Source organism: Lygodium microphyllum, chromosome 30 (genome assembly GCF_053477565.2).
Source record: "Lygodium microphyllum isolate KBCC chromosome 30, Lygodium_microphyllum_v1.1.10, whole genome shotgun sequence".
Classification (NCBI taxonomy): Eukaryota; Viridiplantae; Streptophyta; class Polypodiopsida; order Schizaeales; family Lygodiaceae; genus Lygodium; species Lygodium microphyllum.
The window spans coordinates 46,737,837-46,809,925 of NC_141164.1; the positions used below are offsets into that span (position 1 = coordinate 46,737,837).

A 72,089-nucleotide genomic window follows, 5' to 3' on the forward strand; every position below is an offset into this window, starting at 1 on the left:
AGTAGAGAGGAGAGTGAGCACGATACCTTTCTTGTTCGGTACAAATACTAGTGTACCTCTTTAGATTTTAGATAGATATATAAAAAAATACAAATGTGCTACGGGTGTGTTCACACCCGAGCACATATAAAAGCCACAATGGCCCTTTATTTCCAACAACCTCCCACCTAAAGGCAATGTGCCTTAAGAGGAGAAAAGAATCAGCTAAGTCTAGGCATGTACAAAGCTGAAATACATATACCTATCCAACTCCAATCATTTGTCGACAATGAGCAAACCGCTCTATTGAAGACCCTTCGTGAGAAGATCTGTAGGATTATCATCTATATGCACTTTGACAAGCTCAATGCTCTTGGTGTCAAGTACATCTCTAATGAAGTGATACTTCACATGTATGTGCTTCATCTTTGCATGAAAAACGGAATTCTGTGCTAGCACAATAGCACTCTGACTATCACAATGAAGAATAGATAACTCTGTAATGCCAAGTTGTCCCACCAAATGTGAAAGCCATAAAGCCTCCTTGCATGCCTCAATGGCAACCACATACTCTATCTCTGTAGTAGACAATGCAACACACTTTTGTAGATTGGAGATCCAAGAGACTGCTACTTCTATGAAGGTAAACACATACCCAGAAGTGGACTTTCTGCAGCCCGCATGACCAGTATAGTCTGCATCCGTAAAGCCATTGATAGGTGCCTTCTGCTTTCCAAAGCAGATGCACAAATCCTTTGTGCCTTTGAGGTATCTCATAATATATTTCACTACTTCCCAATGCTTTTACCAAGGTTTGCCATGTATCTGCTAACCACTCCCGCTACAAAGGCAATGTGAGGACGTGTAGCAACCATAGCATACATCAAATTGCAAACAGTTGAAGCATATGGTATCTTGGCCATTTCAACCTTCTCAACATCCAATGTAAGGCTATCCTCTGCACTGAATTTCACATATGGAGGTAATGGAATCCCAATTGCCTTCCCCCCCTCCATATTAAAACGTTGCAAGACTTAAGAGTAATCCTTTTGGCCTATCTTTGAGTATTCACATGCCAAGAATGTGAGTATTCACATGCCAAGAATGTGATTTGCATCACCAAGATCCTTCATGTCAAAGCTGCCATGAAGACTTCGCTTCAATGAGTCCAAGGCATAAGTATCCTTGCCGGCAATCAACATGTCATCAACATACAGAACCAAGATAATCAGGCTGCCATCTGCTACCTTCTTGGTGTATAAGCAATGATCGACTTGACTTCTATGAAAACCTTGAGATTGCGTAAATGTATCAAACTTCTATGAAAACCTTGAGATTGCGTAAATGCTACCTTCTCTGACAACATGGCTTTGTACCATTTCTTCTTGTCATGTCTGTCCATTACTTCCTTGAAGCAAAATGGTTCACCACAGTCTGTCAACATGACATAATCAGCCACATTGTTTGCACCATGAATGAATCTATCACGTTGTCTAGTAGCCCCAAACGATCTCCTAACACCCAATAATCATTGTTTGCTGACTGTTGAGCCTACAAATTTCCATTTTCAGCTTGCTATCCTAGCATTATAGCCTGCAAATCAGCATTAATAGCTTGATGTCTTGGCTATTCCTGCACATCTAGTAGCTCATCATTATGGACAATGGCTGGCTGATCATTTCCAACATTATTTTATGCATTTGCAGATTCATTTACGACATGTATTTGCTGTTGTACAGTGGCCACATTTCGTTGTCCAAACGGCATTTCTTCCCAGAATACAACCCTACAGACTGCCTTTGCTCTTTCGAGTTGTTTGTGCATGCGATCTTCCCGGAAGATAACATCATTGCTGTATACTACTTTTTTTTTCTAAAGATCAATAATCTATACCTCATTTCATCTTCATCACCATATCCTAAGAAAATACATTTACAAGACTTTCGCTCAAGTTTGCCGCATTTTTCCTTACGTATGTGCACAAATGCTTCGCAGCCAAACACTTTCAAGTATGCATATGAAGGTGGCTTGCCCGACACCATGCTTCTTGGAAAACTTTCCCCCCTCTTCTCCCAAAGACATGCTTGGTAACCAATTAATCAAGTATACGGTTATCATAACAACCTCTACCCAAAAACCATGAGGTAAAGCAGTATGTGACAGCATTGTCCGAACCTTGTCTTGAATGATCCGATTCATACGCTCTCCAACACCATTTTGGGACGAATTATGAGGGGCAGTGAGCTTCCATTTTATCCCTTTGCTGTCACAAAATGCCTAAAATGCCTTGGACACATATTCCCCATCATTGTCAAAGCGAAGACACAAGTGTCTTATCAATCTGATTCTCAACCAATGCCAAGATTTTTTGAAGTTAAGCACTTCTTTCTTGCTACGAATACGGTAAACCCAAACCTTCCGTGTAGCATCATCGACAAAGGCGACAAAGTAATTTCTTTTTCCCTAAAGATAACCATGGCATCTGACACACATCAAAATGTACTAGCTCTACAGAAGAAGATTTCAATGAGACTTCTTATGAGACATCTGTGCATGTTTACCATAAACACAAGGATCACAATGCTCAAAATCAGTATAACGAAGACAAGGCAAGTAATCCAAACGAGAAAGCACTTTCATTCCAGTTTGACTCGTGTCCCAACCGACCATGCCACAAAGAAACACTTGGCTGCTCGGTCACGACAACAACATGGTCACGCACACTAGATACATGGAGAGGATACAAGGTATCACTTTTACAACCTCTAGCAATCACTCTAGATCCCTTACAGATCTTCCATTTTCCATTACTAAAGGTGGTATGAAATCCATCATCATCTAGCTGCCCTGTGCTAATCAAGCTCTTCTTGAGCTGAGGTACATACCGTACAAGCTGAAGTGTAAAGACAAAACCATGCTGAAACTGCAACTGCACACTGGCAATACCTGCAATGTCACATGTATAGTTCTCCCCAAGATGGACAACACCATATCGACCCCCTGTATAGTCAGAAAACCACTCACAATAAGGGTGACATGAAATAAAGCACCTACATCTAGAATCCAAGTATGCATGTCATCATCCGTATTTGCAAGTAAAGCATGTCTACTAAAGTGTGAAAACAAAGAGTTCGTCATTCCCACTGTCACTGTCAACAATGCCTACATTCACTTCTTCAATTTTGACATTGCTCTTCTTAGGCTAAGACTCTTTCTTCTCTTCCTTACTATCATCTATCTTCCTGCCTTTTTTTTTTTCTTCCGTTTGTAGCAATCACGTTTAAAGCGACTCTTCTTGCCACAATGATGGCTCTCAACATCCTCCCCACATGATTTACTGCATTTCTTGCTATCAGATTTGTCTTCCTGTTGTGATCTATCTCTAGTATGCAAAGTACTGGAAGACTTAATGCATTGTTCTGCCGATTCATTTCTTCCATGAGTAGAGAGCTCTCTACATCAGAATACATAATGATCGCATTAGAATTGCTCATAGCAATCCTAAATGTATCCCAACTCTCTGGCAGAGTGCAAAGCAAGAACGTAGCCTTAAATTCTTCATCAATCATGAACTTCAAGGCAATCACTTGGCTGAAAATGGAGTTAACTCACGCAACTAAGTAGACATTATTGTACCCTCTTTCATACGCAAATCCATAAGCTTTTTTAGCTAATAAACTTTGCTTGCGACACTCTTCTGGGCATACATTTCTTCCGCCGCCCTGGGATGCAATTGTGCAGCTGGTGGCCACCACACGCTGGACCTATCTCCTTGCCACGTAGTACTGGGGCCTCATGCGGCGCTTGTTTGACTGTCTGCATCTGACCCACTCCGTCCCCCAGTTGCGCCCTGACTCTCATTGCATGCAGGTCGTTGCCTGCCGCAGTTGCTAGCCTGTCGTGTCCTGCATGTCACATCCGCTCTTCTCATGACTGCTGCCCCGTCACGCACAGCTGCTGTCGTCGCTGCTCACGACCTGGAAAGACAACGTTTTGACCTGCGTGCAGCCCGACGTGGCCTGTTGGCCTGTGACTGACTGAAAACGATGTTTTTGTTCTGTGTGACTGCATGAGCTGTCGCCTGTCTGTCCAATGAAAGAACAGGGACGAGCTAACCTGCACGAACTCCGGGAAGTGCGAACACCTTAACCACAATTCTGATACCAGTTTGTTAGAGCCTAACGCGGAGCTGAAAGTGAACATGATGGATAACACACACATAGACAGTGAGAGAGAGTGCAGAGTGGAGAGGAGAGTGAGCACAACACCTTTCTTGTTCGGTACAAAGACTAGTGTATCTCTTTAGGTTTTAGATAGAGGATCCCCTCATTGGACAGAAAGAAAAATACCTCACACTAAACCCTTCCAAGTACACAAAACCATTATGAACACTAGCAAGAACACAATATCTTCAACAACCATCAATCACACGCATGAACGCTTACCAGTGTAAACAATGGCCTTTAGCCCGCTAGCCCAGCATACATCCATCAACACATCACCTCATGACCCCAAAAACATTCAGCTACTCCCCTGTAGTCACTAACAATTTATGAAAGCACATAGCTAACACCCAATGAGCTTACGCACACTGATATTCTTCATCTACAAGAAACATGGATAGCTTGCCACCATTCCAATGCTTCAGCCATCTACCACCATGAGGCTACAATGCTATGCTGAACTATACTCATTTGGTGTGTGAATTCTTACAGTGACTTTTTGGAAGGTGAATACCAAGCCCCTACCCATTTATAGCCCATTGAGCCACACAGAGATTGCCCTCTACAAGGCCCTTGAAGCAAGGGAAGCATTGTGAATACCAAAGATATCGTTGTGAAGAGACATGTGAACAGCTCAAGGACTAACAACAATACAAGAGCAGCATCAACCCATTGTACACAACTCTTCAAACACTAACTCTTGTCCTAGCACAATGCTATTGCTACTCGTCTAACCAATATATTATCAACTTGCAACTTCAAACCACCGTTGGTACCCATGGACCATTCAAGCGAGCAAATTGGTTTTTGGTAGCAGCAAAGTCCAGAAGTATGCAATGCTCCTGCTTCCATAATGAAAATATCATTCTTTCTCCCCATCCTCAAGGGAGGCCATTTGAAATTTGATTCAATTGTTCAATATTTCTTACCTCTACTTATATATCTTGATATACAGCTTCTTATTTGCATATCTTTCAACAAAATCATAGCTTGTCTTTTTTTTAGTTCCCTCTCTACATGTGACCAAAATATAATCTCCTCTTGAAAATTTGCTAGCATGCTGAAGCTCAACAAAACACAGCTGCTGCCTTTTCAGAGCGTGAATTGACCATTATAGGCCATCTGGTAATTAGGGTACCATAAACTAATATCAACAGAAAGTTTGGCCGCTAAACCCCTCCCCTAATTACAAGGGCTTCAAGGCAGCAAAAGACGTCATTCAGAGAGTTTTTTTTAATTTCTTTTCTTGAGTGCTACTTTTTTCAGAGAGGGGTTTGTGAGGATGCCAAATTAAACATTTCTTTCTATCAGTTAAGGCCTTGAGTAAAGGGTTGTCATAATGCAACAAGTCTTGACTCTTGTTTTGGTGATACAGATGAGATTTCCAAATCGTTTATAGAGTTCCTAGACTGTTAATGGAAATTAGTAAAACACAAATGTGGCTCTGAAAGCATTCCTAGGCAGTTAACTGCTCCATGGTAAGAGCCCACTCTGGAGTACCTATAGGTAGGATGTTGCATTCAGAACAATATTATTGGATTGGAAGAGATTTGGCAAGACATACAAGGGTTTGCCCTGTGTAGTCCTCATCTCACATAGTATGCTGCCATTGAATCAGGATACTGAAGGCAAAGCTTTCAGACAATTCACATAACTCCCTGTGAATGTTATGAATCTTTACATGAACAAACTTACATGACAGACTTATTAGCCATTAACAAACCTTGGGGCCACCATTCCTGGAGCATCTGAAATGATATTAACAAACATTGGACCTGGAAAGACACACGCCACTGCATGTAGAAAAAGCCATGCCATAAAGTATCACAAACTAGAGTAATCTTCAAGTCGTTCCAAGTGTGTGTGTGTTGGCACATGTTTGTCCAAGTGTTGTTGCAGAGAATCCCCTGCATTAAAATCAGCTCCTAGAGCAGTTAGCCAGGAGTCCATCTGCAAAAGAAAATTCAGTGCATTAATCACCGAATTGTGCCTAAATTCAAAAAAGTTCAAGCATCCTTAATACTTCTGAAGATACCTGAAGTTTCGACTGTGTTGTGCATTCAAGCCTTAACCCATGGCATGTGGTTATGTGGAAAAGAAACCATCGCTGATTACTGCCTTTGTTAAACATTTGGGCAGCAGGCAATGGACCAACTTCAACAATGTCATCCAAAAGTATGGTTCCCTGGGGTCTCAAATCTGCCATAACAATCATACAACTTAAGAGCTCAAAGATCTAAACCATTCTTACCACACTGAACTGCATGAAAAACTTATGTTTGATATACAAGAGGAACTCTAACTACCTGTTCCATGTAGGTAGAAAAAAATAGATGACCCTTCCAGTACCAAGAACCTTTGAAGCCAATTATCAACATCCTCATCATCTACTGAAGGATCCCCTACTAAAGGGATCCATCGCTGTTCTAGTGCACAAATCAGTTTGGTTATATGCTCCCATTCTCAATAATTATACTGAATGAATCGATAACATTTATCACATACCGTTCGAGTGTAAATGTATTCTGCCAAAACAGCATTTTTTAACACATCATCAAGATGGTTCATCCTGAAACAAGAATTTCAGAATGATAACCTGATTAAACATTTCAAAATAACAATCTGATTAAAGAGACTCTTGAAAATAATACAAATGCATAAAAAGCAAGTGACTTGACAGTTGTTCATCCTGTGATGATGGAGATTGGTGGTTATAGTACTTCTTTGATGAAAAGAAGCAACACCCCTGCAGTTTGATGACATACCATCATGCATAGTAGAAGCATGTAAGAGTATTTTATGTAATCTGATAACGAGCTTTGTACATGTAATCTGATAACGAGCTTTGTACAAGCATATAAGAGTAATTTATGCAAGTTCATGACAAACTTGACTTCATAATTGCTATTCTTATGTCCTAATTGTGCATGTTCTCAAACATGAATTTCATGAATCAACAGGATTGGCACTTCTAACAATTCTAGATGAGAAATCATCAAAGCTGGTTACGCAATATAAAACCAGAACAATAAGAGTATTCTATGTAAGGACTTAAATTCATGATCATTATAATCACTGTATGTACATGCTAATTGTGCATGTTCTCAAACATCAACTGTCATGAGTTCACATGATTGGCATTTCTAAATATTCTTGATGATAAATCATCAAAAAGCTGGTTACAAAATACAAAACTAGTACAACCATGCCACTTGGCTACAAACTCCCATAGTGTTTTTTCCCCAACATTTAAAAAACGCCACACTTCTGCAAATGTTTGGAAAAAGGACATGCTAAAAACATGCTTGACCCAAAAAGAACAAAACAAAATAAAAATCTAAATGTCAACTGGAAATATTGACATATTTTATCTCATTTGTCTTCCACCTGGCTTTGTGCACTCGTATGACACTAAAACTTCTCTTAAGCCTATGGATCTATGATGATCAATGCATTTAGCAAATAATGACCCATGAATTCCTATTTCATGTTGAAAATGCATTTTTGGAATGATCAAAGTATAGTACTTGTTAAATCCACTACCTATATCTTGTTCCTATTTCATGTTGAAAATGCATTTTTGGAATGATCAAAGTTTAGTACTTGTTAAATCTACTACCTATATCTTGTTCCTTGAAAGTATGAAAGAATTCATGGTGACACATGGTTCAACCAAAAGCAAGGAGAAAGCTGAAAGTATAGTACTTGTTAAATCTATTACCTATATATTGTTCCTTGAAAGTATTAAAGGAGTCATGGTGCCATATGGTTCAACCAAAAGCAACAAACCATGTTTTTTTAATACCTCCATAGCAATATGCATATCTGTATGGAAAGAAGGTGGTGACTGACCATAGAAAACTCATGTGCAGCCAATGCACTAGTCAACATGGTGGTATTGATAATTGCTCTATAGAATAGACCACACACACACACAATTATTTTTCACAAGCCACAAACATGCGCTACATAGGATTCTAAAGCCTCAGGTGTGTTAAATACGTTGCTAAACCCACTGAAGAAGAGAAGGTTCTAGGTGTGTGCCAAATTCATAGTTTTCTTCATATGCTTCCAGCTGTCATACATGTACCAGAATAAAAGTATAAATTCAAGTCCCAAGCATAAATCATATAGTGCACTAATATTTTGGTTACCTTCTTAAGAAACATGTTGCATGTACATGAAATGCCCACATAGATCCAACTTGCACACGAGACACAAGACAAGCCATACTGACATACAAAATCAATATAGGACAAGCATCAAGCTCACCTCTCATTTATAGATCTAAATGGGCTCTTTCATCCCAAGCCTAAATGGCAACATGATGGGCCACTCCCCATCACATGGGTTGGTATCTCATATCATCCACCCACATCATAGTTGGCAAGAAACCCGTTTCATAAATGATAAGGTTAGGAAACTGTTTCATACCTAGGCATTTCATAAACGTATGAAACACCTATTTCAAACTTTCACAAATGCCATACCCTAAATGTATTGGGACTTTTGTAATCATCATTTATCATGGATTTATCTAACACATTAACATATTGGCATTGATTGTTTTGAGTTGTTATACATGATGATTGCATCTATTGATGGCTTCTTTTATTGCTAAAGTTAATGTTAGGCATGGATAGTGGACTATGAGGCATGCAAATATTGATGTTATGTTGAATGTTCATTTGCATTGTATAGAAAATGGAATAATGTCAATATGTATGTTACATGAGTCGTATAGTATATGTATATAAAAACTTTCATACTTTTTTTCATCTCAAATGAAACTTGTTTCAAACATTTTCCAAAACTCACATGAAACCTCTAAAACCCATTTCATACCTCCCATTTCAAAAACCATTGGCAACTACGACCTACATGATTCCCATTCGCAAATTTGATAGCATATGAGCCTTGGGTGTAGGTGTGGTGATCACATAAGATGTTCACAATGAATCCCCTGTTGAGAAATGGTTTCTTCAGTTTCCACACTTCATTTATGTGAGATCGAAGTACAACAATGGAGGGAGGGAGTGGTCACAGCACAACTATTTGCATAATAGAATGTGAAGTGCAAAGTACAAAGTACAACCCTTAAGACTTTAGGGTTGTGAAAGTGACTTAAAGTGCATTCACACACAGATGTGTGTACTGTGCAGTAAGTGACCAAAATGTGTAGCATAAATACACAGATGATAATAAAAGTGACTGAGGAAAAAAACCTCCCTTGCAAAGAGTAAAAAGTGCCCCAGTGTCCTCTGTGCGGATCACTGACACTCCTGTGTGAGCATAGGCATAAGTAAAACCCAACAAACCCCCCTAGAGTGATAAATTATCAGCATACAAGAGTCATCCAACAAAGGAGATCAAATTTAAAGCATTGTGAAATGCTTCAAATTTGTCGCAAGAAAGAGCTTTGGTAAAGATATCTGCCACATTCTTGTTGGTAGGACAATAGACAAGACTAATATCCCCTGCATGTAGCCTCTCTCTAACAAAGTGATATTGTATCTCAATGTGTTTTGTACGTGTATGAAACACTAGGTTCCGTGCCACTACAACAGCACTCTGATTGTCAGTAAACAAAGGAGTAGACTCCGTGACAAATACATAAAGATCAGCCAACAAACGTCTCAGCCTTAACTTCACAAGACAATGTGGCAACAATGGATTGTTTCTTGCTAAGCCAAGAAATGCAAGAAGAGCCAAGAAAGAAATGGTTATCACTGGTAGAGTGATGAGAATCAAAATCAGTAGCCCAATCTAAATCACTATAAGCATGTAATTGCAACAATTCCCCCTTGGCATGAAGCAATCCAAGAGTCTTGGTGCCCTGCAAATAACAGAAAACGTGTTTCACAACTTGCTAATGTAACATGCGTGGGCTATGCTTATATCTGCTCAAGGCTCAAATCGCAAACTGAATATTTGGCCTTGTGTTGCATAAATAAATGAGGCAGCCAATTGCCGAAGCATATGTATGGATGTCAAATATATCACTATCATCCTACAAAGACAGCCTAAGTCCAGTCTCCCATCAATGTGCTTACCAGCTTGCAATCTTGGAAGCCAATTCTCTCAAGGAGTTTACCAATATATCTAGACTGTGACAATCCAATGCCTCTAGCATTATGAATAAACTGAATGTCCAAATAGTAATGCAAAGGCCCCAAATCTGCGAATCAAAAGTTTGCTGCAAATTTTTCTTAAATGCTGAAATTTGATCAACATGTGCCCCTATGAGCAAAAGATCGTCCACATAAACACAGATAACCAACAAGGATCCCTTCTCTTTGCATATGTAAAAGAGTAGACTTTGATGGGCTGTTTATGAAACCTTGGCTGAGTAAGAAGATATCAAATTTTGCGTACCAAGCTTGTGGAGCTTGTTTCAAACCATACAAGGCCTTTTTCAGCATGCATACCAAGTGTTTAGATCCTTTAACTGCAAAACCAATTGGTTGCTGTACACACACTTGTTCCTGAAGTTCCCCATGTAAAAATGCAATTTTAATGCCAAGCTAGTGCACAATCCAACCATACACCTGATAGTGGTTCCACTTTTCGTTTCAGCTTATAAACCCATTTAGTACCAATAGCTTTCTTCCCAACAAGCAATGTAACTAAATCCCATGTTTGATTCTTCATGATAGAATCATATTCAGCTTGCACTGCTGCCATCCAATGCACACTCTATTGTGCATCCTCAAAAGAATCAAGCTCATCATCATCATATGTGTTTGTTGCTATAACAAACACATATGATAGCATTAGCATTAGCATAATCAAGCTCATCATCATCATAGCATTAGCATAATCATGCAAACGTGTTTGTCTTGGAGTACGACCAGCAAGAGGAGCATTCAAATGGCTATCTTGAATGGTTTGTAAATACCATCTAGGTATATGCCTAGCTTCCTAATTATGTACATGCTCTTGTTGAACCTATTGTTCAACATCTTGCTAAATATTCCGATCAGCCATACAGTGAATTTCTGCATTATTGAGTGGAGCAACTGGCTGAACATTTTGTTCGTTTAATGGAGCTCCAGCTGTATCATCTAAAGAAACGGGCAGCAGGTCTTCAAACACATCTTTCACCGCCTAATATGTGTCATAACCAAAAAGAGATAATTTTGATTTTTCATCAAAAATCACATATTTACTGACAAAAATTTTCTTGGAAACAAGATCATATAATTCGTACCCTTTGCTTTCACTACTTTACCCCACAAATATACATTTGACAACCTTATTGTCCAACTTTTTTCTCAAACTTCGGGAATATGAGAATATGCAAGACACCCAAAGGTACGAAAGTGACCAACTAAAGGTTTACAATTGTTCCAAGCCTCAAAAGGTGTAATATTTTTCAACACTTTAGTAGGGCACCTATTCAAAACATGGCAATCAAACATAACTGCTTTCATCTAAAAAACATGTGGCAATTTCTTAGCTTTCAGCATATATCTGGCTCTGTGAATGACTAATTCTTCCTTTCTACAACCCCATTCTGTTGTGGAGTATATGCAATAGTAAACTGATGTGTAATACCTTTTTTCTTTAGAAGAAATTCAGAAATGAAGATATATATTCCCCCCTCGATCGAAACGGAGACTCTTAATCTTACAAACAAATTGATTTTCCACAAGTGCAGTAAAAGCCAAAAATGCATCATACACATCTAACTTTTTAATCAATGAAAAAACACAACAGAAACTTGTAAAGTCATCAATGAAGAAAGCAAAGTAAAAATATCGCCCAATGACTTTGTCCGCATGGGTCCACATATATCTGAATGCATAATTTGCAACCTGGCCTTAGCTCTAAATGCATCTTTTCCTAAATGCATCCCTCACAAATGTGCTCAGGAGGTCTCTCCAAGAGAGGTAAGCCTTCCAACATTTGAGTACATTGCATAAGCATCAACTGCCATAATTCACATGCTCATACAAGCCCATAACTCTACCTGTGACATAGCAAGAGTAAGAGTAGATGCCAAATAAACTAACAAATTAACAAAGTGAGCATCTAACTCATAAAGTCCATGGCATAATGTGCCAGTGAGTACCAAAGACAAGAATTTATTGTCCTTGACCATGCATTTGTCATCATCAAAAGTGGCCTACGTTCCACATTTTGCCAAAGAAAAAATGGACAACAAATTCTTCTTTATCCCTTGCACATATACAAGCATTGTGTAAACAAAGATTAGAGTCATCAACAACTTTCAAAACAATCTCTCCAACGCCTCTAACAAGATAAGATGAATTGTTGGCACATTGTACTAATTTGCCAACAAGACAGAAGTAAACAAATCCCTGCATGTTGTAATGTGCTTACACGCATCACTATCAACAAACCAAGTACTAGCATCCTCGGCAGAGCTGAATGATCTATCTAACCAAGAAGAATCATAACTACAAGTATAAAAATAGTAATCATGATCAATGACAAAAGACGCAAACTCTATGGCAATAGAAGTAGAATGTACATTTGAAACTCACATTCTAGACTCCTTTTTCTTCTTGGCAATGCGTTTCCTGCATTCTATGATATAATGACCTAGCTTCTTACAATAATGGCACTTGCCTTTCTTAGCTTGTGTTGGGCTGATTGCTCTTACTTGTCTACTTTGCCACAAAAGCTTGTTCAAAAGCTACTACATCCACACCACTATTCTTCTTTGTTTGCTCTTCTTCCAATAATAAGCTAACCTACTGAAGAAAAGTAAGTGGCAAAGGAGAAACCCGCATTGTAAGATTCAATGCAGTGTAACAGGCCAAATAAGACGGTGACAAAGAGTTCAAAGTAGTAGATATCATCCGAGCATCAGAATAATACTCATCTACATTGATCAACTGCTCGCACAAATCTTGAATTTTATTAAGGTGATCTTGCATAGCATCACCTTTTTCCATCTTCACATTTTCAAGCTCCTTCAAAAAAAAGAAATATGTGCCTCATTTGTACCAACAAGTATGTGCTCAAGTGTAATCCATGCTACTCGTGAGGTAGTAGCAGAACAAATATGTGGAATTATCTCAACTGCTGAACTACCAATGAAATAAGTGACAATGCTTGGGTATCTCTAGTGTCCCAAGCCCTCTGAGCAACTATTCTTTGGTGTGGTGCCTATGCGGCAACTCTTGCCTTTGTCCGTGTCCTATTGCTTGTTGAGAGATTGTTGCTTCACCCTCTTGCATTTTTCCACAACCTCCTGCTTGTGGAGGGGTTGCAGGAGCCAAATGACCAGGATGTACTTCTTCCCCATTGACATAATCCCAAAGACGTGTTGCAACAAGCACATTTTTCATCATAAAGGACCACACATGATAGTTGTTGCCCCAAAATCAACTCAATCATTCTTCACCCCTCTTCCTCCATCACTCCGACACTCTTCCCTCTTCTTTGCACTGCTACCCATACCTCAACTAAGGGACATCCCAATTCGTGGTCACCCTTCCTCTTCTCCTTTAGGCACCCTATTCCCTCATCATCAGGTCTGCGGTTGGAGGACTTCTGTAGCTAGTGACCTTCTTTCCTTGCTAGCAACATCTCTTCTCCACTAGACATCATCAATCTACTTGCATTTTGGGTCTTCTCCACCTAGCGACAGTCTCCACCCACTAGCATCAATATCTACCTTGTGTTTTGCACAAAGGAGGCCCCACAGTCTGCGTTTGTCATCATCAAGCATCACCTCCACATCAGGCGACCTTTCTCACGCAGGCATTAACATTTTACACTTTGCGTTTTCCACATTCTGGGCTCTAGCATTTGTGTTTGCAGCCTCGCTCATCTGACCCAACATCTAAGGACTGCGATTCGCTCCCTCAACAATTGGTGATCATCTTCTTCATCTCCGACAGCATCAAAGGACTGCGGTTCTGTCACTCCCTCAACAACTGTCCTTCACCTTCCAATGATTACCCCCATATCCCACTTCCTAGAGGACCGCGTTTCGCTCCCTTCACTGTGCAGATTCCCACAAGTGCTGCCACCTAATTCAAACAAGACAATGTAATCTTTTGAGCTTTGGCTCCACTATATCATCTTTTCTTCTCATAGCATGATTCAGTGCATCTTCACAGTGTTCTTGTGTTTTTGAGTTTCTCTTCTCTCTCAATGTTTGTTGTACACACTTTGTATTTCTCTCCACAGACCCTAATGTTTCTCTGGTCTGTCTGTCATTTTTGACGCAGTATCAGAACTAGAGGTACTCAATGAGCCACAAAGATCCTCTGCATCAAAGAAGGCAAAGACAGGTTGTAGATTTGGCATCGTCTACTGATTTTGCCCCTTCATTTCCGCTCCATCACCAAGAAATAGAGATACCCTTCTCTTCCTCTCCCTCACACCCACCCTCTCTTTTGCAGGTTGACACACCAGTGCTATGGCTTCTCCACAAGCAGATGGACAGACCGCTGGGTGCTCCTCTTCTGACATCACCAGTACCCCCACCAATGCTTTTCACCATGGACCTTTGCTCCCTACCCCACCGGAGTATATGCATCTACCCCTAGATACTCATTGTGCCACCTCTCCCTTCTAGGCCACAGAGATTATTCTGCACCAACTTTCAGATTTTTATGCTCAAGACAAAAAACAACATTTGATGCGCCCTAAACCCTTTTAAGCCACAGAGGATCAACTAGTACCACCACCTCCTTGTGACCGCCACAATGCACTACGGAGGTTGCTTCTACTTCTTCTAGGGCATCAGGAATGCCACCTCAACAACCCGCAGTTCTACAATCCGCCCCATCGCAAGAGTGATTGTTAAATACCATGCCCTCAGCAATCATCTGCTCCTTTACAAGACAATGGCTATTCGACACCTTCTATTACTTCGGCTCCACAGTCTGCTCCATTGAGAGACATCAACTATTGCCCATCCTTGTCCAGACTAAGCCTCACCTTTCCCACCCTCAACTACTCAAGTTCGAGACGCCACCTCTAGGAGTTCTTCGACATCTTTGATACCGCAGATACCTTCTCTAGTGCGATTGACGAAACTTCCTTTGCCATTAGATGATCCAAAGCCGTGATCCATGAGTTTTTATATTCTCTATCTCTCGCAAAGGGAAAATGTACTCTTTTTTCCCTGCACCTCCACCCTCAGGGGGGCCACCTACTCATCATGAAGTTGATCACCCACCATTTACTCTTTTGGAATGGTTGTCCTCAAGCAAGTCATTTCACCTATTGATACCCAGGATCTTCAAGTACCACCTAGATCAAGGCCTTGGAGGTTCAACCGCGACTTAATGACAAGACCTTCAAATTCCTTCCAGCATGAAGTTATGAAGCTAGTGGCTTCTCTCCCGAGATGGAGTCAGGTTCTACAATTCATCCTGTCTACTATTCCCTACTACAGATTCCCTTTCAAATGGCAATCTTGGATCTCCAAGATCCTCTACATCTTCGTTGTCTCTCTCTTCGCTCCTCTTTCTTCATCCCTTTTTGGGCCTCAAAGGGGGTGTTGAGAAACCACTTCTTGAGTTTCCATTGACAACCCCAAAAAGGGTTGTGTCCACATTTTGGTTACTTTTTCAGTAGGCACCCACACAATGGTGCGCCACCCTAGATAGCTTATGCCTATAAATAGGAAGCCACTTTATTCATTCTTCACCACCACCAAAACCACCTTAGAAGTTCTTCACCCCTCTTCCTCTGTCACTTTGACACTCTTTCCTCTTCTCTACACGACTACCCGTTACCCTACTAGAGGACATCACAATTCGTGGTCACCCTTCCTCTTCTCCTTCAGGCGTCGTGTTCCCTCATCATCAAGTCTACGTTTGGAGGTCTTCTGTATAGGTGGCGACCTTCTTTCCTTGCTAGCGACATCTCTTCTCCACCATATGGCATTAGTCTGCTCCACGTGCCGACAATCTCCACCTATTGGCGTCAACATATGCCTTGCATTTTGCACAAAGAAGGCCCCCACAATCTGCATTTTCCATCATTAGGTATCGCCTCCACATCTCACGACCTTTCCCACATAGGCATCAACATTCTACAATCTACATTTTCCACATTTTAGAATCTGGCATTTGTGTTTGTTGCCTTGCTCATCTCCCTGGCATCCGAGGATTGCGATTTGCTCTCACCAACCAGTGATCTAATCATCCTCTTTGTCGATGGCATCAAAGGACTGCGGTTCACTCCCTCAACAATTGTCCTTCACCTTCCAGTGATTACCTTGATAGCCCACTACCCAAAGAACTGCGTTTCGCTCCCTTCACTATGCAAATTCCGACAAGTGTTGTTGCCTAATTCAAATAAGACTATGCCGTTATTTTTTGAGCTTCAGCTCCATTGTATCAGCTTGTCTTCTCATAGCATGATTCAATGAATCCTCACAGTGTTCTTGTGTTTGAGTTTCTCTTCTCTCTCAGTGTTTGATGTACACGCTCTATGTTTCTCCCTACAAACTCTACTATTTCTCTAGTCTCTTTATCATTTTTTATATCCCCAAGTTCTATTTACAAGATTTTGTACCTTCCCTAGCTTAAGGAAACAATTACACGTAGTCACTAGTGGCAAATGTTATAGGCATCCATCCTAGATGTCCAAGGATCTAACACTTTCTCCTTAAGAATGATCACTCCTCACCAATATCCTTAGGGAAACATTATTGAGTGAGAGTGAGTAAAGCAACTCACCTTTCCCCTTAAGATGATTACTTTTCATATATAAGAGAATGATGCTTGAGTGAGCAAACCAACTCCTATGTTGACTCTGTCTTTCAACAATGATTCCACTTGACTAGATGCTTGGTCTAATTTGTCCTTTGGATTATGAATTCTACAACTCAAAACCAATTTAGATGCCACTGAAACATATCAACCAATATCCCGAAGGTATGGGACTTCCTCAATTGGGACAATCTATTTGCCTTGTCGCAAGTGTCCTTTCAAACAACTTACACAAAACTCAAGATGTGAACTTAGATATTCAAAGGTAAGCACCATGGTAGAATATGCTACTTACCCAAGACCTTGAGCAAGTGCTACACTGTGCCACTACACATTTACTTCTTTTATACCTCTACACCAAAACTCTCAATTGTTCTTATGTAGAATTGAATCTCACCTTTGAATGAACTACAAAGAAAGCTCAAAACAAACTCACTCTTTCCCTTTTTTGTTAACTAAGTTTCATTCACTTGGGCAACTCAAAAGACAAGTAGACCCCATCCACCACCTTTGCGATCCTAGTAGGTGTCATGGACCAAGAAACCTAGTATCTAGGAACTTCTAGAAGATTTGAGAAATTATAGGAGATTCTAAGAAAGTTCTAGCAAATTCTTTAGAAGGTTTTTAAAGCACAGTTGCATCAACGCTTACATCAACATTGGTTTTGCTATCACTCATGTTAGCGATGCTTATATCATCAATGATATCATCATCTGGCAGCTTTTCCTTAACCTCCATAAATAAGGGTCTTGCCACTTGGACTACAAGCCCTTCAGTCTTGCCAACATTAGTTGTGAGATTCCTACTAGGTAAGTCCTCTCTAGTTCTAGTTCAAGCCATGTATCTCTAGTTCTTGTCTTGGTCTTTGATCTAGTCTTGTGTCAAGGTCTTGTCTTGTATCAATCTTGTACCAAGAAATATACTGTTGTACTCTGTCCTTTTGTAATAAAGAAGAAATAAGTTTTTCTTCTTGTTAAAGTTATTCTCTTGTAAGTTATGAGACAACAATCCTTGTCCTTACCAAGTTCTTATCACCCTCACAAAAATTTAGCAAGATTGCATACTTTGATCATGTCTAGCTATGCTAGGTACAGTGATGGAAAGTCTCATCATTACCTTGCAAAATATTCAAAAACAAATTTAAAAACTTCATAAGAGTAATGGACTATTACAAGATGAGAAACCCCAAGATTTAGTGTTAAGCCATCCAACACCTTCAAAATCAATTCCAAGAACTTCAAAATAAGTCTACATCAAAAAGGCCCTTTGACATCTTGTAGCTGCCCTCTCAACTAAAGAAATGAGCCAAAGGTTAGCCTACCTTAAAAGTTCAATGGGACTGGATCAAAGTTCAAAGGCTTTTTGCAGTAGGTGTTACACTTATTGTGTTCCTCCAAAGTTCTGGTGTGAATACTCCCTTATCTATGGGCACTATTTACCTTCTAGCTGGAGAATGGTTTTTTCCCGGTGTAAACACCTATCAATGGGTGTAGTACTTAGTACCTTAGGGATTGTACTTTCATATCATTCTCACATAGTGGATGTGACATTCTAGCACTCTCTCCTCTCTTGTCGTTCGCTTGTTCACTATGAATGTGTGTGTGTGTTGCTAAATCCTAACCTAACAGTGGTGCACACCTCTACTCAGCTGCCACCATTGAGCCTCAAGCTTGGCTGCTCTCCTCCTCACCAGCTGTCCTGCACATTCTAGCCCAACAGTTTGTAACTGCCTATTGTTGCCCGATAGCTTCTGCCACATCGCTGGTGCAGTTGACATCTGCCCATCAGTTGGTTGCTGCCTGCTCTCACCACATGTGCATCCTGCTGCCCATCACCGACAGCCTGTGCGTTGACAGGTGTCAGCCTGGACCTGCACCACGTTGACTGCTGACAGTGTCAAGGAAGGTAGATTCATCACATCAGATCTGCCCAGTCGACAGTCTGCAAATTCGTCGCCTGCCTGCAGTCAATAGCCTGCAAGTTCATCACTTGCCTGTTTGTGGGGTCTGAACATGTCAATTCTGCCCGCCAACAGACAGCCAACAGGTCTCCAGCACACCCACGGTTCATTAATTAGTTTCAGCCAGCTCTTTGAATTCAGGTTCTAGACAATGCCAAGTGAAAAGCTATAAACTGCAACTTTGGAGCCTCATAAACAAGTTCTATAGCTCTGAGGTGAATATAAAGTAGAAAAGCAAACAGGTTTTCCTGATAAACAGGAAAAACATTGAATTTTCGCATAAAATTAAAGAATTCATAGATCAAGTGCATACTGAGCTTGAAGAGTAGTTTCACGCTCCTCCGCACTCACTACTTCTCCTCGGAGCATCTGTACCTCTGTCACAAGCATTTCAATCTGCAATAAGAGGCCAGGTCAACAGCATTGCAAAGACACAGATCAAATAAAGTCTGAATCTCTTAATAAACATGCTCATGCACAAAGCTTCTTCACGAAGACTAGGGCTACTGTAACTAACTTAAACCATATCAAACCAGAACCAATCTGTACAATCATACCATTACATTCCAACCTGCTCATCTTTTGCAGCGTCTGAACCCCATAGCAGCTTTGGGAAAGTAAACATCTTCCCAGCAGACGTGGGCAATAGTGCTCCTTGAGCATGCCTAAGTCCAGCATTGTTATGTTGTCTTGACACAAGCCAATCACAAGACGTCGTCAATTTGGTTTAGAGATTGCAATCAAAACATATCTGATGATACAGCTAGCAAGGACATGATAACTTGAGCAATTACAATGTGATCAAACTGTAAAGATAAATGCCAAGAAAGCATGCAGAAATGCCTAAATATGATAGATTATCCACATTAACTAGAATGAAGAACAGATATGAAAGAAGAGCTAAGTCAAGATATATGGGCGGTATAAAAGCACAAACATCACGTCAAAACCCTCATTTTCAAACACAAAATTATGCAGATGCATTAGATATAAACCTGTATGGCTGCGGAGAAGCAGGAGGAATGACTTCTAACTCCCCTTTTCTTGGTGTACATGGTGGCGTCCAAAATGAAGTACTGAAATTGTTGTACTTCAAACCCAGTCTTTCTACTGAAAGAGGATCCAATTTTCCCCCACCAGACACAAGTCTCTTTCTTGCAGCCTATGCAGGTAGAGATGCTGATCAGTGGCATTAGAGATCCAATGCATATCAAAACTAGTTTCAAATATCACCAAAGATCATATACGTTTTTAGTTTATCATAAGAAGCTGTCTTAAGGTTGCCATACTAAACCCCATCACAAATATCCTTTGATTACCTATTCAAGAGAGAATTCCAATGGCTCCAAGAAAGAAAGCAAGCGATAAATCTGGTAAAGTATGTGTCTCCTTGCAAAATTTTACAGAAATAAAGGCACGATTAAGTAATATGCATGTACTTACCTTGAAAAGAAGCCACTCAAAATCAGTCATTCCTGTACATGCCTGATGGGTCCTTCGAAGTGTAAGGAAGCATAAACCATCAACTCCTTTGGTACGAAAAGCATGCACACACTCTGCAGTCCAATGATCAATTTAGTTATAGATGGTAGCAATTAAAAAAGCCGATAAATTATGTAAGGTTATAACCAACCATGGTGGTGAACTAAGATTGTGCCTACTTTGATTGCCTGTAGGGCCAAACACACTATCAGACTTGCATAAACAAACACTTTCTGCCAACATCTACTAAGTGCAAAGAATGTCAATCTTTTTTTTCTCTGAGAGAGGAGAAAATTCCATTAACACATCTTAGAACAGTGTCCCGAGGCAAAAAACCAAGTAGAAAGCAGCCCTGTAAGGAACTTCCATATCAAGTATTATGTAAGAAGAGGAAGTCTATTACAAAGCTTGAGTGAATAGCCAGTCGGGAGGTCTATAATGCCAGACCATGTGGGTGTGGAAAAGTAAAAAAGTACCCGAATCCCATGTCCTGAGAAAAGCATCTCTTCTCTTCCTCATAGTCTCTGAACTGCCCTGTATTCTCTCCCATCTCCCACAAAGAGTATGCACAATCTCTGTACAAATCCTGGAGAGAGTCTCTGTAGTAGATATGTCCAAAAAACCAATAGCCTGGCCACGTGTGGCTGTCCATATGTACCAAGCAATAATGCTAGCTATGAGCTCCCATCTGTGACAATGCCCCCAAGTCCATACTGTCTATGCTGGTATGAAAGTCCTGCCCACAAGCTGCCCCGGTATGAGATAAGCCTGACACCCCTATACATCCTCATACCCGCAAGCTGGCCCTTTGTTAGTGACCCATGCAACTGTCCCTGCATAGCAATCATAGAATCTATAGTGCCATGAAACACCATCCTAAGAGCTCTCCTCCAAACCTCCTGAGTCCATGGGTAATCCCATATGCAATGCCTCTGTGTTGTTGCTCCCCACATCTAGCGCAAGGAATAGGGTCTCTACCATAGCCAAGCCATGTACAAACTATTAAACTCCTATGTGCTAGTAACCAAAGAAAGAGTGAAATCTTTCTTGGTCTAAAGCTGTCCTCCAATCTCCTCCAGAAGTGTGCAAGGAAAAGCTGTGATATACCCTGGATAGTCCAATGCTCTCAGCTACAGCTAGGACCACTCTGATCCTGCTCATCTATATTCTCCTCCCCAACCTAGTGGAATAGCCAAATAAGGGCATATCCTGAGGCATCTCTACAAATGAATATCTCCATATCCACTCCCCACGATCCCACTGAAGTCTTTGTAGCGGCCTCCTCCTATATGCCCAACGTCTCCATCCATCTTCCATATAAGTCTAAGGGTCTACATCTAAATACAAAGTCCTATCACAATAAGCCACAACTCTAATCCTTTGTCGAGAGCATCCCGTGAACTCTAACTGATCCAGATTCCCTTGCCCCCCTGAATTGGGTACTTTAACTGACCTACAATGGAATAGCAACTTACCATTAGGAATGACAATCCCTAAGTTCTTTCTAGATGACGACATTTTGATTCCTCTAAGGGGGAGATGATGTAATATCCCCACACAGCTCAATATGATTGAGGGTAATTGTTAGGGAGACAAAATAAAGGTTGGATAAATCGTATATATTCATTATTTTTATGATTATTTTTACCCATTACTAAAATAGCTACCATTTTTGACTTGGTACCCACATGCTAGTATAGGAGCTAACCAATATTCTGTGGTGGCCTTCACATTACTTGACCTTCGGCTAGTGTATCGAGAAATGCCCTTTTGGGTTTCTTGCCCTTTACCAGCATCTTTTTACAAGTTGCGATTATGAAGGCCATCCACTTATGCATCAATGTCACAACTCTATAGAAACAGAATTTGTATCCTTTTTCATTAATTTGTCTATATAATGATTTATTAAATTTGTTTCCTTTGCACTAATCAGATATAAAGAAAAGTGCATTGGAGCTGGCTATTGATGAGTGGTCACAGGTTATGGTGGACCCATGCCGTGGGTTAGAGAAAAGATAGTTCACACTTCCACCTATATGGCCCGATTGGGCGCCTATGACCAGAACTCACGCATATCAGGGTTAGACTCACACACAGAAAGGATTGATGCCTTGAAGTGTGGGCTAGATCCGCCAGAACAGACAGTTACAATCAACAAGATGGCATGATCATGAAATGCTTGTACTCTTTGCATGTGTGGGCTGAAAGCTTGAAATGCACATTTCTTTGCATAGGAGGTCCCTAAATTTTAGGAGCCTCGAATTAGCATAAAAATGCTAGTCCTAAAAAATAGGGATGTCATTCTTAAAATAGTAAATTCTGTACTCTGACTGTGCTTACTAAATTTGGTTATTTCTATTATTAACAGTATTCAGCCCAAAAAGGAAGGCCATAGAGAAGAGACTGAGTGTCAAGACACTTGTCACACAAGTTTCCAAGTGTCCCACCACTTATCACATCTCATGACATGTGGCTGGACACTTGTCTTGTGCTACTCCACTTTCCCCTTTTGTACTAGCTCTTCCCTCTCCTATAAATAAGAGCTCGTTTTTCTTCATTCAGCATCATTTTTCTTTGCTGTAAACTCATGTACAACACCCACAGATAGCCAAAAACTGGCCCCATCCATCCCCATCATCATCCCCCACTTCTCCATTATCAAATTCCTCCATATTCCCTCTTCTATCACTGCTGTTTTACAGGACAGCAAGCCTGTAAATTCATTACAGCCCCTCCTTCTTGAGCTCTTTCTTCCATTTTAGCAACAAGAAGCAAGCCTTATCCATGTACTACTGATCAACGATGAAGAAAGGCTGATTTCTCCTCTTTCTTCTCTCATACTGTAAAGAAATCAGTTCTTATCATTGCATAATAGATAATGCATGTGTTTGTACATCTTTGCATGATCTTGTGAGAGTGAGAATTACTTCTCCTCACTCTCAGGTTGATTGTAACTGAGCTCTTCCCTAAGGGACTTGGGTTGAACAGAAATACATTCCTTCGAGGGGGGTGCCCATCTTCAACCCTCAATCTTGTCTCCATTACTTTTACATTTTCATGGCTGTAATTTTGTGAGTAATTTTCATTTTCAGCTTTAAGTGTTCATTCTCTTTTATATTAAATCTCAAAAACAAGCGAATATCATAATTGTTAAGCATACTACGATGTTCGGGGCATTTACAGTGGTATCCCTCATTTGACCAGCCCTTAAAATGAGTGCAACTATTTCCTTGACAGGATTCTCAAGATTCAAACAAAAACAAGGCAAACAACCTGCCTTTGAGTTATGAAAAGCAATCTTTTCAAAAGGGGAGCTCAAACCATGAACTGTAGTGTCCTCCTTGTGGCGTGCGAACAGCAGTGGAGAGGCTAGAGAGAGAAAAGAAGAATATGGGAGAATCAAAAGGTGAAACTGATGAATGTTTGTGAGGGTTGCAAATGGGGAAAGTCAGTGCCCTAGTTATAGGCACATGCTGTCTCGAGTGGCGCCCCAAAATGTGGGTGCCCATCCATTTTTGGGGCTATAAGTGCGAAACTAGCATGAATTAATGAAAGGAAATGCAGCGAATGAATGGGTTTTTGAACGTGGGGCGGGGGCGTTGAGCTAAAAATGCATTAGCTTCACTTAAACAGCCCCAAAACATGCTTAATTAATGAAGTAACCTTATTTACTTAAAAGAAACGTGATCCTAGAGAGTGTCTGTGTCCCATGAGCGCAAACCCACTTGGGAGGGCCCAAACTTTCTATAAATAGGTATGCTGCCCTCCATTCAGTCCCAGATCTCATTTTTGCAAGTTTCAGGTGTTTTCAACTTGGTGCCCACACCCCTTTCACAGAGGACATCGCACTCTCAGCTGTCCCTTGTTGTCATCTACAGTCTGGCGCCTGTTTCGAACCTTCCACCCACAGTTTGGAGCTGTTTACAACAGTGTGATTGTTGCTGATCACTCTCCAGCTGCCGCCTGCTCAGTTTTCTCTCTCCTCGTTGTCGCTGCTGTTTTGCTCTCTCCTCAACCGCCTGCTCAATTTCCTCTCTCCTCGTCGCTGCTGTTTTACTCTCTCCTCAGCCTATTGCAGCAAATTTTCTCCCTCCTCAGCCTATTGCAACAGATTTTCTCTCCACTACCTGTGTTTGCTATTTTCTCTCTCTTGCAACCAGTGCTTTTTAGTCTTTCTCTCTCCTCACCTGCTTTTTTAGTATTTCTCTCTCCTCGCCTGTGTTTTTAGTCTCTCTCTTACACTGTTGTCTGCATCAAATCCAGCCTTCCTTGGTTGCGTTTGCTGGTGCTCGACATCTAGAGACTACCTTACTGCGATTCAAGATCCATACTCCGATAGCTCATTAACCCTGCCCTAATCCTTGAGATACAAGAGTTTAAGATTCAGTATTCATTCACTGCATAGTGTGTTTATTGCATGAGCATTGTATATTCAACAGTCATATCACTTCATTTATTTTCTGTGTTCATTGTTTCTGAGTTACCCTAACAATAACTATGTTCTTTTATCAATATGTGCTTTGTCGTACAGTTTCTGTTTGTGTTTCTGTGTTAGCCTATTTCTTTACATGGTATCAAAGCAAGGTTCTCTAAGAAAAACCTAGGCCTTGATCTAAAAGCTCTCCACAGAAGCAAGAACAACAGTAGGCTCAAATGACTTCGAACACAACAACACCAATTCAGTCTCAAACCAGCCTGCCTTCCATGGATGGGTGGTAAATCCCAGATTACAACTTAATTACAGCAACAAACAATAAACGCAAATCTGAAAATACAAATTTACCTACTGATCTTGGACAATGCATACCCAATTGGCCCCAAAATTGGTGCCCCTATCGGTATTTCTTTAGCTTTATTGAAGAAGAAGTTGATTTACAATGAGATTCTCCTGATCCCCTTCACAATACAAACTCCCCTTGCTACCCAAAGTGACTAACAAGTCTTTAATATGATTTGCCCCTTGATTCGAGCAGTCAATTGGCCTTCACCCACTTTGATAGAGATAGAAAATGCCCCAAATTCAATTACTTTCTGGTCCCTCCACTTGAATAGGCTAAAAACAGCTTCGGCCCTGTTGAATCCAAGTCTTGGAGCTTCCAATTTCTGGCACACTTCTCGAGGCTACTGTAAACCCTAATTTCTTCTACAAATTAGGGTTTACAGCAAAGAAATCTGAAATTTCTCAACCTCTGGTGATCTCAATGCTGCAATCTTTGGAGCAAGGCTGTAAAAAGACTAGGAGATAAGAGAGAATGCTGAGGAGAGAGAAAATTCAGACTTTCTTCACAAAGAATTGAAGAAAATCTATCATTTGCTGCTGCCCTATCTCAACAGCTTGTAGATGCAAAGAAGTGAAGAAAATCAGTCATTTACTACTGCTTCCCTACCTCAACAGCCTGTAGATGCTGTCACCTACTGTTGATTGGTCTTCTCCTGCCCTTGGCTTCCTTGGAAGGTCCTCCAATGGCTGCAAATCAAACCAACAGCATCTCCTCTCTCTCTCTTGCAGGCTGCTGAATACACTAAAAATGCCTCTCTCCAACCTTTAAAGACGTTTTTTAGTCTTGCATGGGCATTTTTTACAAGTGGCAACCTTTCCAAATGGTTTTTCCATAAATATTAATTTTCACTCTTTAAATACTAAAAATTAATCTAATAATTATTTAGGTGCCCTGAAAAATAATCTAACTAGCCAATAATTTAACTTATAACAACAGAAGATTGAGAAGCTCGACCGAAGGATTTCCCTTCAATAAAAGCTACTCAATGAAGGTATACATGATTTTCTCTCTTCAGATTTTGCGTGTAAGTCTGATGATGTTGCAGGGCCATCGAGACCTCCATCACGGATGGGCCCCCCTGTTGGAGAAAGAGATCCGGAGTATATTCCATTCTTTCATCCTCTTCTGTCTACTGTGGTGCAAGGTACTTTAGATTCATCTTTTGTTCCTTTGTCTTTTACCTCTTCTATTTTGCAATATACTGGTAGAAATCATGAGGAAGAAAGAGTACAGTCTATTGACTACGGAAAAGGATCTCTCAAGAACCAATTCTTGTATGTCAACACACATCATGGGGATTATAAGAAAAAGCCAGGTACTTCTTCTTCTACCCTTCCTTCTTTTCAGTTTACTTCTCAAAATCAAAATAAATTTGGTGTTCCTATTTGTTCATTACATGGTACATCTTCATCATCATCTTTTCATTTTCAATCATTAAATGGAAAAAATGAACAAAATGCATCTTCACCTTTCACTTCACAAATTCAAAACCCACCCATCCCACCATCTTCTTCCGCTGCTTCTCCACTTCCATTCACACCATTCACATTCCCATTTCAAACACCTCATGTTGCACCGCACATCACACCAGGGGGTTATGGAAACATAGGCACATCTTTTAGGATCTCATCCTTGCCGCAACCGGGTGGTGTTCCACCTTCTTCTCACATACTTTCGGGATCAATGCAACCTCGGTATCTCTCCCAGTCTATCTCGAGCGTGGATCAGTTGGAACCACAATTTGCCTACATGGCCTTACCTAATGGACCTTCTATGCCCCAGCCGACAAACTTTGGATAGGGCTTCCATGTCCCAATGCCTCCACCTACACCAGCATCTTATGGAAACATTCATATTCCAGTGCCTCCGCCGCAATCGGCACTCATTAGACGTTCATAGCCCATTTCTGCCTACCCACCTCTTTCCCCTCCTCCTCCTTATCATACCCCTCCACCACCACCACCATCTTATTCCACCCATCCATCCTAGCCCACTTTCCTGACATCTCATGGTTCTACCTCATCTTCCACCAAGCATGCATTCAATAATAACACTCATTTCAACAGGTCCAACTTTACCACTTGGTCGAACTTGATGAGACATGTCCTTGACTCACAGAACCTATGGGATCTCGTGTAGGAATTGAAACTACAACCCGATCCCGCACTTGTTCCATACGAGGTCATCCGCTCATGGAAGGCTAGGAATGCCTCCACTATTGTCGAGCTGATGCAAGGCTTATTGCTCAAGTTTCATTCTCAGCTTCAGCATTTTGACTTAGTGTCAGAGCAATGGGCACACTTGACAGATCGCTATGCAACTCAAGATAGCACCTGTCGTATCAATCTTGACCATGAGCTTCAAAATTTTAAAATCTCTAACCCGAATGACTTCAAAGTCAAGTTGGTTGAGTATCGACTTCTTCTTGCCAAATTCTCCACTACGGGGACTCCCAAGTCTTCTAACAATCAAGTAACACTGTTTCTAAATAAATTCCCTAGAAAATACTTCAATTTTGTGGAAGATATAGTTTCAAAGCCTACCATGCCTACTTTCTATGAATTTGAGTGTCAGTTATTGCATTATGCACAGTTGTTCGATCAATTTCATATGAATAATCCCTCAAAAGAGGCTCTTGTTGCTCATTCTCAGAAGGGGCAACAAAGAAAGGGTAAACAAAATTAAACTTCCAATCAAAATCAAAAACAAAATCAATTCAGGAAATCATAAGGAAACTCCCAATCACAACTCAAAGCAGGGTGGCAGAATGTACCTAAAAAGAATAGGTATTGTCAACATTGTCAAAAGGCTGGCCATTTTGACGACAAGCGTCGATCAAAGGCAAGAGGCACAGCACAAAAACCTAAGTCTCAGACCCCAACCCCTCAGTCGGGCAACCCCCAACAAGGAAGGTAGGGTAATGGCAAGGGGCAATTTAAAGCTCAAACTCACACTGCCACCAGTCAGCCATCTCAGTCAATAATGTTCTCAACTCCAGAGGGCTTGTCTAACTGGTCTACAACGGCCCACATCGTCTCCGTAGAGACATCAAATGCGAGTCTCATCCATATCTGTGAGTTGCCTCCTGAAGAGGTTTCTACACAGGCCTACTCGTCGCAGTCGTGCACTTCAGCTCATGTTGGATTGTAAATAATGCAGCTACACATCACATGACTCCTATAGAGAACATCTTCCATACCCGAGCTCCTGCAGCTTGGGGAGTCCGCGTAGGAAACAACTCCTCAGTCAAGATTCAAGCTCAAGGTTGTGTCAGTTTTGCCACTGACAAGGGTTCAGATCTGGCTTCGCTGGATAATGTATATCATGTTCCTCAACTTGGGGTATAGTTGTCAGGTACGAAAGGTACGATACGGTACGGTACAATAAAATATAGTACTAATTGGTACCTTATGATTTTGTAAGGTACGGTACGATATTAGTACGAAAAAAATTAAGATGATTTTTTAAATAACAAAAACTATAAATCATTAAATGATAGATCATAGAATACATGTTTAAAGTGGAAATAGCCATTTCATTACAAAATAAGATGAATACATGAGGGTGACCATCGCGGTCGCATAGGCTACGCAAAACATGCGAAACAACTACAGTCTAGTATGTCTGATACAAAAAAAACAGATACATATGTCATATAAATGATGAATCTATGATGAGGCATCACTATCATCATCATTAGAACCATCTAAGTGGTCATCAAGAGTGTCTCAAGATGACTCCTCGGCATCTGATGATGAGACACACTCATACTCATCCTCACTGATGAGGTTAACCATCATCATCAAATGATGGCTCCCTAGGTGGCGATTGTGTAGGCAAGGGGGGGATGTCATCATGAGGCATAGAATGTGAGCTACTAGAGCCTCGCCTTACGTATGTCTGCAAGCCACTCGAAATACCCCTCCTCAATGATGGAGGGCGTCGAATGACCGTGCCCCTGCTATCACCTACTCGAACTCCTCGCCCAAGAGCACACTGACTGCGAGTGTAACGAGTATCTGCTGCTATAAGCTCTCTATAGAGCTTTGCAAAAATCATCTCCTCCTCCTCGTCCACCTCCTTATGTATACTCGGAAGAGTGTCGCCCATCAACTTGAATGTATCAACATTCATCTACACAATGCAGTGATGCACATAAGATTGATCATTATAAATGCTAAAGTCTAAATTGTAAAGTATAAAGTTTAAACTTCAAAGTTCAAAGTTTAAAAGTTAAAACAACAAATTTTAAATCTTATGGTTAATTGTTTAAACTTTACCTGCTTCGGATTACCCTTGCTCATCATAGCCCTCATCATACGTAAGTTAGTGCGGCAATAGACTAGCCACTCTAACTTTCGTGTGCTAAGCCAATTGCGAATCTTTGTGTGAATGAGAGAATAGGCACTCCAGTTTCTCTCACATGCACCCAAAGAGCAATCCTGGGCAAGGACCCTCATGGCTAAGGGCTGAAGGGTCTCCAGCGCATATCCAAAGTTTTGCCATTAAAATAAAGGCTTCACAAGTGACTCTCTCCTCGAACAAGTGGGAGAAGCAAAAGCCACATGCCCTCTCTCATCTGCATAGCATCCTAGCTCCTCTAGCACTGCATTGTGGTCATCAACAGGGACCACACGAGTCAAATAAGCAAGCTGGTCTGAACGGAACTCTCTATCATCCATGACCATCGGTGACTTGTAGGCCAGGATGTACTAATGCGGAAAAACCATGGATGGGCTTATACATCCACGCCCATCTCCTCTCTGCTCTCTAAAACATGTGCACGTTGTGTCTCTGTAATCACTGTACAAGCACGTGTCTCCACCAATGCTGCTCTAAAGAAGTGAACGAGAAGGCCTATGGTGGACCCCTCGCAATCAATCATACGTAACACCCTATAAAAGGGAGTCACAACAATGACAACGGCACGGACTTTTTGCCAAAACTGCTCATTAAGGCACAAGCGCTGCATGGCTTTGGCCTTCTCTATCTCATACTCATCCCACTCATTCCATAGAGTGAACACCACTGTCTGGCGCAAGGCAGACCGCACCTCATAAAGACGCTCCAGCAATAACCACATGTATTCAAAGCGAGTTGAAGAAGGCTTCTTCAACTCCAATGTGCTATGCTCACGATACATCGCAAGCACCTTTACCTTTACCGTAAAGAATGTGACAATGGATGTAGCTTTGCGGACCACCCTCTTCACCCACTTGAGCTTTCCAATGTCCTCCATGAGCAAGTCCAAACAATGACTTGCACATGGAGTCCACACAATCGTAGGAAACTCGGCCTCAAGCAAACGGCCCATGCGCCAACAATTCGATGCATTGTCAGTAACAACTTGCACCACATTTAAGGGGCCCACCTACAACCACAATTTACAAATTACGAGATATGTATAAATCAAATTTCAATTATGAATCATGATATTATCATAATGAAAGAAAGTGAAACAAATTTAAAACACAAATTGCAATGTATACCTCAATGATAGCTTGTCGAATGTGACAGTAGATGAATGCACCCGTCATTTTTCTCCCTCTCTTATCGGTATCTACAGCCCGCAAAAAGTAAGTGCTGAGTGGACATGAGATGAGTATGTTGATGATGCCCCATTTCTTACAATCACTCCATCCGTCGGTGAGAATGGAGCAACCATATTTTATCCATGCGGCCTAAATAGGATCAAGTGCTCTATCAATCCTCTCCTCTTCATCAATCTTTCTCATCCTTATGTTGTTGTATGTGACACCGGTCCGTCCTTCACATGGACTCACATTGGCAATGGCTTTTACCATATTCTTCTATTGCTCTTGCTTAAGGACATTGAATGCAAGATTGCACTCAATCACTGTGCGTGCAATTTCAATGTCCGCAACCGATCCACGCACATGACCGGGAGCTTGAAATAGAGGCGATTGTCTCTCCGGTACCGCACAAGCCTCCACTCTTTGTCTTTTACCAATGCCAGATGCAAATGTGGAGCCCCCACCACCAATGGTAGAGGCCTCTCCCGCATCAGTTGAGGATACGCCCACATTGGATGCTTCCTCGTTAGTAGGCATAGGAGTTGGTGCCAATAAGCCACTTCCTCCTCCTCTTGTGGATCCCCCTCTCATCTTGGCGAGAATCTCCTCTGCAATGTTTTGAGTGATCTCCTTGCATGGAGCAACTTGACCCCCCACCTTGAAAAGGTGTTGGAAAAGCTGAGTTGCACTACTTGTATAGCGCTTCCCGCAATACTTGCATGTCCAATGGTGGGAGTTGGACTTCTTTGTGTCCCTCTCCACATGGATCGCATGCAAATTAAAGGCTTCGTGCTTCTCACGAGTCATGGTACCGATGACGAATAAAGAGGCCCGAGAGAGAGAGATGCTTGAGTCTCAACTCTTGAAAGTTGAAAGGGAGGGAGACTTGAGAGGCTCGAGGGTTGGGGTAAAGTTGAAAGAGCAAGAGTGAGAGAGAAAATGGGAGATGAGAATGGCAAATGCTTTGATAGGGCACAAGATAGAGGGGATGGGAGATGAGATTTGAGAATGGAATATGCTTCGATAGGGTGCGGGAAAGAGGGGATGGGAGGTGAGATTCGAGAATAACAATCACAAGTCCATTCAAGAATCAAGATTGAAGAGAGGAAGATGAGAATGGTAACTTGTAAGTGCTTGCTGAATTGGTGTGGAAGCATGGAGCCTTGGAGGAGAGGAGCACCTTTTGTAGATGAGAGAAGGATCAAAGTCCAAAGTTCAAACAGTCAAAGAGAGAAGGAATCCAAAGAGAGGGCTATAGCTTGCAAGCTGGAAGGAATCCAAAGAGGAGCACCTTTTGCATGGCTGAAAATTGGAATTTCGAAAAGGGGGTGGGGTGAGGTATCCAAGGCTTCCCACCCCCCCAAAAAGCGCAACAATGCACGAAACGCACGAAACGCGGGACGTGGGGACGCAGGAAACACGGAATGAGGACACAGAGGCCAGGTGGCCAAAACAGGCCAATTTTAACGTATGAAATTGTATGAATTCGTATCATACGGTACCATACGGATCGTACCGTACTGACTGTTTTGTACCACGTACGGAGGCAACTATACCTTGGGGTGAAATTTGTTATCTGTTCAGCAACTTTGCCGGTTGGGACGAGCAGTTTTCTTTATAGCAACACAGTCGAGGTCCTGGACTCTTAAGACCGGTTTAGTGATTGCTCGCGGTGAGGCACGGCCTAGTGGTCTATACCACATGACACACTTTCTGACCAACCGACAGCTGAGGGCTCCGTGTTCCATAGCTTCCAGGCTTTTGCCACATCTCGAGAGCCTACAAACATGAGTGTCTTTGGCATTTTTACTTAGGGCATCTTGGTTATGACTCTCTTTATGAGTTGTCACGCCGTGAACTGGTTGAGGGCCTTTCCCGCCTAAAGCTAGCTCGCAATGTTTGTAAAGCCTATCAACTCGCGAAGCAGCACTGTACCCCTTTCCCTCAACAGTCCACACATCGTGCTGAGGAGCCTCTTAGATTAATTCATGTTGATCTTTGTGAGCCGACATTCACTACCGTCTTAAATGGCACGTTGTACTTCTTTTTGATAGTCGATGATTATTCTAGATACATATGGGTGTACTTCCTCAAGCATAAGTCAAACGCTTTCATATATTTTTCTACTTGGGTGTTACTGGTTCATAACCAAACTAGACGTCGTGTTGGTTGTATGAGGAGTGATAGCGGTGGTGAGTTTATCTCCCATGAATTTTCCAAGTTTCTGCAGCAACATGGCATCGCTCGGCAACTCACCTCTACTAACTCCCCCTCTCAAAATGGAGTCGTAGAGCGTAGGAACCGAACAGTCATGGAAATGGCATGCTCTATGCTATTCGCAGCAGAGCTCCCTAAGCGCTTTTGGATTAAGGCTGTTAACACTACAGTGTACATCCTCAACCGGTGCCCTGACTATGGCTCTTTTCCTCAGAAGACCCCGTATGATGCATTCTTTGGCTTTCGGCCTCTTATTCCCACTTTAGAGTCTTCAGGTGTCGTGCCTATACACACACACCTGATGATAAAATAGGAAAGCTCACTTTCCGAGCTAATCTCCTTATTTTTGTTGGATATTCCTCTAAAGCGAAAGCCTATTATTGTTCAATCCTCTCCTTATTTTTGTTGAATATTCCTCTGAAGTGAAAGCCTATCGTTGTTCAATCCTCGAACAAATAATGTGATCGTTCAGAGGGACGTCATTTTTTGCGAGAGGGATATCGTGAAGTCCTCTGTACCGGATTCCAATCTGATTCCTCCTTCCACATCATCAAAGATCGTGCCTATTGAGCCTGGTCTACTTCCCGCTCCTGACATTCCTGCAAATTCTTCAGGTCCTAGGCCCCCTCCGCGAGACCCATTACCTCACTGTTACCACCAGCAGACCATGCCGAATTCGGGGATCTTACCACCAGATTCCACTCCGGAGAGACCTAGAAGATCTTGCTCCTCAAGCATCATTGTGTCACTGTTTACAGCTGATTACATAGCGCATTCTGAGCCAGATACATGGTAGGAGGCTCTTTAGCATCCTCAATGGCAAGAGGCCATGGAGAATAAGCTAGAGAGTATTGACCGAAATGAGACTTGGACATTAGTGGATCATCCGAGCCACAAGAAAGTCATTGGGACAAAGTGGATTTTTAGGACCAAGCTAAAAGCTTATGGGACTTTAGACAAGTACAAGGCTTGCCTTGTAGTGCAAGGGTTTCGACAGAAGCATGGCATTAATTATAAGGAGACCTTTGCCCCTACTGCACGGTTGACATCTTTCTAAATGCTTCTCGTGCTAGTCGCTCACCACGGTTGGCCAATACATCAGATGGATGTCAAGAGTGCCTTCCTGAATGGTTATCTTGAGGAGGAAGTCTATGTGGAGCAACCACCAGGCTTTCCATCAACGAACCCGCGGGATAAGATATTCAGTCTGCAGAAAGCTCTTTATGGGCTGAAGCAAGTGCTGCAGTCTTGGTTTCATAGAATAGATGAGTTCTTACAAACTCACGGATACCATTCTACCCCTTATGACCCGAACTTATATGTTCGATCTATTGCAGAGGGGGTTAGCTATATCCTGTTGTACGTTGAAGACTTACTCTTCCAGACTCAAGTTTTGCTACCATCACAAAAATTAAGGCAAAGCTTAGTGCTACCTTTGAGATGACAACCTTGGTTTGTTGTCTTATTTTTTGGGGATGGATGTAGTTCGATCTGGGTGCTGTATTTTTGTGTCACTGCGCAGAAGTACACACTTTAGCTTGTGGAACAGTACACTACAGATCAGACACGGCCAGTGGCCACGCCTCTTGATCCTACTGTCCACTTGTCGAAGGATATCCTAGGTCAGCCCTTCAATGCAAACACCTATCGGTCTATTGTAGGGAAACTTCTTTGGTTGATTCATACTAGGCAAAATTTAGCTTACTCAGTTAGCATACTCAATCAGTATTTCACAACACCTGGGATGTCACATTGGATTGCATGTCATTATGTGTTGCATTATTTACAGTGTACTCATTCTTATGGCCTGACATATGGTTCTGGTTTATGTTTGCAAGGGTACACTGATTCTAATTGGACAGGAGATCCTGACACCTGGTGTTCCACATGGCAGCTACCTCTTTACCTTGGGTACGGCCTCCATTTCCTGGTCTAGCCGTAAATAGAAAATGGTAGCGACTTCCACGGCCGAGGCTAAGTACAGGGCTCTCTTTGATAGCACCATCTATCAAAAGATGACATACCAACGAGACAATAGGGTTTGTGGGAAGAAACACGGAGTAAACTCGGTAAACATGAGAAGAGAAGAGAAGAGAGAAGAAACTCTGATGAATGGAATGATGAAAATCTAAATCATGGAGTAAATGTGATACAAGGAAACAAGGATGCCGTAGCACAAGGAAGATAATGAAGACAACCACGAACCACGAACTACAATATCCTCCTGAAGAGATGTGAGGGTAGTGGAGAGGCTAGAGAGAATAGGTGACGGACTGAATGAATCAGCCGTGAGGAATGAATGAGAGAGTGGCCTATAAATAGTGGAGGGGCCCCCACTCAAGTCCAAGAAGAAGTAGATGCTCCCTCTGAGGGCAAAGAAATAACATCCCTCTCTGAATCCCCCTCTGATGTAGATAGGAAATCCAAAACCTCATGGATCACAGACTCCAAAATGTCTGATGACAAAGAAAGCGCCACCGATCGTGCCGAAGAAGGTATCTGGGGTGCCGAAGAGCTCCCAAAGATAGCCTCTCAAACCTGAGGAGTTGCGGGTGGGAAAGGATGGGGCTCAGAATGACCAAGAATTGGGCAACAGTCGTCGTCTCTCAGTGGAGCGGACTGGGTAGCCGAAGAAGAGGGAGTCGAGCAGCCACTGTCTCTCGAAGGAGCGGATTGACAAGGAGACGATACAAAACAATCAATGTCTCTCAATGGAGCGAACTGCAGATCTGTAGATCGTGGAAGCCACTGTACTTGAATATAAGTGGGAGAAGATTGTCGCTTGCATTGTGACAATCTCCAGGAGGTCGTAGCGCCAATCGATCCTCCATGTGCTCAAAAGGACTTAGTGCACATCGGATGCGACTTCTTGCCTTCAGCATAGTACTCCGATAGCTGACGCAGAACGATCTCTATGGCCCAAAAAGGAGAAGTGGCATAAGGAGCGCCTGGTGGAAGATGCATATACTCCGAGGGGGTGGGAAGCAAAGGTCGAAGTCGGCAAGCATCAATGGTATGTCTAGTGATGTCACTGTAGGAGCAACCAGTAGAACCACGAACCACGAACTGCAATATCCTCCTGAAGAGATGTGAGGGTAGTGGAGAGGCTAGAGAGAATAGGTGACGGACTGAATGAATCAGCCGTGAGGAATGAATAAGAGAGTGGCCTATAAATAGTGGAGGGGCCCCCACTCAAGTCCAAGAAGAAGTAGATGCTCCCTCTGAGGGCAAAGAAATAACATCCCTCTCTGAATCCCCCTCTGATGTAGATAGGAAATCCAAAAACTCATGGATCACAGACTCCAAAATGTCTGATGACAAAGAAAGCGCCACCGATCGTGCCGAAGAAGGTATCTGGGGTGCCGAAGAGCTCCCAAAGATAGCCTCTCAAACCTGAGGAGTTGAGGGTGGGAAAGAATGGGGCTCAGAATGAGCAAGAATTGGGCAACAATCGTTGTCTCTCAGTGGAGCGGACTAGATAGCCGAAGAAGAGGAAGGAGTCGAGCAGCCACTGTCTCTCGAAGGAGTGGATTGACGAGGAGACGGTACAAAACAATCAATGTCTCTCAATGGAGCGAACTGCAGATCTGTAGATCGTGGAAGCCACTGTACTTGAATATAAGTGGGAGAAGATTGTCGCTTGCATTGTGACAATCTCCAGGAGGTCGTAGCGCCAATCGATCCTCCATGTGCTCAAAAGGACTTAGTGCACATCGGATGCGACTTCTTGCCTTCAGCATAGTACTCCGATAGCTGACGCAGAACGATCTCTATGGCCCAAAAAGGAGAAGTGGCATAAGGAGCGCCTGGTGGAAGATGCATATACTCCGAGGGGGTGGGAAGCAAAGGTCAAAGTCGGCAAGCATCAATGGTATGTCTAGTGATGCCACTATAGGAGCAACCAGTAGTCTAGTCATCTATTGGTAAAGAAGCCATGGATACCAGTGTGCCTTGCTGAAGAAGAAAGAGGTCAGCCACCATGAACCACAAACCACAATGTCCGCCTCAAGGAGTGTGAGGGTAGTGTGAAGCACGAACCACAATGTCCGTCTCAAGGGGTGGGAGGGCAGTGGAAGGGCTAGAAGTGAACTGCCAGTGGGAGAAGGTTGCGACCAGCAATAAGAGGTTGTAACCACTAGAAAAATGCAAGTGAGGAGAGAAAGAGAGACTAAAAACGGTGGCTACAAGAGAGAGAAAACAACAAACGCAGGCTACAAGAGAGAGAGAGAGACTAAAAACGCAGGAAAAAACCAGCAGTAGAAGTCAGCATGCTAAAATCAACTCCAAACAGTGTGTGATAGGCTGGAAACAAACACCAAACTGTTGTAGACAACAATGGCCAGCTTGGACCATGATGTCCTCCGCGTCGTCCGGGGTGTAGGCAACAAGCTGAAATACCTGAAATCTGTAAAAACAGATTGTTTTCTGAATGGAGAGTGATCAACACCAATCACTTTGCTGTAAACAGCTGCAAACTGCGGGTGGAAGGCTGAAAACAGGCACCAGACTAGAGATGACAGCAAGGGACAGCTGAGACTGCGATATCCTCCGCGAAAGGGGTGTGGGCAACAAGCTGAAAACGCCTGAAACCTACAAAAACGAGATTTTGATGCAGCAGTGGAATAAGAAGAGAAACGGATATCAAACCTGCCATCGGTCTTTGCCTTCACTGGAGTGGAGTATCTTTGCCGTTGTTTGAACAGATCCAACTCTAATACCATGTCAAAAGATGACGTACCAGCGAGACAATAGGGTTTGCGGGGAGAAACATGGAGTGAACTCAACAAACATGGAGAAGAGAAGAGAAGAAAGAACAAACTACGATGAGAATGATGAAGATCTTAATCATGGAGTGAATGTGATACAAGGGAACAAGGGTGCCGTAGCACAAGGCAGATGATGAAGACAACCACGAACCACGAACCGCGAACCGCAATGTCCTCCTGAAGGGGTGTGAGCGTAGTGGAGAGGCTAGAGAGAAGAGGTGACGGACTGAATGAATCAGCCATGAGGAATGAATGAGAGAGTGGCCTATAAATAGGCACAGTCAGTCTAGGGTGGCGCCCCTTTTTGGGGCTGCAAACCCTAAATGCAAAAGGCAAAAACACAAAAACGCAAACTACGAGTGAAGGGTGAAGGGTTTCTCAACACCATCGAGGCCATCTACCTGAGGAGTTTACTGGCGGTGCTTCATTTTCCTTTTCCTTGCGACTCTTCCACCATTGTCTATTACGACAACAAAAGTGCCATTGCCCTTGCAAGCAATCCGATCATCACACTACGCACGCAACATGTAGAAGACCACTTCCACTTTTCCGGAGAGCAAGTCAAGCTAGGCACTATCTGCCTAGAGTTTGTGCCTTTATCAGATAATTTTGCAGACATCTTGACCAAAGCGGTCAACCGGCCAGTTCTTTACTACCTGCTACCCAGGATCAGCTTAGGTACACCCTCCCCTATTTCTTCAGATTGACGGGGAGAGCATGCTTCCCACTTGCTTTACCTTCCAGTTTGAGAGAGGGCCGCTTCTTCTCTTGATAGTGACAAAGATAATACTTACGATTTTTAGACATTCATTTATTCTTTTGTATAACAATTTCCCTGCGAGGGCACTGTCCAAGTGGCACCATTGCATAGCATTTTGTGTAAGCATGATATCTTTCATCTCCCTTTGCATTACCTCATGCATTGGCATTTTGTTCATGTTAACATGCATTTGTGTGCATTTATCCCTTTACGGTCTTTTGGAGTGATCGACTCTAGATCCACCATATTCGTAGCATTGCACATAGCAGTCTCCAAGGAAATTTTTTCCTAGCTAGCTTACTTACTTTGCTTGTCTTGCTTACTTCGCTTATTTGCTATACCCACAACTTAGTCATTTTCCTTCTTCACTGACACCCAGTAATGATAGGGATAGTATGCTTGTTTTGTGAAGGTCTCGGGTCTGACCATCCCTTATCACTCTCCCATATTGGAGCACGGATACTCAATAGAACGAAAACTGATTTGCAACCCTCATTTAATGCTAAATTTATCAAATCTAATAAGCCCTCAAAAAAAAAGTCCATGATTGATTCCATCCGGCTTTGTAGGGCTTGGTAGGCCACTAAGCAGATGACATGCACCCTTTGTCCGATGCCCTATCCCCTCTGGGGTGATCACTTGAGCTCCCTTGGTAAGATAATCATCGCCTTTGTAGTCTTAGTAAGCCACTAGGCAACCGATAAGCAACCTTTGTTTGATGCTCTGGCTACTTTGGGGTGGGACGCCTTGGGATAAAAACAAAAAAAAAGGGAGACTTGACTGGCCTTCATTCTAGTGGCACCGTTGTTGGGCTTGAGAGGGAGTGTTGAGCTAAAAATGCATTAGCTTCACTTAAACAACCCCAAAACATGCTTAATTAATGAAGTAACCTTGTTTATTTAAAAGAAACACAATCCTAGAGAGTGTCAATGTTCCATAAGCACAAACCCACTTGGGAGGACCCAAACCTTCTATAAATAGGTATGCTGCCCTCCATTCAGTCCCACATCTCATTTTTGCAAGTTTCAGGTGTTTTTAGCTTGTTGCCCACACCCCTTTTGCGGAGGCCATCGCAGTCTCAGTTGTTTCTTACTGTCGTCCTACAGTCTAGCAGCTGTTCTCAGCCTTCCACCCGCAGTTTGCAGCTGTTTACAGCAGAGCGACTGTTGCTGATCACTCTCCAACTGCCGCCTGCTCAGTTTTCTCTCTCCTTGCAGCCTGCATTTTTTAGCCTTTCTCTCTCCTCACCTGCGTTTTTAGTTTTTCTCTCTCCTGCACTGTCGTCTGCATCAGATCCAGCCTTCCTTGGCTGCCTTTGCTAGTGTTCGACATCCGAAGGTTGCCTTGCTGTAATTCGACATCCGTTCGGAGTATGACACTCTCCAGCTCATTACCCCTGCCTTGATCCTTGAAATACATGAGTTCGAGATTCAATATTCATTCACTACATAGTGTGTTTGTTGCGTGAGCATTGTATTTTCAGCAGTCATATCACTTCATTTATTTTTTGTGTTCATTGTCTCTGAGTTACCCTAACTATGTTCTTTTATCAGTCTATGCTTTGTCATACGATTTTTGTTTGTATTTCTGTGTTAGGGTATTTCTTTACAGGGGGGAAAACCGGTGTGTGGTTTTTTTGTTTTTTTTTTGGGGGGGGGGTTTGGTGTGTGAGAAATACAAGCATGAGAACCATTATCAAAAATTGGTAGAAAACCCTCTCTCTCTCCCCTGTTGCTGCTCCCACTCCCCCTCGCTCTCAACACAGGAATAGGTCTCGCATAGCCCATAAGAATGTGGGTAACAAAAAAAGGTGCTATTACTTCATCATGAGTGGTGTTAAAACCTATCTAACAGAAGAGCCAGGAAGTGCTCTCTCATCATGTCCCATGAAGCTGTGGTATACTTCTTCAGTATTGGTTATAAGAATATTACTCCTATCCCAAAACAGTGGTATTATGAATCCACAAATATCAGGCCGCATCGATGTAATCCTTCCACCCACCATTTGCAATAAGTATAAACTTATTCCTGCAGATCTGGAAACCATTTGTGTTTTGTCATCTTTCACACATTTCTTCAATGTTGACAGTTTTGGAACATCTAATCCTGCATTTAAGAGCTTTTCATTACTTACTGCAGTCATGAAAATACATTGCAGCTTCCCTTATCACACAGATTATTATCACTGTGAAAGAAAGATTTGCTCATCATTTGCAACAATACTTCAATTTCCTCACAGATTTAAATTCTAGTAGGGAAAGGTAATCTGAGGTGCCCTCTAGTGTCCACAATTATGAACAGCTCTACATAAGTTCAGTTCAACCATAAGCTACAATACCAAAGCTCTTCAGAATGTTCCAACTTTGTGCCTGCATAACTTTTAATTGAACTACCTGCTAACCATCTGCTTGCACCAAGCATCTTCACAGGTTGCAACCTAGTGCAAACATCATGTGTAAATTGCAGCATTACACCCTGACAGACACATTTGCTCACAGCAACAACTATTGACATGCAAGGACAACGCTACAAATTTGCAGATATGCTAGGTTACCAGTTCAGTATGGTAGCAAAGCACCTCAATAACTTCTTAAACTCAGTCCAAAAACACAGAGGAGGCATTCTAAGGATGATTCAGCATCGATATCTACATCCACATCAGAGTCTGATAAAGATCAATTTGTCGGAGCTTCCATCAAGTGAATGAAGCCATTGGGTTACGTAACCATAAGCCCAAAAAAAATTTACAGGGAACCCTAGATATACCTTGAGATATGGATTTACCAGGACCAAACAAGTAGAGCATACGTTGCAGTTTGAAAATCTTTGACAGGCACAGATCATCTTAGACCCCCACCTGAGCTCCACAAAATGGAACTAGGTCCCTCAGGAGGTCAATCTACACAGCCTGAATAGAGATGGGTTCCTCACCTCCTTGTAATCTATAAAGATGTGAAGTATCAAAGTCCCATCTATTCTCTAGAGCTAGCATGGACAAAAAAGAGTCTTTGATGAGGTCCTTACAGAAAGTTAAAATATGGCCTGTATCGCATGGCACAATGTGCACCCCTCATCTAGTCCTCTATGATCTGAATATGCACATGTGAGCACCAAGGAACTTGAGACAGAAACTCCGTGTGGAAATGTGACATCATAGAAGCTGCTAACAGCTCCAATTTAATCAGTTTTTGACCATGATCAAATGCAGCAAGGTTCTCTTACAAGCCCAAGATGCATGATCACCTTGCATACGATTATGACCAAGTGGAACACTTTCTTGTAGCCAAGCCACAACTTGAGACTTGGACCAGTGCAGGATAGCAGTCGTAATCGCAACTTGAGATGTTGAAGGACTCAGTTTTTGCTTCTCATCAAAAATACAATTTTCTGGTGTGGATTCGGAATTCACTGGCTGTAAGGGGCCTAATAATGCAGAAGCCCTATCCAAAATGGGACAAAAAATTAGTAGCATTTCATCGAGATGACATGGTGAACGACAGAAAAAGAAAGGGGATCATACCCTGTGACAGTCGAGTCTGGCGACATGAGCCAGGAGGCTACACATGAATCCCTCCAGCTTTCACCTAGATATTATCTCTGCACAACAGGTACATCAGCTAAGCTTGCCTGGTCAAAGCTGCACCTGAGACCTGGATACCTACTAGTAGAAGGAAGAGTAATTGTTAGAGACCCGAATTCGGCTCTCCTTAGCCTGCAAATTGGGGACCTCGCCCCGCCTCTAATTGTTCCAAAATCCGGTAAGGCAATCCCAATGCACTGCCGTAATTCGGTATCCCTTTTTCCCTAGGGAAGGTAGATCTTGGAAATGCAGAGTTTGCACGAGTAGTTATTGCCTGTTGAACGTGTGTTGCAAACTTAGCAAGCTATTTCTCCAACGCAATCAACAGAGAAGGTGCTGAAGATGCTTATGATACAACAACCCATGTTGAACTTTTGTGTCCCGAACAAGACAATCTCTGATGTGCCAAAGCTCCAGCAACGTGGAAAGAACTCAAAAGATGCTGAGATACAACTTTCTGTCTGTTGAACCTGTATACCAAAATAAGACAATCTCTTATGTGCCAAAGCTCCAGGAAAGTGCTTGTCTGATACGTGAAGAAGCCGGTATACAACTTTCGTCTGTTGAACCTGTATTCCAAGACAAGACAATCTCTGGATGTGCCACTGCCCCAGCAAGCTAGCGAGTCGTCCGGTAGGATGCCACAAAGAAAGAAAGATGCTGATGATAAAACACGAGAACGGGGAGCAAAGGTCTTTGTGTGAGAGATGCTGATGATACGACAGGAAAACCTGGTCGGCAAACGGTCGTTTCTGTGGATGCAGGGGGATCCTGAAAGTGGAACAGCAGGGATCGAAAATAAAGGATGCGGAGAGAGAGGGGGGAAGAAGGCTGTAAGAAGGGTGTTTTGATGGATCGCCAGAAGAGGAAGAGGCAGGAGGGGGGAGAAGAAGAAGGAAAGTGAGGGGCAAGAAAAGAAGGGAGGGGACAGGTGCTTGCATTTCCATGGTTGGTGTGCGTGCTGCTGCCACCGGCCAGGCCCCCCCAACCCCTGTTGGCCGCAGGACCTGGGAATCAGCCGACCCGACGTCATCCCAGCACACACGCAGAAGCAGCTCGCTCTGTCTCTCTCCGGCCCGCCCCTCTCGGCCCCTCAGCTTATTAATTATCCCCCCTGATTATATTATTTCGAATCCGTCTATCGGAATCATATTCCTGCATTTAATATTCCTCCATTGAGTTCTCGAATATTCACATTTCCCTCACCGACCCTTGCAACCATAATAACCGTTACCTTACATGCGGCTTCTTCCGTCGCCCCTAGATCCCGTTCCCATATGCTGCACGACAGCTTTAATCCCAAAAGCCCGTGTGGGGGGGAAGCTCTTTTTCTTTTCTTTTTTTTAAATGCTATCAAAGAGGTGAGATAATTACACCCAGTCTACCACAAGCTGGTGGCAGCTTGAGTCTTTTGTTTTTTGGAGAATGCAATAATGAGAAAGAAGGGAATGTGTGTGTGTGTGTGTGTGTGTGTGTGTGTGTGTGTGACTAGGAAAAAACTACCAAGGGTCTAGAGAGCATGAAGTTAAGAAGTAAAACTACTTAAGTGGTGCACAACCCACAAAAGATGCCTCTTTTGGCGCCAAATTGATCGTTGAGGTCGGATTTTGCACGAAGTGACTCGTTACATGCACCATCGTCCACACGGGCTCACCCTCCACCACATGGCAATACACCATGCAGGAATGTCAACTCCCCCACTCCAACACCAATCTTGTCCTCCCTCAAACACTTCCCCTACTAGATCATCATTCTACTCTCATGGATCCTCATGTCCTTCAAAACTATAGAATGTTGGTTGGCAAACCTCTCCACCACAAAACAAAGCTTCTCCCCCATCTCAACTAGCTCTGCACTTTGACACATTTGCCCCATCTTCAAATCATGGAGCAATCACCCCTACTTCCCCAAATCACTCCTTTCCATTGGCAAGTACACCCCTCTACTCAAGAGCCACCCATTAATTGCCCTCAGCATGTTATGCAAAACAACCCATTATTCCAAACACCTCCTCCTTCCCTCCTCAAGCATTAGGCTTATGGGCCCATCACAAATGGATTCCACTATCTCAAAACCAAAAGCCCCCCTATCCCCCCCACCCCGGCTACACCCCTCCCAAAATCCCAGTGGCTCCACGATGAAAGGTGAGAATGATCGAAGCTTGCACGCGAGCTATGGCGGGAGAGCAAGAGCAAGAAAGAGAGAGACAAGAAATGGGAACTCCAACAGTCACAATGTGTGACCGGGCCTTCCTTTATTCAAACTATCACTAAAAGAATAAAGAATAAAGTGACGTGACGGGCGCCCGCCACCTGCAGTGTGCAGTGGCGGGTACTGTCAGTGTAGTAATACACGGGGCGGCACGGCGGAGGCGCCTTTACCCCCAACAACCTCCCACTTAAAGGCGAATCTGCCCTAGTGAGAGAGAAAAGAAAAAAGAAAAGACAGTACAAATGTACATAGGTACAAGGGATGAGGAAAGGCGACATCTCATCCAACGCCCATCAACCTCCTGAGGAAGGCAAAGCGCTCAGTAGTGAGGCTCTTCGTGAGCAGATCTGCAGGATTCTCGTCAGTGGAGATCTTGACAAGGTCAACAGACCTGTCCTCCATGACACCACGTATGAAGTGATACCTCACCTCAATGTGTTTCGTCTTCGCATGGAAGACCGGATTCTTAGCCAACTGAATGGCACTCATAGAATCCGAATGCAGTGTAGGTGTAGCATCAATCCCAAGGTCAGCAACTAGACGGCCTAACCATATAGCCTCCTTGCAAGCCTCAGTGGCTGCAACATACTAGGCCTCAGTGGTAGACAAAGCCGTACACTTCTAAACCCTGGACATCCAAGAGACAGCCCCTCCAGCATAGGTGAATACATAGCCAGAAGTGGACTTCCTACTATCTGCATGTCCTGCATAATCGGAGTCAGTGTACCCCACGACCCCTGTATCCTGGCTGCCATAGCAAATACACATATCTGCTGTGCCCTTCAGGTACCTCATGATACCCTTCACCGCATCCCAATGTCTGCTGCCAGGTGTAGCCATATAGCGTGCCACAACACCAACTGCATGCGCAATATCTGGACGAGTGGCTATCATGGCATACATCAAATTGCCCACGGCTGAAGCATAAGGGATCTTGGCCATCTCAGCCCTCTGCTCATCTGTCTGCGGACAATCGGCCTGTGATACCTTCACATAAGAAGGTAATGGACAGCCAATAGGCTTTACGTCCTGCATGCGAAAGCGCTCAAGGACTTTATGAATGTACTCCCGCTGTGAGAGATACAAAAGCCCCTGATGCCTATCGCGCTTAATGCGCATCCCAAGTATATGTGAGGCCTGTCCCAAATCCTTCATCTCAAAGCTCTTCTTCAGCTGAGATTTAAGAGCATCTAGCTCATCATGAGCTTTCCCTGCTATCAGCATATCATCAACATAGAGTACCAAGATAAGCAAATTGCCATCACGGGCTTTCTTCGTGTAAAGACACGGATCCATAGCACTCCTGTTGTAGCCCTGTGACTGCATAAAGGCATCAAACTTATGATACCATTCCCTAGGTGCCTGCTTCAAGCCATACAAGCTCTTCTTCAACTTGCACACTAGGTGCTCCCTGCCAGGTTGTGCAAAGCCCTTAGGCTGATCCATATAGATCTCATCATGTAAGTCCCCATGTAGAAAAGCCGTCTTGACATCCATCTGATATAGATCTAAGTCAAGCTGTGCAACCAAAGCCAAGACTAAGCGTAGGGTGGTCATCTTAACCATAGGAGAGAAGACCTCATCAAAGTCCACACCATGTTCCTGCTTAAAACCCTTTGCTACCAATCTAGCCTTGTATGCCGGCTTGGGGTGTCCAGGGGGTACTTTTCAGCTTGTACACCCACTTGCATGGCAAAGCCTTCTTGCCCTTAGACAAGGCAACCAAATCCCAAGTCTCATTCTTATGCAGGGAGTCTATCTCAGACTGCATAGCCCTCTCCCAGGAGTGACTGTCACCCCTGCGCATAGCCTCATCATAAGTGAAAGGCTCTCCTGCATCTGTAACCAAAACATAATGCATAGAGGGCTGAAATCTGTCAGGTGGACGTCTGTCTCTAGCAGACCGTCTCACCGCAGGCTCTGCTGCCTGTCTAACTACCTGTTCAACACCCTGGCCCTGTGGAGAAACTGCTGCAGGCTGTACTACTGGCTGTGCTGGAGCTCTAGGCTCCTCCTGAAAGATCACTCTGCGAATCTCAACCACCTTCTCAGGCTGCCTGTGCATCTTGTCTTCATGGAAGACGACATCATGGCTGCGTACTATTTTTCGCGCCTGCGGATCCCATAGGCGATAGCCCATCTCTCCTGACTCACCATAGCCAAGGAATATGCATTTAATGCTCTTTGGATCCAATTTACTCCTCTTGTCCTTGGGCACATGGCAGAATGCCTCACATCCAAAGACACGGAGATGCACATAAGAGGGTGGCTTACCAGCCCAAACTTCCTCTGCAACCTGGAAATCCAATCCACTGGAAGGCAATCGGTTTATGACATGCACTGCCGTACTAACTGCCTCAGCCTAAAAGCTCTGTGGTAGGCCTGCATGGCTAAGCATAGAGCGGACACGCTCCTGAATAGTCATGTTCATGCGCTCAGCCAAACCATTCTGGGCGGGGGTGTAAGGGGCGGTCAACTGACGCTTAATACCCCTGTCATCACAAAACTGCTCAAAAGCACGTGAGAAATATTCTCCCCCATTGTCAGTCCTAAGGCATTTCAGCCTATACCCAGTGTGGTTCTCAACAAGAGCAAGCCAACGTTGAAAGACTGCCAAGACATCGGACTTTTGCTTTATGGGATAAGCCCACACTTTCCTAGAAAAATCATCAATGAAGGTAACAAAGTACTTCGCGCCACCCATAGACATGCAAGGCATAGGCCCACAAACATCGGAATGCACCAATGCCAAGGGCTCACTCATGCGTGGCCTACCCGATTTCTTATGCGTAGACCTATTCTGCTTACCATAAAGACAATGATCACACAAGTCAAAACATGCATAGTCCAAAGGCAGAAGATACTGCAAACCAGATAACATTTTCATTCCTTTCAAAGACATATGCCCCAAACGGGCATGCCAAACTGATACATGTGGGATAGAGCCCACTGCCAAAACATGGTCTACAGAAGACCCAGATACAACAAGAGGATAGAGGCTGCCAGCCTTGGCGCCTCTAGCAAGCACAAGTCTGCCTTTGGTAATCTTCCAGGCAGAATCCCCAAAACAGACATGAAACCCTGCATCATCCAACTGTCCTGCAGACATAAGACTGCGCGTAAGCGCAGGTACATGACGTACATCCCTAAGCAAAAATGAACTGCCAGTGGAAAACTGCAACTGAATATCACCCATGCCCACAATGTCAAGAGACCTGTCGTCTCCAAGTCTGACTGAACCAGATATAGTGCGGTAAGAGTGGAACCACTCACGGTAAGGCGTCACATGGAAGGATGCTCCTGAATCCAATAACCAGCACTGTGCATACATACTAGATATCTCAGTCAAGTGTGAAGCATCAGAAGAACTAGCTGCAAGTATAAACTCATCACTACCATCGGACTCCTCAGTCTGCGTGACATTAATTTCCTCAATCTTGACGCTGGACTTCGCAGGTACTATGCTGCGATCAGAGGACTTCTCCTGCACTTTATCTTTCCCCTTATCCTTGCGCTTCTCATTGCGCAACTCATGACACTGTGGTCTAATATGGCCCTTTTTCCCACAATGATGACAAGTGATATTTGCATTGTGCCCACGCGACTTACTACGCGACTTGCCACGAGATTTAGATTGACCCTTCTGCGAGTCACGGCCTCGACCATTACCACGGTCATACCTGTCATTCCTGCCTCTAACTGTCAAAGCATGACTACCACGAGAGGCATCCAAGTTTTTGCGATTCACCTCTTCCTGAAGAAGAGCACTCTCAACATCTGCCAATTTTAGAGTAGCACTAGAGGCATAAAGAGCAGTACGGAAAACATCCCATGACTCATTCAGAGTCCCAAGCAAGAAAAGAGGAGTTACTTCCTCTCCAAAGGTGATATCCTGCGAAGTCAGGTTCTTCAGTATAGCATGGAACTGGCTCAAGTGAGCAGACATAGTCGCATTATCCTTCATGCGCAGATGCATAAGCTGCTTCAACCAGTACATCTGACTTGCCGGACTTTTCTTATCATAAAGATTCTTGATCTTATTCCATAGATCCCATGCACTCTGTGCTTCCTCAAATACATTATAATGTACCTGTTCAGTGAGAGACAATACAATCGTGGACTTGCATAGCTCATCAAGTTCAAGCCAGTCGTCATTGTCCATAGTTTCAGGCTGCTCTCCACTCAACCGAAGTGGCTTAATCTGAGATTTCTGCACCAAGACCTGCCAAATTTGACTCTTCCAGTAAGAGTAGTTGGTACCATCCAACTTTGTAATGTTAAAGATGGCACTATCATACGAAGATGACGCCATTATGCAGGCTGGAAATGCCCAAACAGTCCAAAACTGCTTGTTGTTTTACTGCAGAAACTGCCCAAAAATGACCAAAACGGGGTCCAAAGGGTAAGCAAAGTGTGCCAAAAGTTGCTGCCCACTTAGTACTAGGTGCTGTACACCAAATCAGGATATTTCAGCATGAAAAGTACACCTCAGTCCACCAATAACTGCTTGCTGTAATAAATTGCATGTATGCAGTCTAGAGAGCAAACTGTCCCAAAATAGGATCCAATGTCAAGCAAACAATGCTAGGTCCAAAGCCGGCATGAAACGGACATAAGCAAGGCCAATGACAGTGAAAAGAACATGAGCTCAACACCGAAGCATGTCAAAATAACATCTGCCAGTGAAAGGCACACCCCCAGACACTCTAGGCAAAGTGTTCTTGTAACTGTCAAAACCTGACACAAATAGGTGTCTGCTCAAAGAGAAAGATCCAAATATGAGACTCAGCTCATAAGCATCCTGTGAACCAAGAGTACATCAATGCATATCCTTAAAGATCGGAGTATTATCCCAAAGTCTCAATGCGTACGTAGCTACTCAAGACATAAACTGCTCCAAATACATGTAAGTGCTCCAATAGCATGCAACTGTCAAAGGTCAAGCAAGCATGTAAAATGCTCCCACTGGCACAAAAGGCGTACAAAGCGAGCTCAGAAGCTCAAACAACCCAAGAGAAAGCACTAGTGATAAGTGACCCTGCCAATGCATTAAGCGCATCCAAGAGAGCATGACATACATGAAGCACCGGTCGTATTAACCATGAAGCAATACATAAGCCCAAATAAGCTCTCGGTCAACTCAATGACATCCAAATAGCAACCAAGATCAGTGATCAAGTAAGCCGGGAATGCTCAAATACATCCAAATCCAAGCTCCAAATGTCGGTATGGCATACACGAACTAAATAGCATATGTCACGAACCAAAGCATGTAATGCAAAAGCCTAACTGTCAAGCAGAGACATGAGGCATAGGCGGTCCATGAGCATGCCAAGTCGGTCCAAATGCCAGTGAAGACGGAGCTAATGCGAAGCTCAAAAGCATCCCATAATCTCATACATATGCTCCAAGCCGTCCCCAAATGTCAGAGACATCATGCCAAAGCTCAAAGCATACATCCGGTATCGGTAGGTAAGTGCCAAAGCATGTAAAGTACCTTCAGCCCATTGTTATTCCAGCATGTATTTACTGTTCTAAACAGTAGATTTCAGCCCCGAATTCAAGCCAAAATCATGGTCAAACCAAATGCATACATCCCCAATACATCCGGGTAGGAAGTAGACCTCATACGGGCATCAAATAAGGTAACCGGAGTAGAGTATAAGCATCAAATGCCAATGCCAAGTGTGGATGCCATGTTTCCAGCACTGTATAACAGTAAATAACAGTCCCAAATCAGCCAATATTTTAGGCCAAAATCATGGCATAATCATGTGCATACATTCCCAAGGCACTAGGCATCATGTAGACCGCATACGGGCATCAAATAGCACAACCGGAATGGAGTATAAGCAACAAATGCTAATGCCAATGGTGCTGCCCTGTTTTTAGCCTGTTATGACAGTTTATGACAGTCCCAAATCTGAAGAGATCAGCCCCGAATGATCAAGACCAATGCCCAAAGCTTGAATGACATCAAACATGAAGTCTATAGCCCTCTTGATCAAGGTAGAGAGCAAGAAGCAATGGCCAAGTGTGGAGCTGAAGTAGATGAGTGCTCACAGCCTGGAAAAAAATGATGCAATCTGCCCTGTTGGTGCTGAACTTGCTGCTGCTCCACATAGACTGAAAAGGGGGTAATGGGGGGCTCAAGAAGGGCCTATCAAAGGCCTATGACAACCCTCTTTGAGCCTTGATAGGTGTAAGGCACAATATGAGGAGAATAAGCTTCAAGGATTTGAAGCCATGGCTGCCCTTGCTATTTACAACCTGTTTCAAACTGAGAATATACTCAAATGCCTGCAAATGCTGAAGCAATACCTCAAGGGCAAGGCCTTGATGAAGCTCAAGAAGGCCGGGATGGAGCTCGGGAAGCCGAGGAGAGTCGGGAGCTCGAGAGGTCGGCTATGGCTGCCGGGATGGAGACCCAATGCGTGAAGCGAGTCGATGTGAAGGTCGGGAAGCACCGAGTTGAGCTCGAGCAAGAGAATGCCAAGCTCTGATACCAGTTGAAAGGTGAGAAGGATCGAAGCTTGCACGCGAGCTATGGCGGGAGAGCAAGAGCAAGAAAGAGAGAGACAAGAAATGGGAACTCCAACAATCACAATGTGTGACCGGGCCTTCCTTTATTCAAACTGTCACTAAAAGAATAAAGAATAAAGTGACGTGACGGGCGCCCGCCACCTGCAGTGTGCAGTGGCGGGTACTGTCAGTGTAGTAATACACGGGGCGGCACAGCGGAGGCGCCTTTACCCCCAACACACGATCCCAATGGGATCAAAAGTGCACATGATTAAGGACCAAGTTGGTAGAGGACTTGGAGTACATCCTCAAGGAATAACTTGCATCCCAACCTCCCCACTAGCTAAGCCAAGCAACAACATCAACAATACCAATGCTTTGGGATATGAAGAAGATGAAGGCACTTTTTCTATCCAAATCCATGATGATGGGATTTTTCACTAGGTGAAAGAGTACTAGTCCCAAGTGCTTTATGGACTTTGTGACGGCCTCCATCCACTAACGGAAGTCTTCCATTCATGGGTTAGGGATCATTGGCATCCTCTAGGCATCAAGGTCCTCTACATTAGGTACTTTCCTAACAAGTATCTTCTATGTATGTTTGAATCCAATGAAATGGTTGTCAAAATCCTAGCCTATGGTCAATGGATGTTATGAAGCTCTCCTCTCACATTGTTGAGAAGGTCTAAAATTTTTTACCCATTGGGCCCAAAACCTAATGAGGTCCCCTCTTCTCGACCTGCATATGAAACCCCTCTCATATGATAGGACTGACTTAAGTCATAATCTGCACATAGGACTTCCACTATAGCTTTCCCACACTGCATAGTTTTGCAAAATTGCAATCTTGGCTTTCAATTCTTCACAAAATAGCCATGCCTCCAAATCTTATTATGCCTTATTTTCGATATTAAAACTCATTTAGTGTCACCTTCTTGAATACATGCGTACAAGATTGTAACATCTAAGGAAAAATTGAAGGTGAATCAAGAGTTTCAAACCGTTCTTTCTTACAAGGCTAAGGCTAAGAAGACCAATGCAAAAACCAAATTTAAAAGTCTAGCAATGTCCAACATATCCAATGTTACTTCCCACTCCTCATGTGCCTTGATGATTCAAAAGAATAGTTTATGGCAAAAGATAAATCTCACCCACTCATGTTGGATAGTGAATCATTTTCTAATAATGACAAAATTTGTGGATGGTACTCAATTTTCCCAAGAAACTAGTAGCTTAATAGATGAATTCGAGAAGGAAATTAACAACTATAATTTAAATGTACATGTCAATGGGCAATCCAACAATAAACCAAATGAACACTCCTAGGTTGAAGAGGAATCTCTCCCCACACTCAAGCCACTCCCATGGACAGCCAAAAGGACAGTTAGATGAAAACAATTGCCATTAAATCCCTAGAAAGACCCCTCTTTGAATCCATCCCATCTCCAATGGATACAAGTGCAAGCAATAGCAAGAGGATGCACTCTAAGGCTAGAGGTGACACTGACAGCCCATGGGGGCAACTCAAGATGGTAAGAGCAAAAAATCAAACAAATTCAATAAAAAATGAAAGTCTCAAGATCATCACTAACAATTCCAAAGGGCTCATCGACAAAAGTTGAGTAGTGGTAATAGCTAATTGGATTAGAGATGAAGGACTTACCCTTGACTTTATCTACCTACAGGAACCTGAAACAAGCAAAGAACATCATAGGGACAATATGAAATGTATTAGCAAAGAATATTCATGGTTCACCATGAATCATGTTGCTAGAGCAAAGGGGGTGACAATTGTCTTACACTCTAAACTCAACCAACACATCAAGGAGGTAAAGGTAGATGATGATAGCCAATGGGTCTCTATGAAGGTAAAAGCAATAGAAGCTTTTTTAGTCTCTTCTATATGTGCTTGGGCATTGCTTAACTCCAAGCCCAAATTATGGGACTCTCTCAAATTGTTTAATTGTCCAACCATACTCAATTGGATAGGATTTAAGGGCTTCCATAGCTTGGTTAAGCTAAATCCTAACTTTAGCTTCACTTGGTCTAACAATCAAAAAGGGAACCTACTTAGGAAAGCTAGGATTGATTGTTTCTATATAATCGTAGGGCTCCACTCTACCTTCATAAATGTGAAGGTAAAGACATTCCACAATATTTTGCTATTTGACCACAAACTGATGATGTTTTACCCCCACCAACTTTTGTAGCGCAATAGGCTCAGGATGGTTCCATGCATTTCAAACATTGTTTAAATTTAAATATGTTTGAGGAGGACTCCAAACGATATGGGGAAAAAATCCCCCCCCACTGCACTCCAAAGGCTTGGGGGCTTACTGTCAAAGCCACACAATAGTTCCTAAAAGACTCCAAAATAAGGGTGTAGAGGGAGCTCATGGTCAACGGCCAAGACCCACGGGCCGATTATTCATTCAAGCGTTTCAAGCGAGCATCTATGGCTATCTCTCACCTAGCCAACACGCCTTCGATCCTACTAGGGTGTAGTGAGCTTACCTTGATGCTTGAATCAGTTGCCTCCTCCCTCAAGCACACTGGTAGTTCCACAATTCTTGATGCAAGCTCAAGCATCCTCAAGCCTCCACCTCCAAGCTCCATCCTCCATAGCCACGCACGAGACAAGAGAAGAGAAGAAGAAGAGAGGAGATGGTGGAGAGCTTCACCTCCTTGATTCCTCACCCTCACACACTCACTCCCTCACACACTCACATTACCTCTCTCAAGCACACACAAGCAAGCAAAGAGAAGAGTAGAAGAGAAGAAGAAGAGTCTCTTGTTGCCACACACCAAAGAATGAGCTCTCATTCACTTATTGGAGTTTATATATATGCCCTAAAATCCCTTGGGCAATCATCCCCTCTTTTACATAATCGGTCATTGTGGCAAGGCCCTCTTTTCCATTCCCTTCTACTTGGCCTATTTCTTTAGCCTATGCCTGTCTACCCTTTTACAAATTGCACAGGAGGGAGCCTGGCGCTCTTTTACAAAAGTTTTGGGGCACCTTTTACTTAAAAATGCAATTTTGCGTTTAACTTGATTTTAGAGATTGCCCTTGCGCCTTTGCTTATTCTTCGTCGTGCTTCTTTCATTTCATCCGCATTTCACTTCTTTTGCTTACGTCTCAAGCAGGGGTTAACATTACCCCCCTCCCATGGCACTTGTAGGGTTTTGTTGTTGAGGGTCTAGTGCTTCAAAGGGTAGTTGCCTAAGTGGATGATGGGACCTTGTGTTGATTAGTAGTGGTTGAGGAGCTTGGCAATAATTGCGTTGTTGGAGATCGAGGGTATGTTGAGTGGATGGCGAGGCCTTCGATGTTGGTGGTTGTAGCATCCGGGAGTACTTGAAAAGAGAAGACATGCTCTACCTAGGGGAAGGGTCTACCTCACTATGTAGTGTATTGTGCTTGTGCTGGTGGAACGGGGAGTTGGGTCAGCTTGGGTGATATCCCACACTTGAGGACCCCACGTGTGCGAAAATGAGGTGTGATGGTTGCGGCTCAGGGAGACATGTCTAACCATAGGCGAGTGTTACCTCCCTAGGTATGTCCTGCCCTTGAGGTTCCCTAAGCATGTATAGTGGGGGATCAAAAAGGGTTAGGGGGTTACCAACCAACCAAGGCCACTAGACGCGCCTAGCTTGAGAACCCCTAGGTGCAGTGACTGTGGTCTATGTGCAGCTCTTTGTGTCTTCGTGTGATTCTCTCTTTCCATTTCCATTATCTTTTTTTTAAAAAAGTTACATAGTCATGTCAGAAGATAGTCTTCGTCATCGGAGTGAGGCGGAGAAGGAGGCTTAATAGATTTGTTAAGGAATTGGCGGCTTTGGAGATACCCCTTGAGGTCTAGGTGGACTTGAAGGGTGGTGCTGGAGAGGAATGGGTGATTACAGTGGGTGAAGCAGCTATCATTCATATCCTCTAGAAGAGCTAAGCAAAATGAAGGTAGTAGTGTGGCATGCCGACCTTATGATCTGGGAACTGCAAGAAGTGGCCAGGAACCCCTTTGATCTTAATTTTCAATTTCCCACCAACCTACATAGAGTTTTTTCCATCGAGGTGGTGATTAATATTGGAGGTAGGCTCGAGGAGAAATGGCTGAAGGAGAGAGAACAGAACCCCACTCTATGGGACACTGAAGATGCTGAATTTTGCCAAAACAAGGTTTTTGAAGTGCCGAGGTCGGTGCCTGGTTATGAATGCCAACCTACATGGAGAAGGCGGATCTGCAACATCAACATGGAACTTGGATGGCCTTTTGCAACACTTAACCCTTTGAGCAGAACAACCCAACATTCATGCCATATCCTCAAAGGGTAGGAGTGGATTTTTGACCCCAATGTCCACGACCAGTATGACTTTTCAATAATCTATAATCCACATACTACATATGAAGATGCCTTTATTTTCACCTTAGAAATTTTATATGATACCATGGTCCGCTTCATCAACGAATTCTCTTCGTGCCCTAACCTTGCTTTTATTACCACTTGTAATTACCTTAGATTGCTTAGGATACTCCTTAAGCAAGACCCCACTCCGTAGGAGCGCGGCCTCCCAGCCCTCCATTTTGATCCTAATGCTATAGATAGTTACGCAATGGCTCGACTAATGATGCGACCTTCGTTCAGTGTATTCACCAATTTTAATTTCTAAGTCATGCACCTCTTGTGTTCCATTATATCTTGTGCCTAGGAATGTTGCTTTAATGCGATAATGTGTAGAAACAGTTTGTAAATTCAATTCTTTCACTAACTTTGCAGAAATAAAATCATGTGTGCTACCATCATCATGCAAAATAATATTTTCTTTACCATGCACTAAACATTTCATTGTCAACCAGAATGTGGAGTTGGCATACCTGGCAAAGTATTCGAAGGAGTACCAATGTCATCGTCCTTGCATTGTAGGATAGGTAGAAGTGGTGCTATTATTGATTTGGCATTCCATCTTCTTCTTGTTTCCTCCACCATTTTTTTTCTCCTTTCTCTCAGTGCTGCCTTTCTTTCTATGGAGGTATTTGCTTGTTGCTACTCATCTAGTTATGGGGAAGGAGACGGCGGGACAAGCTCTTCCTCCTGTGGTCCCATTTCAAGGTTCATTTCAGCCTCCTCCTCTTGCCTTGGCTCTTACTGTGTCCCTTATGTGAATCCAAGTGCTTCAACTTCTTGTGGGGTTAGACCTACTCCTTCCTTTACTTGTATGACATTCAGTAAGGTATTCAGGAAGGCGCTTTGTTGAGTTTCAAAGCCCACTTGGGTGGCCTCTGCTCTACTTTTAGAGTACTTTGTCTTTCTCCACTTGAGCTAGATGGCGTGCCAAGGTTTTCAACCTCCTTTCATTGCGGGTTGCCCACTTCTACTCTCTTCGTCATCTCCTCGAAGCTCTCCCCCTGCCTCTATGTTAAGGTTGTTATTGCTTATTCCTGTTCTTTCCACTTTTGAGTTATCCCCTCCTTTTCTAGGTGCTTGATCTGTCTCTCCAACCTCTCCTGCTCATCTATCTCTAGCATTACCCTTATTGCCATGTCTTCGAACTATCAATGTTGCTCTTCCTCTTCCTGCTCTCTTTCTGCTTCTCTTGCAGCGAGCTCATCCATGCCCAGTTGGACTCTCTTCAGTTGAGCTTCCAAGTCCTCATGCTACATTATTAAGAGTTTATATTCACATAATAGTCCAACCAACTCATGGTTCTCATCTTCGAGTTGTTTTGAGGAAGAGGAAGCAAGTCTCATTGCTCTCTTATGAGAGTATATAGATGTCTTTGCTTGGTCCCTAAAAGAGCTCAATGGGGTAGACTCGAGTGTAGTGACTCACAACATACTCATGACACCTGATGCAATGTTGGTTAAGCGGTGACCATATCCCATGAATCCAAAGCATGCCCACGCCGTCAAGGAAGAAATTGATAAGCTAATGAGAGTAGGATTCATCTACGAAATTGAGCACACGAACTGGGTTTCATCCATAGTCATTGTATTGAAGAAGAATGGAAAGATTAGAGTGTGCGCCAATTACAAGAAGCTAAATGTTGCTACAAAGAGAGATAACTATCCATTGCCATACATTGAGTACATGCTCGAGAGAGTGGCTAGCAAAGAGGCCTATAGTTTTCTAGATGGCTTCTCTGGACACAATTAGGTGCAAGTGCATCCTAATGATAGGCATAAGATTGCATTCGCCACTAAATGGGGCATCTTTCCCTACATAGTCATGCCTTGTGTCGACTATATCATCTCTTGTTGAACCCCTTGAAGTGCCAGTTTTGGGTAAAGCATGGATGCATCCTAGGGCACGTAGTGTCAAAGAACGGCATTGCCATGAACTTCTCAAAGGTCAAAGTCATTTTCGATCTTCCACCCCCAATTGATTACAAGGGTGTTCATCAGTGCTTCTTAGGCCATACAGGGTACTATCAACGGTTTATGTCGAGCTATGCATTGATTGCTAGACCTCTATACAAGCTGTTGATCATATTCGAATGGACCAAGGAATGCCAACGCGCATATGAGAAAATGAAAAAGGCTCTGACCACTGTACCAATTCTACGAGCCCCAGATTGGACACTCACTTTCCATGTGCACATTGACGCTTCGAAATTTGCCGTAGGAGTTGTGTTATGCTAGCCTGGTGAACACAACCTAGATTACCCAGTTAACTACTTTACTAGCAGACAAAATTTTAGCATTATCTTTTGGCTATGTCTTTTACCTTCTTTCTTGACCATCAAGCCTTGTTGTATCTTGTTAATAAACCTTGTGCTACAAGACGCATTGCTCAATGGCTACTTCTGCTTTTAGAATTTGACTTCTCCATGGTGGTACGTAAAGGGAAGCATCACTACATGGCTGACCATATGTCTCACATCCCCACAGGAGAAGTTGTTGGACAAGACATTGTAGATGAACTGCCAGACGTGCATCTATTCACCTTATCCAGTGAAAGATATTTGTTTAGAGCCGACATGACATTATATTGGGCAGATGACATAGTCTAAGTGCTTGAGCACGTACTACTTGAATGACCAATAGAAAAGGCCTGACTTAGGCAACTCATCCTAAAGATCCAACCCTATCAGTTACTTTATAGGTTGGGGCAAGATAGGTTGCTGCACAAATGTGTGTGTGAGCATGAAATGCATGTCGTACTCATAGAGGCACATGGTAGAATCGCAGGAGGACACTTCAATGGAGACACACAGCCCGCAAGGTGTTGTAGTCCCAGATGTGGTGGCCTACTCTTTTTCGAGATGTAGCACAATTCATAAAGCACTGTAATGAGTGGCAACGGACTAAGGTCCCTATTCGTAAGGATCACATTGAGCTAATCCCAATCATTGCATGAAAACCCTTTGAGAAATGGGGGATTGACTTCATCAGACCCATTAGTCCTGTGGCACAATATTCACAAGCTAAGTACATCCTTGTCGCCCCCACCGATTATCTAATGAAATGGGCAAAAGCATGAGCTACTAGAAAAAATGACGCTTGGACCACTGCCAAGTTCTTATGGGAGCAAGTAATCTCATGATTTGGTTGCCCCATCAAACTTGTTAGTGACCAAGGCACACACTTCATCAACGAAGTGATAGCTCATCTCCTATCCACCTTCCTAATCATCCATCGAAAATCTTTGCCTTATAACCCTTAGGCAAACGACAAAGCTGAATCCACAAATAAAATCTTGGTGAATGTCTTAACCAAGGTAGTCTCTGCTTCGCACAGTGACTAGGATAACAAGTTGATGGTGGCCTTGTGGGCCTACCCCACGGCTAATAAAATGGCTATGGGGTTAGACTCCCTTTAGATTGACCTATAGAACTGAGGCAATTATACCCTTCAAGTTCTTCGTTCCTAGCCTGAGGATAGCCCTTCAAGAGAGATGGGTTGGGAAGGAGGCATGGACGGAATGCTTGGTTGAGCTCGAATGCTTATTGGAAACTCGGCTTCTAGCCACCCATGCGCTAATATGTGAGAAGGCAAGATACAAAAGCTGTTTTGAAAAGCATGTTAAGTAGTGAGACTTTGAACAAGGCGACTTAGTACTGCTGTACTCAGTTAAGGGACATAAACAAAAAATGAAGTTTAGGGGGTTAGGACCTTTTAGAGTTTGGGCCATCAACTGAACTGGCAATGTAGAACTCAAAACCCTGGAAGGTGAGGGCATATGCTTCTTCAATGGCAAGTGCATCAAGAAGTACTACCCTCCCATGCACCCATTGCATGAGCCTCCAATGCTAGAGTTCCTTGTCAATGTACGAGTAGCCACTATCACTGAGATGGACGATGAGGATGAGGAAGCTGTAGAACCAGCTTACCTAAGTATAATGGTCATTGCCAAGCACACATGCACCTTCAATGCATTGATCAATGAGGGAGCTGACTTTAATGTCTTAACTCATGATCATTGGACCCAAATTAGCAAACCACAATCACATCCCACTAACTCTAAACTCAACTCATATGGGGGCCAATCATACTCACTCTTGGGAAAGTGCAAGTCTGCAGTTTCTATCGAGTCTGAAAGCATGCTGATGATATTCTATCTATTGCCCAACACTAAAGATGCATGCATGGAGTCACTGTTAGGACAAACCTTTAAGAAGCAAGCTCCTTGTAATGTCAACTACGAGTCACACCATATCCACCTAGCCATGGGCAATGTTCGCATAGTTACAGCTTTCAGCAAGGGTTGCGTGACTCCTTCCAAGTCTGCAAAGGCATCAGTAGAGAAACTTGTTGCCAAGTCTAAGGAAGGGGTAGTGGTTCGTCACAACCCACCAAGCCTCAAGGCCAGCAAATCACTACAATCAAACCTAAGGTCCATGAGCCAAATCTTCAATGGATGCCTATCTCGAAGGATGTCAGATCATGACAAATGTAGAGCAACAACGCGTAATCAAAACATCGGAGTATGACTCAACTTATGTCGCTCCAACATCTTAAAGGGTGTTGATGACCATTCATGACTAACACATGGAAGAACACACTCAGGGACACCCCTACTTAGATTGTATCCTCACCGAGGAGGGACTACACATTGCTAGTTGCGTAGACTCCGGTGACTTCTTGTTCGATGTCCTTACTTACATCACCCATGTAGGCATTTGACCTTTCGACATGGATCGATACGCTCATATGGAAAATATAATCCAAACTTCTATGCTTGGCTCATGTGAAAGTAAAACACTATGCCTGCTCTAAATGCCCTCTACCCTCTAACCTTCAATCCTAGGAAGAAATCTTCTCAATTCCAAGGAGGAGAGGGTAAGGTGAATCAAAATCAAATCAAATATATAAGGAAACAAGAAAAGTAAAAACATACCTTAAAAGCCTCAAACCACATGTAAGAATAGAAAAGCTTGAAGGGAAAGTCTATTTCTATACTAAAAACGTTTTAATTCAACAAGCATGAAGTCTTTTCTTTCAACAAGTAATTATTTTGGAAAGTTCCAATGGTGAACCATGGTTCATGACAGGAGCTGAAGATGTCATAGCAAGACCGAGCCCATCGCCTTCCCTTCATGTAAGAGAAAGGAGCGAAGTATGGCCTTTCCCTTGAAAACCAAGCCTACAACCACAGCTCAAATTCAGAAGCATTCACATCGAAGAGGTGGTGGCCATATAGGAGGCTACCAAGAGGATTGTAGAACAGTGCAACCTCGCTAAGTACATTGAAAAGTTCGGAGCCCACTGACCACACTAAGTGTATGGAATTCTTAAGGACATACGACCCTGAGCTCACCGACCACACTAAGTGTGTGGATTCTTAAGGACATACAACCCTGACAAAGAGTGTGGGATGGTAACTATGGGGAGGAGAGAAGGAGCCAAGAAAGTGTAGATTTTTCTTAGTAAGGCCTTGGTAGAGAAGGCCCTTGGATTGGAACCGAAGGTGGAAAAGAGGTAGAAGAGAGATGTTTATGCCATACTGAAGATAAAAAAGGAGAATGTCTTGACAAACGATGGCATAAGCATTCAAGACATCCCAGACTCAAAAGTCAGAATGTAGGCTAAGGTGATCCACTCCCTCTTCTCCAGCCAAATATACAACTCAGTTATGCACATGATTAGCATGCCAGTGCTAGAGAGCATGGCAGCTCACTTGCTAGATGAGGTGGATTGGAATGGCTACATGTGAAAAACCATTGATCAATCTGCTAAAGCACTAGCCCTTGGAAGCTGACTTGCTAGTGGAGAGTCCCCAGCATCAAAAGGAGTCGAGAGAAAGAAGCCTTCAGCCAAAGCCTCGTTCATTGGGTATGGAGGAATCTTGACCGCTCTTATCCAAGAAGCGATAAAGGAGGCACTGGATGGAGAGGAAGGAGCGGATGAAACACTTGACAGGTCACCTCCCCATCATGATAGAGAACAATCGAGTGAGAGGACAATTGGTGAAGAGGAGGGAGAACAAGAAGCTCAGTCCGGTAGAATAAATCAAAGAAGTCTAAGAAGAAGAAGACATAGGAAAAGCAGGAGGAAGAAAGGAAGAAAAAGGAGAAATCTGATTTGCAAAAAGCCAAGAAAGAGTCGAAGAAAGAGGCGAAGGAAAGTAAGAAAAAAGAGAGAGAAGAGTCTGGGAGGCTAGAGGTAGAGTCAAAAAGAGCCGAAGAAGAGAGGAAGAGAAAGGCCATTGAAAAGGAGGAGCCGAGGAAGAAGGAAGAGGAAGACATTAAGCTGGCAAAACACATGTCAATGAAGCAACAAGGTGAACAAGACGAGATGGACACTTTGAGTCCGAGGAGAGATGACAACCTAGGTTGAAGCGCACACGTGCTTGAAGGCACACCAACCACAATGCAAAGAGGGCAAGGGCAAAGTGCCCATTGACCCCATTCCACCTCTCATGGTACCTACCCCCACAACAACAACACCTATTTAGGGCACCCCGGCCATGGTAGATGCCAATAATCTTATGGCATGGGTGCAGTACTTTATTAAGGAACTGGCTCAAGCAAAGAGTGTAAAAACCCCAATCATAGGGAAAAAGAGACCGACAACAGCAGCAGATGGTGAGTCAAGGAAGGACCCTAAGCAGCAAAAGGTGGGAACTTCCACAACTCCCATCCCCACAATTGTGATGCCACTTGCTAACTACGATGAGTATGTTACGGAGATGCTCTCTCAGCTACTGGGAGAAAGCCAAGGAGGGAAAGAGAATAGCGGTGGTTGAGTTGGAAGCCGAGAAAGAGTTAGTGGTGGCCTTCTAGTTGGAAAAAACCCAACAGGTGGCCATGTACCAAAAGGAAATTAGCAGCTAAAAGCAAAGCTCATTACCAAGGAAGAAAATGAGGAAACCTAGTCTCCCCTTCCCTGGCTAAATTGACCTCCTTGACCTTGGTGGGTCCTTCAATTGGTTTGCTTGGCCCTATTGTTTGGCTCCTAACAAGATCACTATCCTATCTCATTTTTTGAATTTCACGAATCACTTTGGTAGGTCTTGCAGTTTTCGTTGCTCTTATGCGTGCATATGCTTAGGCAGCTTCCATCGTTCCTTCCTTAACCGTCGGCACCTTAGGTGGACGGCTGGGTAGGTCCCCCTTGGTGCGTCTAGTCTTGGAAGGTCAAGGTATCTTAGGGTCACTATCTGAGTTGACTTCCGACTCAGAATCAAACTCTTTGTCTTTGCTAGAAGAGGGAGTCTCTCCTGGTGTCACAGCTCAGAAGGTGAGTCTGTTCTTAGTAGTGGTGTGGCACTTGGTTGGCCTGCCTGCTCATAGTCAATTGCACCTATGTGCTCCAACTAGGTTTGATCACAATCCATGCGCATGAATCCTCTCTCTATCCTAAAGGGGTTCTCTTTGCGTGGTTTGGAGTCAGCTCGTATTTGGTCGATCACACATCCCTCAATGTCATATTCTATAGTGTCTATTTCCCCTTTGCTCTCATCACTGAAGAAAGAGTAGTCTTCATATTCGTCGTCAGAGCTATCTTTGCTCGACTGCTCATCATCTCCCAAGTTCTGATATGTCTCTTCTCATTGATCGGGGACTAAGGCCCAATTGTACATCAAGTTTAAATCGTGCACCTTGGACCATTGCCACTTAGGCTCATGGAGTGGCTTGATATTCCTTTTGCTGGATTGCTAGTCAACTTGTAAGTCAAATATCCTAAGATCTCAAGGAGCTCTTGTCTATTGTTTGGGACTTGGAATGTGACAGGTTTGGGTTTTCCGCATAGGCTTTCAACCATCATGCAGACTGGTACTAAGGGTGTGTCCTTGGGCTTGCCAATTGTCTTGATGGCTTGTTCATACTCCTCATTGTCCGCCGAGCATGGCAGGTCGATGGTAGTAAGAACATGCATCCAATTTCGCTTGTCCTTTGGATACGTGATATACTTGGTTAAGGGCCCGTAGGATTTCCTAATCTGGTCGTCACCCTTTAGCATGGTGGAGATGGCATGTAGGTCAACCGGTGTAGTCTTCCATGTGTCCATCTCTACTCTTACAACCTCTGTTCGATTGCCTAGGAAGATGAGACCGTTGCCCCACTCTTTTATGACTCTCACGTGTTGTGTCCACTCCCTTCATGACTATAAAGTCAATAGAGAATTGGACTCTTGCGATCTTCACTGGCCAATTCTTTAACACACCAAACGGTTTCACCTTCATTTTGTTAGCTAGTGTGATGTTAAATTTAGCAGTCTCGACTGGTGGATTACCTTAAGTTTGGAGTATTGCATGGCTTAGCACACTAACTCCCACTCCCGTGTCTACGATTTCCTTTCTTCCAAGAGTTAAGACTGGCAGGATTGCATGCATCTCTGTGCCTTCCCAAAAAGCATTGAATGCAAGGATTTAGGTATGGAGTGCAGCGTCAGGCTCGGTTTTTGCATTTTTGCATCATGCTTATGCAAGTCCGCAACAGCTTGCTCATTTGATTCTTTGACCCACTGTTTCAGCTCTTGCCATAGCGTTGGATGCTGCTTAAGCAAGTCTTCTAAGCTTAGAGTCACAGGGGTGGTCACCAATGTATTAAGGAGGTTGCTAATTGCTTACCTCTCTCATAACTTTGTGGTTCTGCACCAATGGACTTGACTAATTTGCTGGCCCATAGCATTTAGACTTTGTCTAAGTGGCACTGCTTATGGTGCAGTTGCAACCCTTGATTTTGATCATGGGGGTGAGATTGGCATGCTTATGCTTGAGAGATCATTGATCTCGTCTTCTAGTATGGCCTCAGTGTCTTTTAGGTGCTCTTGGGCTTCTTTCACCCACTCCTTCACTTTCTCGATGGCTTCGAGTTGGCGCTTCGAATTGGGGTACTCCCCGACCTTAGCACTTCCCTTTTTAGTTGTCTTTGGAGCTGACGTTTTTGCCTCTGTGTTAGTGACTTTCTTTCCAGCACGCAATGTTGTGGCACTTTTGCTTTTGAAAGTGACCTTAGCGTCTAGTCTCTTCTTCCTCCATCTCCGACTCTTCTTTTCGATTGAGGCTGTGATGAGATTGCTAGGCACTGGCAATGATATGCCGGCCTGCTTTGTCTCTGCACGGGTCATGACATAGAGGGAAATAGGAAAAAGGACCTTGCCACAACGGCCGGCCATGTAAAAAGGGATGGGTGCCCATGGGATTTTAGGGCTTGTATATAAAGTTCAAAAAGTGAATGGAAGCTCATTCTTTGGTGTGTGGCTAATAAGAGTCCTCTCTTCTTCACTTCTTCTCTTCTTCTCTTCACCTTGCTTGTGTGTGTGCTCTTGAGAGAGGGAGTGTGAGAGTGTGAGGGAGTGAGTGTGTGGGAGTGAGGGATCAAGAGGGTGAAGCTCTTCACCATCTCCTCTTCTCTTCTTCTATTCTCTTCTCTTCTCTTTTCTCACGTGCGCGGCTATGGTGAATGGAGCTCGATGGAGGAGGCTTGAGGATGCTTGAGCTAGCATCTAGGATCGTGGAGCTACCGGTGTGTGCGAGGGAGGAGGCAACTCATTTCAGCATCAAGGTAAGCTCACTATACTCATAGGTTCGAAGGTGCGTCGGCTAGGTGAGAGATAGCCATTAGAGCTCTCTTGAAATTCTTAAAACAATAAGTGGTCCGTGGGTCTTAGCAGTTGAGTGTGAGCTCCCTACACATTCTGGTTCCATTGTGTCGGGACAAACGGATTCAAGCTTGAGCACTTGCACACCTCATATCGAGCATCGAAGTAAGGGATTCATCCCCAAAACGGAGCTTGAGATAGGTAGGAAGTTTGGGGTTTTTTTTTTCTTGAATCGAAACGACCAGGATGAGAGGATATCGACGCTGAATTCAGTGTCGTTCAGTACGTCCTATCGCCGCCGTTTGTGAAACTTCAAGTATTAAGCTTTTTTAAAGCTTAAGTATTAAGCTTAAACACTAAACTTGAATTCTTTCTAAGAAGAAGTAGACTTAGCAATTGAACTTCCTAGGTGGTCCTCCACTTGTAGAGGAGGCTGGTCCTTCATGATCCAACTGTGTAGCAGAGGGTTTTTCACCGCTAGGAATGCGTCGGTATTGACGGATTCTCGCGAGACTGAATGTAGAGCTTGATCGTTCCAGGAGCTTCGCCTTCGCGTGAGATGGTAAGCGATTGGAAGCCCTCGATCTCAGCTTCGCTCTATTCATCTCCAAGCTAAAAAATAGCCCAAATTTACAATTAGCACGCTTTAGCTTTTGTGTTTGCTTTTGTCCAAATAAAGAATAAAGCGGTTGGGCATCCCAAGAATCGAGCTGTGCCCAAATACAATGACCAATAATGAATATTTAAATCGTTCGCTCGTACGCATACAAAATAATAAATATATGTCAAGCACTTTAATAAATAAGCGCGTCAAAATAAATATTGGCGCCACACCTAAGACGCGCGTCTATAAAAAATGATAATTTCTTCTAAATAACTTGAATACACGCTATCGCCTAGTGCTTCCCAGCACCACTGCCACCTACTCTACACATCAACTGAAGCACTCACAATTGTTAAAAAATAATAAAATTAAATCGACAAAAGTGAATACCTAGTAGTCCTCAGCTACAAAATAAATAAATAGGTTGGAACTCTGTCCTAACCTTAATTTAATACGAGTGCGCACTCTAAACTCATAAACGTCCATTAATTTAAATATGTATTTTGTGGAATCACCCGCTATGGAATCACCCACTTGCACATTAAATTAACAAGACGCCCAAAAAGGACAGGCGCCTCCATTAACTTTTTGCACAAGGAATCCACCTTATGTACAAGCCTCGGTAAATAAATATAATTTTACGAAATCCACCGTAAAACCTCACAGAATCCACCGTGGAATATGCCTCCTGGCATCAGGAGCTAACCCCAATAATTGCATGACAACCCTTCGAAAAATGGGAAATTGACTTCATAGGACTCATTAGTCTTGTGGCACAATACTCGCAAGCCAAGTACATCATTGTAGCCACTGACTATCTAATGAAATGGTTGTAGGCCAAAAAAATTTCAAAAATCAAACTCGACCCAACTCGTCCGAATTGCAGGGGCTAAGTGGTGGATTCGGATATGGGCCGAGGGCCAAATAGGAATAGTGGCTGAATTTGTGGCTTGGATGGCCGAACAGACGGGTCGAGGGCTGAGTCAGATTAGTGGACCAAGTCGATTGTTCGGACGAGCCGAGTAAAAAAGGGTCGAGTGAAAATGGCGGAGTTGGTTTGGGCCAAATCGAGTTGGCCGAGGGGCGAATCCAAATAGGGTGGAATGGTATGTTTGGTTAAGGCCGAGGATCGAATTTAAAGGTGTTGGCCAAGTTGTCCACTCAGACATGCCGAATTGGCCAAATGCAAGAGGGTTGAGGGCTGCTCTGGGACTCGGCCTAGAACCAAGCCACTCGGACGGGTTGAGTTGTGTGCGATGACGACAGCGTCGAGGATGATTTTGTTAAATCCAGCGATCCAAGCAATCACAAGACACTCAAACTTCTAAATCACAACAAGGACATAGGAGGAAGGGTTTGATATATTTGACGTATGCGAAGAACTCCCCGATGGAAAGATCGAATTGAATCACCAATGGAAGCTCTCTCTCTCTCTCTCTCTCTCTCTCTCTCAATGCCAGTGTGTAAAATGAGCTCTTATATGGTCTCCTGGCTCTTAAACCCCTTCTCAAGCAAGGTCTTGCTATCCCCAATCACTCACTTGCCGGGGGTTGTTTTCAGCAAAAGTTGAATGATGTATGGTGTGCTTTATAGTTTTATTTTTGTTAGGCGAAGAGGGCCATTTCTTTTGCAATGTATTGGTTGATTTCATTAGGCCAAGAGGGCCATGTATTTGTTTGGTGCGGGTATGGCTAATGTTTTCTTGTCTTAGTGTTGTACTAAACAGATTCAATAGAGTACATGGAGTAGGCCTCTTGCTACACAAAAGCTTCTTGTGGCCAAGTCCAGGTGTTATTAATCCTTTATGCATTATTTCCCTTTGTGCTATATATGTGTATGTGTATGTGAAAAATTGTCTCCTTTTTGGGATTTGCAAGTCAAGGCATGAAGTCCCGGGATTTGGATAGGTATATTTGGGGGAGTTGTGAGTAGTTGATTGAGTTAAAGCTTAAAGCTTTCTAAGCTTTAAAGTTTAAATTCCTAAAGTTCCAAACTCTCCCATAGTAGGAGTTCACACACAACAACTCCTGAGCTGGCTTTTAACTTCCCTGCCCCTGTTCGCACCTATGCTCTGACAGAGCCAAATTCCAACAAATAGATTGCTATATGTGGTCTACATAGACGAAGTATCCGCTTGAAAGAAGGCTAACACCAATTTCTGTAGCCATGAAGAAGAAAGATCATAAAAATCCACTTAAAAAACAAAAAAAAACAAGCCTTGTAATCCTGAACTTGAGCTACACTCATCCCGCTAATAGGATTTCGAGTGTGTGAGGTTGTTTGAAATTTTGCAAGATGACCGACCAAAATATGGAAGATTTTATGGCCGAAGGTGATTTACCGGAACCAATGATGGAGCAAAAAATGGACCTAACTATGATGTAGCTTCAAGAGAAACGAAGAGCATGTCAAACGTTGCAAGCTCAATTGGCCAGTCTGCAACGATCTACTACCGATCAAGATGAAGACAAAATTTGAGGACGAGAGAAGTGACCATAACAATTCTCAAACATTGGTAACTTCGGTACAACACAATTCAATTCTAATTTTCGATGATTCAATCAAAACCGTTTTCCTCCATCTTCATTCCGTAAATCGTGGACATGACCCCTTGCTTTACAATCAAACACAAATCCAAATCCTAAGTCATCTCTTCAACCAAATCCCAGCATTCCTAAACTTCCCACTATTACCAATAATGTTTCTAAAGCCAAATCCATAGTCAGTTATAAATGCCATCAACCTGGACATCTAGCGGCGAATTGTCAATCCAAAAAGCCAATTGTTCACATCAACTATTTGGGAGCGACTGAAGATGAAGACCATGAAGAAATGCTAGATTTCACGGAAGACGATGACAATAATGGCACTACTTCAGATACTTTACCAGGTATACCAAATACCATTCTTTATTAACGATGAAATGTCTTGTGCATGGTAAAGAAAAGACTGTTTTACATGATGATGGGAGTACACACGACTTTATTTCTGCAAAATTGGTCAAAGAATTGAAATTACATACTGTTTCTACTCATTATCACATCAAGGCTGCATTCTTAGGCACTAAATACAATGGAACATAAGAAGTGCATGACTTAGAAATTAAAATTGGTGATTATGTTAAACGTAGAAATTTATTAGTTGTGCCTCTGCAATCTAGTGACATTATTTTAGGAATGCCTTGGCGTCATCAGTATAATCCCGATATAGATTATTCCACGCATTCAATGAAGATTCATTCTCATGGAAAACAAATCACATTGCATGGTATGCACACTTTTGATAATTTTCCATTGCTTAGTCATACACAGGCTAAATGTGCATTAAGGAAAAGTAGCAAATCCTATTTAATCTGGGTGAATGAAATTGAAGTTAAGACAAATAAGATGCATCCTAGGCACGCACAATTTCTTTCACAATTTAAAGACTGTTTTGATACTGACTTACCACCTGGTTTAACACCCACACGTCCTGAAGATCATAAAATAGACTTAATTCCAAGTTCTCAACCACCATGTAAAGCACCTTATCGACATAATCAAATTGAACAAAAAGAAAGTCAAACTCAAATTGAAGAATTGTTAACCCGAGGACTCATTAGACCCAGTAGTTCTCCATTTGGTGCACATGTCTTATTAGTTAAAAAGAAAAATAACACTTATGGGATGTGTATTGATTGTCGTGCCCTCAATAAAATCACTGTCAAAAATAGATATCATATCCCTAGGGTAGATGATCTTATGGACAAACTACAAGGGGTTGCAATATTTAGCAAAATAGATCTTAAATCTGGATACCACCAAGTATGACTAGACACATTTGACATTTTCAAAACTGCATTTAAAACTCAATTTGGACATTATGAATTCCTTGTTATGCCTTTTGGATTAACTAATGCACCAGCTACATTTAGTCGTATGATGAATCGCATATTTTTGAAGCATCAACATTGTGTCATTGTTTTCTTTGATGACATATTGGTTTTCAGTAAGAATGAAAACAAGCATTTTGAACATTTATCTTTGGTTTTTAATTTACTGAAAGAGAATCACTTATATGCTAATCCTAAAAAGAGTGAATTTTTCCAAACACAAATTGAATACTTAGGACATATTGTTTCATCTGAAGGAATTAAAGTTTATCCTAAAAAGATAGAAGCAATTTTGAATTGGCCGATACCTAAAAATGTGCATGAATTGTGCTCTTTCTTAGGTCTTGCTAGCTTTTATAGAAAATTTGTGAGAAAAATTTTATTGCTTGCATTATCTTTGACAAAATTATTAAAGAAAGGTATTGTGTATCATTGCTCTGAAAATCGGCAAAAGTCTTTTGATTTACTGAAACATGCTTTAACTCATGCTCCTGTATTGCGACTCCCTGACTTTACTAGACCATTTTTCCTAGTAGTCACTAACGTTAGTGGATCTAGAATAGGAGCTATCCTTATGCAAGATTCACATCCCATAGCTTACTCTAGCTGCAAGCTTAAACCCTCTAAACTTAAATATTCTACCTACGATAAAGAATTGCTAGCTGTAGTACAAGCTTTACGGCAATGGAAACACTATTTAATGGGATCTGAATTCATGATTAAAATTGACCAACAAAGTATTAAACATCTCCTTAGTCAGCCACAAATATCTGACTGACACATTAAATGGGCTGCTTTTATTCAAAGTTTTCATCCACTTATCCAATATCAACCCGGAAAAGAAAATGTTTTTGCGATGCCTTGAGTAGAAGACCAACTATTCATAATATCTCTGTGATATCTTTTGATTCTCTTATCCCTATGAAAGATACCTATGACCAAGACCCTTGTTTTCAAGCTGATTGGAAGAAATTTATCACCAATAACTAGATTCCAATTGATTTATTGTCTTATGCTGATGGATTTATGTTTTATGAGAAAATGTTATGTGTAACTATTCCCTTTAGATTATTTGTGTTGCACGAAATTCATTGTTCCCCATATCAAGGCCATAGAGGTATTATTTCCACTTTACGTACTTTGATTGAAGATTTTTATTAGCCACAGATGGAATCTGATATTTCTAAATTTGTATCTGAGCATTTAATTTGTCAAATAGTCAAGTGACACCATGGTAAGCAGTATGGTTTGTTAATGCCTTTACCAATCCCTGAAAGACCATGGGAGCATATTTCAATGGACTTTATTACTGGTTTGCCTAACACTCAAGCTCATCACGATATGATTTGGACTATTGTAGATCGATTTAGCAAATAGACATATTTCATTCCATGCAAGAAAACATTAACTGCATCTCAAGCTGCTCAATTGTTTCTGAAAACTGTTTTCACTAACCATGGTTTACCAAAAGTTATTATTTTTTATCGTGATTCTAGATTTTGCAATAATTTTTGGACTACTTTGTTTGCTAAATTAGGAACAAAGATTGATTTTTCATTTGCATTTCATCCTAAAACAAATGGACAAACAGAAGCTACAAACAACACAATCTTGGATCTTTTACGTGCATACACAATTTCAAAACCACAAACATGGGATACACACTTGCATTTACTTCAATTTGCATACAATAACACACCACATACAGCTACACAAAAAGCACCTTTTGAAATCATTTATGGATATAGATTGCCTACACCTCTTACTTCATTGTCAAACAAAGTTAAAGCTGCTGATGATATTTCCCACATGCATGTTACTATTTTCGATGAAGTTAAAAATATGATTGCGAAAGCCCAGCAATCATATACTAAACAAGCAAATAAGAAAAGAAAAGCTATGAATTTCACAGTTGATGATTATGTTTGGTTACGAATTGAAAAGCGAAGACTAAAAGTTGTTGAGAAATACCTTGTTGTAAATTAGCTCCTAGATTTTATGGACCTTTCAAAATCATTCATAAAATCAATGACAATGCCTTTAAATTAGAACTACCCAAACACTGGAAAATACACAAACTTTTCATATCAGTTTGTTACGACCTTTCAAAGGGCAATTACCCACCCTGTTTATGAAAATCCTCATTTGTTAGAAGAAGAAACTAAAATCCTTGAGCCAGAGACTATTTTAGATACCGACTTTATGACCACTAGAACTAGTCGTAGATATTCTAGACATTTGGTGAAATTTAAAAATCATCATGTTGAAGAGGCCCAATGGATGCACGCTCGTGACCTAAGTGCTTACCCCTCACTCCTCGCTCCACATTGAGCTAATAGTAATTGAGGACAATTGCTATCCCACCCCGGGGATATGATGCCAGGAGGCATATTCCACGGTGGATTCCGTGAGGTTTTGTGGTGGATTCCATAAAATTATATTTATTTGCCGGGGCTCGTACAAAAGGTAGATTTCTTGTGCAAAAAGTCGATGGGGGCGCTTGTCCTTTTCGGGCATCTCGTTAATTTAATGTGCAAGTGGATGATTCCATAGTAGGTGATTCCGCAAAATACATATTTAAATTAATGGACGTTTATGAGTTTAGAGTGCGCACTCGTATTAAATTAAGGTTATGATAGAGTTCCAACCTATTTATTTATTTTGTAGCTGAAGACTATTAGGTATTCACTTTTGTCGGTTTAATTTTATTATTTTCTAACAATTGTAAATGATTCAATTGATGTGTAGAGCAGCCGGTGGTGGCGCTAGGAAGCACTGGACGATAGTGTGTATTCAAGTTATTTAGAAGAAATTATCATTTTTGATGGACGCACGTCTTAGGTGTGGCACTAATATTTATTTTGATGCGCTTATTTATTAAAGCGCTTGACATATATTTATTATTTT

At 42.7% G+C, this 72,089-nt stretch overlaps 2 protein-coding genes across 6 annotated transcripts; both read right to left on the reverse strand.

The window, feature by feature from the left end:
• Positions 1 to 5,277: 5,277 nt before the first annotated feature.
• On the reverse strand, positions 5,278 to 43,070 carry LOC148009810 (uncharacterized). Of its 5 annotated transcripts, none has more exons than XM_087672698.1 (11): positions 41,653 to 41,760; positions 41,434 to 41,569; positions 41,176 to 41,351; positions 20,313 to 20,425; positions 19,865 to 20,031; positions 19,441 to 19,558; positions 19,183 to 19,265; positions 6,708 to 6,771; positions 6,509 to 6,623; positions 6,238 to 6,401; positions 5,278 to 6,152 (listed from the first exon to the last, which is right to left on the reverse strand). In XM_087672698.1, exons 3-11 carry the CDS (start codon positions 41,213 to 41,215, stop codon positions 6,027 to 6,029), a joined length of 990 nt encoding a protein of 329 aa, XP_087528824.1. In that variant the 5' UTR covers positions 41,216 to 41,351; positions 41,434 to 41,569; positions 41,653 to 41,760; the 3' UTR covers positions 5,278 to 6,026. The 5 variants fall into 5 exon arrangements, with proteins under 5 accessions (XP_087528824.1, XP_087528823.1, XP_087528822.1 ...); XM_087672696.1 differs by lacking the exons at positions 41,176 to 41,351; positions 41,434 to 41,569 and adding exons at positions 41,930 to 42,006; positions 42,101 to 43,070 and having other exon boundaries at positions 5,279 to 6,152; positions 41,653 to 41,849; XM_087672695.1 differs by lacking the exons at positions 41,176 to 41,351; positions 41,434 to 41,569 and adding exons at positions 41,930 to 42,459; positions 42,559 to 43,070 and having other exon boundaries at positions 5,280 to 6,152; positions 41,653 to 41,849.
• LOC148009811 (uncharacterized) lies at positions 27,681 to 30,477 on the reverse strand. The gene is made up of 2 exons (XM_087672338.1): positions 29,910 to 30,477; positions 27,681 to 27,818 (listed from the first exon to the last, which is right to left on the reverse strand). The coding sequence occupies exons 1-2, from the start codon at positions 30,444 to 30,446 to the stop codon at positions 27,681 to 27,683; spliced, it is 675 nt and encodes a 224-aa protein (XP_087528464.1). The 5' UTR covers positions 30,447 to 30,477.
• Positions 43,071 to 72,089: the final 29,019 nt, after the last annotated feature.

Coding starts and splice junctions, on each gene's coding strand:
- LOC148009811 (XM_087672338.1), bottom strand. CDS start 30,446: ATGGGCCGTTTGCTTGAGGCCGAGTTTCCTACGATTGTGTGGACTCCA. Junction 27,819..29,909: donor CAGAGACACAACGTGCACAT/GTTTTAGAGAGC, acceptor TTTGATTGGAAG/TTTAATTTTGTTTACCCTTT.
- LOC148009810 (XM_087672696.1), bottom strand. CDS start 41,955: ATGTCGCCAGACTCGACTGTCACAGG. Junction 6,402..6,508: donor TTTCTACCTACATGGAACAG/GTAGTTAGAGTT, acceptor TTGTTATGGCAG/ATTTGAGACCCCAGGGAACC. Junction 6,153..6,237: donor CAACACAGTCGAAACTTCAG/GTATCTTCAGAA, acceptor TTTCTTTTGCAG/ATGGACTCCTGGCTAACTGC.